The sequence below is a fragment of the Tachypleus tridentatus genome, chromosome 7 (assembly GCF_004210375.1).
Source record: "Tachypleus tridentatus isolate NWPU-2018 chromosome 7, ASM421037v1, whole genome shotgun sequence".
NCBI classification, from domain to species: Eukaryota; Metazoa; Arthropoda; class Merostomata; order Xiphosura; family Limulidae; genus Tachypleus; species Tachypleus tridentatus.
The window spans coordinates 105925944-105998032 of NC_134831.1; the positions used below are offsets into that span (position 1 = coordinate 105925944).

At 33.1% G+C, this 72089-nt stretch overlaps 2 protein-coding genes and 3 long non-coding RNA genes across 16 annotated transcripts in view; 3 read left to right on the forward strand and 2 right to left on the reverse strand.

Moving 5' to 3' along the window:
• Positions 1 to 1288: 1288 nt before the first annotated feature.
• Positions 1289 to 6092, reverse strand: LOC143256322 (uncharacterized). Its single transcript, XR_013031242.1, has 2 exons — positions 5146 to 6092; positions 1289 to 1522 (listed from the first exon to the last, which is right to left on the reverse strand). It is a non-coding gene; the product is annotated as an uncharacterized LOC143256322 (long non-coding RNA).
• A 6342-nt stretch (positions 6093 to 12434) lies between these two features.
• Positions 12435 to 19036, forward strand: LOC143256326 (uncharacterized). Of its 3 annotated transcripts, XR_013031255.1 has the most exons (4): positions 12435 to 13185; positions 15284 to 15424; positions 15562 to 15599; positions 18871 to 19036. It is a non-coding gene; the product is annotated as an uncharacterized LOC143256326 (long non-coding RNA). The 3 variants fall into 3 exon arrangements; XR_013031254.1 differs by lacking the exon at positions 15562 to 15599; XR_013031256.1 differs by lacking the exons at positions 15562 to 15599; positions 18871 to 19036 and adding an exon at positions 16116 to 17845.
• Positions 15606 to 48732, forward strand: LOC143256325 (nonsense-mediated mRNA decay factor SMG5-like). Of its 10 annotated transcripts, none has more exons than XR_013031247.1 (8): positions 15606 to 15801; positions 20542 to 20680; positions 23525 to 23671; positions 25631 to 25696; positions 25965 to 26121; positions 27561 to 27678; positions 29350 to 29441; positions 41078 to 41281. XR_013031247.1 is itself a non-coding variant. In XM_076513401.1 (6 exons), exons 1-6 carry the CDS (start codon positions 15701 to 15703, stop codon positions 41104 to 41106), a joined length of 639 nt encoding a protein of 212 aa, XP_076369516.1. In that variant the 5' UTR covers positions 15606 to 15700; the 3' UTR covers positions 41107 to 41281. The 10 variants fall into 10 exon arrangements, 2 of the variants coding, with proteins under 2 accessions (XP_076369516.1, XP_076369517.1); XR_013031248.1 differs by having other exon boundaries at positions 29353 to 29441; XR_013031249.1 differs by lacking the exon at positions 29350 to 29441 and adding an exon at positions 40579 to 40650.
• Positions 47386 to 53015, reverse strand: LOC143256324 (uncharacterized). The gene is made up of 4 exons (XM_076513399.1): positions 52882 to 53015; positions 51389 to 51506; positions 50532 to 50964; positions 47386 to 48742 (listed from the first exon to the last, which is right to left on the reverse strand). Exons 1-4 carry the CDS (start codon positions 52970 to 52972, stop codon positions 48377 to 48379), a joined length of 1008 nt encoding a protein of 335 aa, XP_076369514.1. The 5' UTR covers positions 52973 to 53015; the 3' UTR covers positions 47386 to 48376.
• Positions 53016 to 68748: 15733 nt separating this feature from the next.
• The window catches only part of LOC143258080 (uncharacterized), a 25155-nt gene continuing 21814 nt past the window's right edge, over positions 68749 to 72089 (forward strand). Inside the window, exon 1 of the long non-coding RNA XR_013032132.1 lies at positions 68749 to 68850. This is a non-coding gene — a long non-coding RNA (uncharacterized LOC143258080). The remainder of the gene's footprint in view (positions 68851 to 72089) is intronic.

The window sequence follows — 72089 nt, forward strand, 5'->3', positions numbered from 1 at the left end:
GTCACTTTTCTGTTATTTGGTACATGGTCGTTTATCTCATAGTTTGAGATCAACAAAAGTCTTCCTTCTGCTTCAAAGACTGCATAAACAAAGATATTAAAAAACATCAGTATCATTTAATTTAGGTGTTCTACTTTTCCTTTCATATTTTCAAATTTACACATCTCAGTCTCTTGATCTATGGTGTACTTGACAGTGTTTGTGAAGCATTTCAAGTCAGCAACAATTTGTCAGAGTCCAACAAACATCTCATAAACCTTTTACATAATCTCTCTGCTCTACTAACTATGTTCTGTGCTTTTTGGAAAGTGTAATATTGTTGTGTATGCTGGTGGGTGTGGCAAGAGGTGTCTGATTTTCTATCTGATAGCTCTGTAACTAAACAAGATACAAAGCTATAAATATGTTTCAGTGATGATGGTAATATAGTGAGTAATATATGTTAAATTTTGTACTTATAGTTGTGAATAAATTTGAAAAGGGGACAGTCTATAATAAAACTGTCACATTTGTCACAGTAGGAGAAATTTGGGATTTTAAAGAATATTGCTTTATAAAAATAAGAAACTAAAACTTATACTATTGTAAAATATAGATTTTAGCTACAATTTTATGCTATACTAATTAGTAGAACGTAAAAAATAGTTTAATTAAATCCTGAATGCAAATCTTTAAAATCCTCATGACACGTGCAGGAGAGGATGTATGTGGACACAGCTAAATTGTGTATCATTCTCTACATGAGCAAGAACCTAATGAGGTATTTACTTGAACTTAAAGAGTTAATAAAAAAGTGCAATCATATCAATTGTCATGAAATTATAAACCTGTTAAAATTAGATATTTTGGTTATTTCAATATTTAAAAAAATTGAATTATAAATATATATATGCTTGTTTGTTATTAAGTACAGAGCTAGATAATGGTATATTTTGTGATGTCGAGTTTCAGCTTCATTATTTATTTTTGACTTCAAGATTTTAAGCTTTGGCAATTTGAGAGAGGGAGCTCACAAATCAAGGATCTCAAATTTGATTCCAACTAACATCAAAATTGCTCACTATTTGTATTATACCTATTGTACTTTTTAATACTAAAATTCCTTATCTAGACCCTCTAGTGATTTTCAGGAATTAGAAAAGTGTATATCAAAAATATTTCAACAACAACAAAAAACTTAAGTTTAAGAATATTCGTTTCTGTAACATCTATAGTAAAAACAAAGTAATAAATATTCAATATATAGCTATGTAATACACTGTCAACAAATGATGTTTCATGCAATGAGTTGATGAAAACACAAATATTTATTTATAAAAACAATACATAACCTGCATAATTTCTTCTTAAAGAATTTACAAGAATACTACTTTACATGAATAAGACAGAGCAATTTCAGTAAAAACTTGAAAGAACTAATTCTTTTTTTTGATACAATAATTCATGATGAACAACAAAGACAACATTTTTTATTGCCATGTTCTTGACATTCACAGCTTTCAGTACGCATTTGTCGTGAGGCCTAGAACAAGAAGAATAAAAATAATGTCACTGTCATGTGTTAAAGATTAAGGTTCAAAGTTCACCCTGAAATAATTATGGGTAAGAAAAGAAGGAAAGTAAATAGTTATTATGAGAAAACATTATCCAACAGTAATGTATTATCTAATGCAGGGGTTCACAACCTTTTAGCACTCATAACATGAAAATGTAATTGATGAAATAAAATTAATGTTATCCCAAGCTACTTCTAACAATGCTACGCGACTCCCCTGATCTAATGGTTGAGATAACCTTGTTAAAGAATGCCTGAGATCTTAACATTCAACACGTGTCGAGAGTTAACATACTGGAAGATAAAAATGAAACCAAAATATATTTAATAAACGAGTGATATCTATAATGAAATTGATAACACATGCATATAGTTAAATGGGATATCTATCACATACCTAGACTTTACACATGTAAAAATACAGATACAATAAGTTACTCAAAGAAATGCAGCTATGTTTAATCAAGTGATATAACCGAACAATGGAATGTAAGTATTCACATGGATACAAATTACACTAACCACGCATTACATAACTCTAGATCTGTTTCACATTAGTCACACTAACTACACAGTACATAACTCTAGAACTGTTTCACATTAATCACACTAACTACACATTGCATATCTCTAGAACTGTTTCACATTAGTCACACTAACCACACAGTACATAACACTAGAACTGTTTCACATTAGTCACACTAACCACACATTACATAACTCTAGAACTGTTTCACATTAGTCACACTAACTACACATTACATAACTCTAGAACTGTTTCACATTAGTCACACTAACTACACATTACATAACTCTAGAACTGTTTCACATTAGTCACACTAACTACACATTACATAACTCTAGAACTGTTTCACATTAGTCACACTAACCACACATTACATAACTCTAGAACTGTTTCACATTAGTCACACTAACTACACTCTATTACATTAGTCACACTAACTCACATTAGAACTGTTTCACATTAGTCACCTAACTACACATTACATAACTCTAGAACTGTTTCACATTAGTCACACTAACCACAGAATTCATAACTCTAGAACTGTTTCACATTAGTCACACTAACTACACATTACATAACTCTAGAACTGTTTCAATTAGTCACACTAACCACACAGTACATAACTCTAGAACTGTTTCACATTAGTCACACTAACTACATTACATACACTCTAGAACTGTTTCACATTAGTCACACTAACCACACATTACATTACTCTAGAACTGTTTCACATTAGTCACACTAACTACACATTACATAACTCTAGAACTGTTTCACATTAGTCACACTAACTACACATTACATAACTCTAGAACTGTTTCACATTAGTCACACTAACTACACATTACATAACTCTAGAACTGTTTCACATTAGTCACACTAACTACACATTACATAACTCTAGAACTGTTTCACATTAGTCACACTAACTACACATTACATAACTCTAGAACTGTTTCACATTAGTCACACTAACTACACATTACATAACTCTAGAACTGTTTCACATTAGTCACACTAACTACACATTACACATAACACTAACTACACATTACATAACTCTAGAACTGTTTCACATTAGTCACACTAACTACACATTACATAACTCTAGAACTGTTTCACATTAGTCACACTAACTACACATTACATAACTCTAGAACTGTTTCACATTAGTCACACTAACTACACATTACATAACTCTAGAACTGTTTCACATTAGTCACACTAACTACACATTACATAACTCTAGAACTGTTTCACATTAGTCACACTAACTACACATTACATAACTCTAGAACTGTTTCACATTAGTCACACTAACTACACATTACATAACTCTAGAACTGTTTCACATTAGTCACACTAACTACACATTACATAACTCTAGAACTGTTTCACATTAGTCACACTAACTACACATTACATAACTCTAGAACTGTTTCACATTAGTCACACTAACTACACATTACATAACTCTAGAACTGTTTCACATTAGTCACACTAACCACACATTACATAACTCTAGAACTGTTTCACATTAGTCACACTAACCACATTACATAACTCTAGAACTGTTTCACATTAGTCACACTAACTACACATTACATAACTCTAGAACTGTTTCACATTAGTCACACTAACTACTGTTTCACATTACATAACTCTAACTCTAGAACTGTTTCACATTAGAACTGTTTCACATTAGTCACACTAACTACACATTACATAACTCTAGAACTGTTTCACATTAGTCACACTAACTACACATTACATAACTCTAGAACTGTTTCACATTAGTCACACTAACTACACATTACATAACTCTAGAACTGTTTCACATTAGTCACACTAACTACACATTACATAACTCTAGAACTGTTTCACATTAGTCACACTAACTCTAGAACTTACATTACATAACTCTAGAACTGTTTCACATTAGTCACACTAACTACACATTACATAACTCTAGAACTGTTTCACATTAGTCACACTAACTACACATTACATAACTCTAGAACTGTTTCACATTAGTCACACTAACCACACATTACATAACTCTAGAACTGTTTCACATTAGTCACACTAACTACACATTACATAACTCTAGAACTGTTTCACATTAGTCACACTAACCACACATTACATAACTCTAGAACTGTTTTACATTAGTCACACTAACCACATAATTCATAACTCTAGAACTGTTTCAATTAGTCACACTAGCTACACATTACATAACTCTAGAACTGTTTCACATTAGTAACACTAACCACACAGTACATAAGACTGGAACTGTTTCACATTAATGACACTAACTACACAGTACATAAGTCTGGAACTGTTTCACATTAATCACACCAACTATACAGTTCATAACTTTCGAACTGTTTGACATTAGTCACACTAATTATATATTACGTAACTCTAGAACTGTTTCACATTAATGACACCAACTGTACAGTACATAAGTCTGGAATTGTTTTATATTAATGACACCAGCTATACAGTACATAAGTCTGGAACGGTATCACATTAATCACACCAACTATACAGTACATAAGTCTGAAACTGTTTCACATTAATGACACCAACTATACATTACATAAGTCTGAACTGTTTCACATTAATCACACCAACTATACAGTGCATAACTTTCGAACAGTTTAACATGAGACAAAATAATATTTTAAGTGCTTCCATTGATCAATTTTCGTACTAAATTGTGGGTTTGAAACTCCATGAGTCGCATTCGTTACCCTAAAAAAAATCGCAGTCTTCACTTGGGGTTAGCAGATATGTAATAAGAGTAGCTGTCAAATCCTATTATACAGTCTGAGAAGAGTAGTCCAATCGTTGACGGTGGGTGATGTTGACTTCATTCAAGTCTGTTATTTTTAAAATTAAGGACGGTAACGCAGATAATAATACCTCCTGTACCTTTGCGCAGAACCAAATAAACCAATCAAAATCGGTTATACATTAGTCACACTGACTCTACGACAACAAGAGAATGGTTTGTCTCACCGACATTATGATAAACACAAAGTGGATTTACCCTTACCCAGAGGTTTTAATAACACTTAAGGTCTCCTCTGTAATTTGAGTTAACCCTAAGAACCCGCATTTTGTCCTTCGACCTACTTCTGTTGGAAGAGCGGCATGTCTTTGTACTTACATTGCTAGAAACCGGGTTTCGGTACCTGTTTTAATTACAAATAGCCCATTATGTTGCTTTGTGCTTAACTACAAATAATTAATCAATAATATTACCGAAATATTCTATTAAAAAAATTTTAAATTTATACATTTTGACTCTATGACCCCAGTCACGCAACGCTGGTTCTGTGAAAATGCGAAAATAAAAACGGAATTATTATTTTATGTCCTCAGTTTCCAACAACAGAAAAACTGTTAAAGTTTCCATGTTTAAAAATCACGTGGAACACTCGTATTTCACTTCCGTAAACAACTTATGAAATCAACGTCACAAAATTAGGCTTAATAATCGAGAAAGTTCATATTAAGCAGAGGCCAGGTGGGTTAAGGCGTTCGACTCGAAATCTGAAGGTCGCGGGTTCGAATCTCGGTCGCGCGAAACGTCCTCCCCTTTTCAACCGTGGAGGTGTTATAGTGTGACCACTATTCGTTGGTAAAAGAGTAGCCCATAAGTTGGCGGTGGGTGGTGATGACTCGCTGCCTTCCCTCTGGTCTTACAATGCTAAATTAGGGATGACTAACACAGATAGCCCTCATGTAGCTTTGCGCGAAATTAAAAACAAATAAACTGTATAGATGAACGAAGGCCGATGTCTTACTTTCCCTGTTGATACACGTGGTTTCATGTAATAAACCACGTGGATTCACATGGTTCATCTACTAGATAACTGTTGTACTTCTTCATTCATCTTTAAAATTTAAATTTTGTTTCGAAGTTCTTTGCAGACATAATTAGCTTTAGAATCAGGGTAATCAAATAGAAATTTCGCTGTGTTTGTATCTATGTATGTGGCTTTCGTTTACTAAGTGTCCCGACATGAGTAGGTCAGCTGAGAGAGGTAATATCCTTTAAAGTGTAGGGTAGAGACTGATTGAAATGATCCGGTTATGCACACACACTAAGTTTGTGGTTCAAACTTACTGAAATGATCCGGTAATGTACTCTAAGTTTGTGGTGAGTGTGTGGCTCAAACTTACTGAAATGATCCGGTAATGTACTCTAAGCTTGTGGTGAGTGTGTGGTTCAAACTTACTGTAATTATCCTTTAATGTACTCTATGTTTGTAGTTCAAATTTACTGAAATTATCTGATGATGTGTCACTATTGTGTGCTGATTTTCACGCCCTTAACTTTGAATTAGAAGAAAGGCAATATCTAAAAGCACCCACCGCACGCTCTTTGGCTACTCCAACAGTGGGGCCTGTCTGTCACGCTCGTAACGAACTCAAAACTTCAAAGTGTGTAATGATTTTTTGTGGGGTGGGGGATTGAACTACAGAACTTCGAAAGGATAATCAGTCATGTTAAACAATTGGGCCGCACTCGACCTAGAAAATGACTGACATAACCTTGCAATGTACTCTGAGCGTGGAGTATAGAGAGATGAACTGATGGTGGGCTCTACGCGTGAGGAACATAGCATTAGAAATCGTTGAACTTTTTGTTTAAAATTAGATCCAAACCTCTAATACTTTGCGTTTCTTTCTTTTATATAACAGTAAAAACAATTTATAATTATGTTTGTTCAACCACAGCTATCAAAACTCGGTTTCTCACTGCAAGTCCACAGACTGTGGAAGAGAGGACTTTTAAATTCGAATTCCAAATTATGATTTCTGGATCAGCTACTAACCACGAACTTCTGATAAAAGAATATTTACTGACATCAAACAAACACCCAAGAGTAAACAACAATCGTAAATCTTTAAAATTCTATATTGATTCTTTTTTGTAAAATACATAAAAATATTTTTTTTCTGTGAAGCTTACATCAACACATGGTACAGCTTGCCAGATTTCAATATATCATAACAATTGATATTCTCGGTGTACAGTAATGGCAATATTTATTGAATCACACAAGTGATTGAGTTATGGGCGCCCGCAGGGGGGTAGGGGCACTCGCCCCCACCAAAAATGAGAATCACAATCATTTCTTTATACATTCAGAACTTACATCTATGTTTTTCTCATAGCATAGCCACATCGGGCTATCTGCTGAACCCACCGAGGGGAACTGAACCCCTGATTTTAGCGTTGTAAGTCCGTAGACTTACCGCTGTACTAGCGGAGGACCTGAATTTACTTATGGGTAGTTTATTCATTTCCCAATTTCTTACTACTTTGCCCCATCTTAAAAAACTTTGGCCCTACCTGGAAATATTTTTGAGGACTCCTCTGGATACAGAAGTCACAACTAATCAGAAGTGATGAATTTAGTAGTGGTCCAGAACATTATGACACAAACGTCACGCCATTCTTAATAACAATAGCTTGTTTCCTTGTTTTAGATTTTCCAGTGGGTTTTCCGTTGAGACAGTGGTAAGTTTACGGACTTACAACGCTAAACTCGAGGGTTCGATTCCCCTCTGTGGACACAGCAGATAGTCCAATGTGGCTTTGCTCTAGAAAAACACATCTTCCAGTGGAACAGCGGTACGTCTGCGGACTTACAATGCTAGAAACTAGGTTTCGATGCCCGTCGAGGGCACAGCACAAATAGCCCATTGTGTTTAAATAAAACAAACAAAACCTTATTTCAGAAAAAATAATTAAAGTTTTATTCCAGTCTCCAGGCAACAATCTAAGCACGTTGCTGTTGAACTGACGTTTAAAATAAAAATGTAAGAATGGTGAATAGAATGTTACGTTTTGGATCGGCATATTCCAGTCGTTAGGGCACCAGGATCGCAACCTATGGGTCACGGGGTAGAATCCCCTCACCGAACATGTTCGTTCTTTCAACCGAGAAGAAGTCATAGTGTGACGGTGAATCCAACTATCCGTTATTAAAATGATAACCCGAAAGTTGGCGGTGGATGGTTTTTGACTAGCTTCCTTCCCTCTAGTGTGTGACTTTAAAATTAGGAAGAGCTAGCACAAACATCCCTGGAAGAAGTTTGAATAAATAAACAAGTAACGAACTCTAGCATTGATGTGGAGAACTGGATATTGACGGATCCCCTACACATTCAAGCAAAACGTACATACCCAGCGAGCCATTTTATCTGGATCGTGTTCTTGGAACACCATATTTTAGTAAAACTCAACCAAATATTCAAATACGCATTTTTAGCCTGTATTGCATCGTATCCCACTGCAACAAAACTCTGTCGTATTTCTTGAGTTAGGCCCGGCGTGGTCAGGTGGGTCAGGGCGTTCGAATCGTCATCTGAAGGTCGTCGGTTCGAATCCCCGTCGCACCAAACATTCTCGCCCTTTCAGCCGTGGGGGGCGTTATAATTTAACGGCCAATCCTACTATTCGTTGGTAAAAGAGTTGGCGGTGGGTGGTGATGACTAGCTGCCTTTCCTCTAGTCTTACAATGCTAACTCAGGGACGTCTTGTGCAGATTGCCCTCGTGTAGCATTGGGCCAATTTCAAAAACAAAACAAACAATTTCTTGAGTTTTACAACTGTTTTTATTTTTATTCTACCAGTTGTAATAAACAAGTTTTTTATTAAATCTCGTAATCAGGTATTTGGTGAAAACGTTTTCAAATCGCACCAGACAAAAGACAGTTGTGATCAAGGCGTTGTTTATATCAGCAACTGCAAAGTGTAACCATTTTCATTTTTCCCTTTAAAGTCATCCACCAATTAAAATTAGAGTTTAATAGCACACACACTACAAATATTAAATGTCTGTGTGTGTATGTGTGATTAGAAATGTTGCAAAAATTACTAGGAACAAATCTTGAGGACATAATAGTGGTTTTATTTCGTGCGTTTTAAAGCTATATTGGTAAAGTTTGTTCTGGTACTAATAACTCCAACCTGGATTCAATTAGTAACTAGTGCTTTAAAACGCCTGAAACAGTTTCATCCGTACATTGTAGGGAACATGATTGTTGTATCATTACTAATCAGAAGATCACGTGACGAGTTAACACGTAACAGGTTTTTTATAACGTATTGACACCATATCTTTTTCATTTTAAAGGCTTGTGAAGGTCACCTTGGCTTTTAAAAGGTTAAAGAGTTCAAAGTGAATCATCTCGTGCCTCTTTAGGCTTTCCTTTGAGGTAATTGCAAATGGGGTCTCATTATAAGTGTGAAATAATAGTATACTAACACTTCCATGTCTAATGTGGAAACGAAGACATTGATAACTGGATTATATATGTTCAGCTCTCCATTGGCTCAGAGGGGAAATTTGAAGGATTATAACACTAAAAACCGGTTTCTGATATCCGTGATGAGGTCTCTGTCTTGGTCAAGATAAAACCCTTTCCTCTGTACCATTATGTGAGATCTGATAACGATAGGTTTGTGGATGCGTTTAGCGTGTCTGATGTTATTGTTTATCCGATAAACTCGGTTAGTCACGTGCCTGCAAAACTTCTGAGAAGATAGAAGGTTTCAGACGTTTCTCGAAAATTAATCTGTTTTCCAGTTCATGTTAAAGAAAGCCCTTCTAACCAAACACTGAAGAAATCTCGCCAATATTTCAACCTGTGCGTATAGCGAAGCACAAAAGATATAAACTAATAAAGTTGCGGTTGGTCCCAAAATATGAAATATGGAAAAATATCCTTCCTTCTGATTACAATGTTTGAAAGGGCGCACTTTTTTTTAGACGTAGTGTAACAATAGTTTTAGTAGGACAGTGTTTTGTTTTCAATTTCGCGCAAAGCTACACGAGGGCTATCTGTGCTAGCCGTCCCTAATTTAGCAGAGAGAAGGCAGCTAGTCATCACCACCAATCGCCAACTCTTGGGCTACTCTTTTACCAACGAATAGTGGGATTCACTGTCACATTATAACACTCCCGTGGCTGATTGGTGCGACGAGGATTCGCACTCGCGACCCTCAGATTACAAGTCGAACACCTTAACCCACATGGCCTTGCCGGGCCTAATGTATTTTATCTTATAGCAAAGCCACATCGGGCTATCTGTTGAGTTTACTGAGTGGAATCGAGCCCCTGATCTTAGCGTTGTAAATCCGTAGACTTACCGCTATACCAGTGGGAAACAGGACAGAGCGAAGAAGGTGAGTGGAATATGTCTTCATATAAAACAACTTTAGTGTGATACCAGATGTCGATATATATAAATCCTTCGCGATGTCAGATGTTCTGATTTGAAGATAAGCTATAGCCCAACACAACCTGCTTAAACGTTTTTTTTTTTTGCGTTGTTTTTGGGGGGAGGGTTTAAGAAAAAAACTAAACCACGTGCTCACATGCTGCAAACGGATCGGTTAAGATGAAAGTTCTTTGTACTTTACAAAACGTTCCCGGATGTCCTTCTAACTGTCAAGGTCAGAGTTATGAAGCGTGCACTTTAGATGCATAAAATGACTCAGGGATAAGACTTTCGTAACACCAGAATGCAGTTCTTTTCGAAATTTATCTTCGACGATTGAGGAAGGCGGAGCTGTCTTCAGGTGGGACAACTTTCTGGACAAAAAAAAAACTTATCTGCTGGCGAGTTTAATCCGGAATCTTGAATTCTCGTGCGTTGTTTATTCTAGGTCACACAAAAACTCCCGCCTTCAAATTAAAAATAAACTCCGATATCTATTTTGCGGTGTCGTTTAGACATTTCAAGTCCAGAAATTTATTTACTAACGCTTAAAAAAACGTTAATTAGGGACGTGCGTTAACGAAAAAGTGAATTTATAAGCACGTTATTGCTTACGTGGAACAACTCACCACTGTGGATCTGATATCTATGGTTGGCGTCCCGTTGTGGCAGAAAATAAAAAAAACGTCTTCCGCAACTTGGTATCGCGGGTACTATGACGTAATGTGTTTTCTTTTCCAGCGCTTTCGAATTGTTCAGAATCCATAATATATTTTATTTTCCCTAATTTAGCATTGTAAGACTAGAGGGAAGGCAGCTGGTCATCACTACCCACCGCCAACTCTTGCGCTACTCTTTTATCAACGAATAGTGGGATTGACCGTCACATTATAACGTCCCTAAGGGTGAAAGTACGAGTATGTTTGGTGTGACCGGGATTTTATAAAACGCTCGAGTTTTAGATCTCGTGTGAAAACTGCTACGACTTTTGTATGTAATCCTGTGTGTTAGCTTTTAACCATAAAGGTACCTGGAATCAATTCTTGTAGTACTAAGGAATTATTTTCAGTTTAAATGTATAAGACAAGATGTTGTGAGGACTTAGAAAGTCAAAGAATAAGACGGAATACGGAACAGAAAAACTGTGGACTTTCTTGATTGAAGTAGTTTTGTTTCTGAGAAATTTAAATGCGTATTTCATTAAGGTGTTGTCATTATTTTGTTATAGTTATCGCGTATATTCCTGTTTGTTTTGTTTTGTGTTTGAAACAGAAATAGCTCTAATTATTTTTTACTACATATTTTTATTCACTAACTTGACCAAAGCTCTTTTTCATTTTTTTCTCGTTAATGACTGCTTCTCTTTTTACTTACATGTATATATTGATAAATTTCTCGGAAACTTAAAGAAGAAAATACAAAACCATAAATAAAGTCGATGATAGTGCCATCTCACGGTATAAAGAAAAAGAAATAATAGCTTTGTTTTCTAATTTTCTGAGAGTCCCTCCTGCGGGACACCAGTAACCATACTGACTTACAAAAGTCAAAATAGAGAGTTGTTGTTGTTTTGAATTAAGCACAAAGCTACACAATGGGCTATCTGTGCTCTGCCCACCAAGGGTATCGAGAAACCCGGTTTTTAGGGTTGTAAGTCCGCAGACCAACCGCTAAGCCACTGGGGGGGGGCAAATAGGGAGTTAAATCTTTTACGGAGAATACGGTAGATGGAGTGATGTAGCTGGCTTTACTATAAAACAAACAAAAACTCAAAGAAAATTTTAACATGGCTTTTTTGCTTAAAAACAAGTAAAGTTTTCCAAGCGATTTTTGTTTTGTTAATCAAAATTTCAGGTAATAAAAATTAAATATTAATTTCCGCAAATGTCATTTTGGTACGTAGAAATACCAAGAAAAATAAACTTCGATTTCTTGTTAATTTTAGTTATAACGAACAAATATAACTCAACAAATATTTCATTTTTCTTGATCTCTGTCAACTGCAGAAAATGGTGGGAAAAGGAACGTGAACGTAGCGAACGAAAGAGAAACAGCGCCACCAAGTGAGACAAGTGATTTTATCCGTGCGATAAAGGTAAGTACACATAACTTTGGATTGAGCGTTGGCTAGTAGTTAACGTGCTCCAGTAATGAATCCGAAAATTCTCGATTTGCGACCAATTGCCCCCAAAATGCGCTCCGCACATTGGATCGATAGATCACATACAAAAGTAACAATTAAATTTCACTACTAGGTCAGAGAATAGTAGCTTAAGTGTTGGCGGTGGGTACTTTTGAGTAGCTTCCTTCGCTCTAAGATTTTTCAGTTTAAAATTAGGGATGGATATACATAGCCAGGCCTTTATTAGGCTCTAAGTTAAAGTTCTGTAACAAATATGTTAACCACGTGGCTATTCCATTGTAAAGCTATAGCTGGTTTTCCACTGTAAGCTCACGAAATGTATTTAGTGTAACGGGTGTATTGGGAATTTCATCTTACAATCTTTGTAGAATATTGTTGTTGGCTCCAGTAACCTTGTAGTTTAATGGAGACAATTTGTGTACTATAAACAGGAAACATGTAATAAGGAGTAATGCTGTGTGTACGTATCTTATAGTATAACCATATCGGGCTATCTTCTGTGGCCATCGAGGGGGAATCGAATCTCTGATTTATCTTTCAGACTTTTCTAAAGATTATTTATTTGTGTTTTAACAGGCTTACTAAACACATCTTAAATAAAACAAAGTGCAGTTAATAGTTAACATATATCAGTGTCACTGCTATTTTAACAAGATATTTGTGTCTTAAGTGGGACTCCTGATGCAAAAGAATCAGGTTTCGAAACCAGTGGTGAGTATGACATATTTTGTAGCTCTGCGTTAAACAAAACAAACAAACACAGTGGTCAAAAGATTTATTAGTGTTAAGTGTTATAGGGCAGGAAAGCCCATGTATCAGATATGGACACAACAAAACTAATAATAACTAATTCAGTCTGTTTTGTCTCTAAATTAGAACATAAACAGCTCGCGGTAGGTTCATGTGACAAACAAGATTTCGTAGCTAAAAGATTTAAGCCTGGCTGGAAAAACAGGTTACAAGGCTACTCTCCTTCTGAGACAACTTTGTAAGACAGTTTTTATGATGTATCCTCTAATAATCTGTGCTCATGAGCAAAGGCACTGTAAGTGTTCATTTTGTTTCAAGTTACCAGTTATAGTGTTTCTAAAGAAACAAGCAACTACCAAAGTAATAACTTCAACAAAATAAATAAAACAAGCAGGAAACCAATAAACTGATTTACTTCCCTTAAGTACCATACAAAATCTCAGAGCCATGATGTAGTTAGATTATTTGAAGGCATGTAACCAGTGGGATTTCTAATATAATAACTGAAAGTTTAGAAATTTACAATTGATACAGAAAAGAAAGAGAACTCTACAGTAAATAGATTGCAACAAAGAAAGTAATTCCAGGTTTCAGATAATATGTTTTGGATTTTGTTAGCTTTAGAAATTTAAAAGTTGTAAAGCAGAAATTATAGTAGCTAAATGTTACAATTTTTGATAAGACTAACCTTAAAACTTCACTGTTCTCAAACTATTTGAGTTTAAAATTAAGCAACAGACATGTACAAAGACCAGATATTTTCAGCTGTGTTTTCTGAATAGATAGGAAGTTGAAATTTTTCTTCTCTGAAATAAAATTTTCAATTGGAGGATCTATATAAATGTATGAATGACAGTCTGAATGTTTTTCTGTTACTTTATTGAAAATAATTGTCAATAAGATATTTGAAGAAACAAAATTATGAAACTAAACTTTGCAGTACAATTTCTTTGATTAAAAATATATGTAAAAACAGCTTGTTTTGGTTTTTCTCAACCCAAACAAGCCACTTTTACACATATAAATTTTTCTCTACAAGTGGGTTTTCTTGACATCACTGACTATAATTTCTTTGATTGTTAGTAATTATTGGAGGAGGAAGATCAGAAATGATTTCTAAAAGTGTTAATAAAATGTATATAAAAAAATTAAAAATTTGAGCATTTCTTTTGTAGTTTATATTGTATCTGTTTAGAGGGAGAAGCCGGGTAATGTTTGAAAACTTGAGGTAGGCATGTAGCTCTCTTTATAATCATGAGGTCCTGTGTAAGTAAGTAGTAACACAAAAAGTAATTTAGAATGTATAAGAGTGATATTCAAATGCAAGTAATAAAGTAATACCACCCTAACCAACAATTTTATGGAATTACAAGAGAATGATTGTCACATGCGTTTAAAAAAATTAATGTTATGTAGTAGTTAGTCTTTGAAATTCTTAAAACTGTTTAACACCTTAAAACTTCCCCTTGTGGAGACTGCCAAATAAAACTGATGGTCGAAAGATTTTGAGATGCTTGTTAAAATGTTCTGGGATATTTGTAATCAGTATGATATTATGGTCAGGGTCGTGTAATTCTGTGATAAAATACTTAAGTCCTGTCTGTTGACTTGAAGTTCCCTTGCATATTTGGTCTGGCATGGCCAGGTGGTTAAGGCACTCAACTCATAACACGAGAGTCGCGGGTTTGAATCCCGTCACACCAAACATGCTCACCCTTTCAGTCATGTGGTTGTTATAATGTAACAGTCAATCCCACTATTTGTTGGTAAAATAGTAGCATAAGAGTTAGCAGTGGGTGGTGATGACTAGCTGCCTTCTATCTAGTCTTGCACTGCTAAATTAGGACTGCTACTTCAGATAGCCCTCATGTAACTTTGCACAAAATTCAAAACAAACACACAATTTATGCATATTTACTCTTATTTAAAAGAACTTTGTAACTTTGAACAGTGACATACTGGAAAAAAAACCTGTTTTGTTTATTGCTAGTAAATTTTGTTATTTTCATGCCATTGAAAAATAATTTTGTTTCTCTCTTCTTCTTTGTTTATTTTTCAGAGGTTTGTAAAGAAAATCAAGGAACAATCTTTGTCACGTTGCCGAGTATCTAGGAGAAGAAAACAAAGTAGTACTAGTCAGGAAGATTCAGAATTAAGTGAAGGTGTAGTACTAGTCAGGAAGATTCAGAATTAAGTGAAGGTGTAGTACTAGTCAGGAAGATTCAGAATTCAGAATTCTCTTGGAGAAAAACTAGTGTAGATGATAACATTTGGAAAGTCTTCCACCTCTCGTCTTCAATTATTAATGTAGTCAGGAATATTCAGAATTAAGTGAAGGTGTAGTACTAGTCAGGAAGATTCAGAATTAAGTGAAGGTGTTAACATTATTTTAATTTAACTACTACATGAAATAAAAGTAGATAACTACCAGTTCTGTAGTGCCTCACTGGTACAGCAGTAACTCTACAGATTTACAATGTTAAAATTAGTGATTCAATTCCCCTCGGTGGACTCAGCAGATAGCCCAATGTGGCTTTGCTGTGAGAAAAACACATGCGCCATATCAATTAGTAAAAGGTAAAAAGATTCTTACCCAATATAGTTATCATAGAAAACTTTAATTCAACATTTTCTAACTCAAAAATACTTTAGAATTGGTTATTTTATCATTTTGTAACATTTTTTTAGTAAAAATTGGAAAGAAAATTTAAAAAATGTAAACACTTGTTTGCATACAGCTTTGAGGGGAATCTCTTGTAAATGGTGCAACTTTAAATTATTTTCAAATTTTCATTCCATCCCAAAACATTGGTTTATAGATAAATAAACTATCATACTTTAACTACATAATTAAACATTTTCTGTTTCTTTCCTTATTTTTATTATTACAGTTTTTCAATTCCACCCTTTTATAATGTCACAGCATGTAGTCTGAACTACAATGAAGAAAAGCATAAAGAATATAGCTACAAATAAGGTTTGAATGCCATTAGATGGAGCATATTATAAACTGTTTTCATCAGTGTGAAGCAAGTAAAATATTTAAGCAGAGGTCCTCAGAGATGAACAGAGGAATCTTGTGAAAAGTTTAGTAAACATAAAACTAAACTAGAGATCTGATACTTTTATTTTTAGTTTCTTTAGGTGTGTTTCTCATTGTTAAAAGGTGTTTTTTGTATTAAATTATATCTGTTTGAAAGCTATGAAAAGTTTCTCTTACGACCAGACATTAGTTAAATTTAGAGGGTAGTGAAGGTAACACCAATATATTATTTTGATTCAAATCCTTATTTATTTTGTTAGGCTTATTGTATGTAAATAACACAAGTAAAATAACTTGATGAAACTTACATGAATAGATGGCAACTGCCTGTTGGAGAAAAACAAGTGTAGATGATAACATTTGGAAGGTCTTCCACCTCTCGTCTTCAAGTGGAAGACTTCAAAATGTCATCCTCTACACTTGTGATTTTACAGCAGTTATCGTCCATTCAACTAAGTCTCATCACGAATACTCTGTTTAAACAAACAATCAAAGAATAGTAAAACAATGTGTTATTTTGTGAAGATAGATTGGTCAAGTCTAAGAATATGGTTAGCAAACATATTTTTAACTACTCTGACCACTGTGGTGGTGATACCTTTGTTAAAGTTCATGATGGTAGGTTATGAATAAATCTTTGTAACAGAAAGAGCCAGAAAATTTGAAAAGTATTAATTACTGAAGAAGGTATACAACAAATCTCAATAAAAAATGTATTTATTTTCATTATGATTGAATATTCATATCTTTTATCGGGCTTGCAAAACTGTGTCAATAAAGCACCAACTATCTGTACAAATGTAGCTGTTCTGTTTTCACAGTTTTCAGAAAATATTTACAGGGTCATCACTGTGACCAGTTGTACTTGGGCACAGTTTATAATTTGTCTAATTAGCTCTTCTGAGTCATTAGGTTTAAATGTTTGTACTTTAACACAGATGTGACACCATTTAAGAACTTTCATGAAATTGTATTTTGTAAACATGAAAATGTAATTATATAAAGCTGTAGGTTTGAATTTGGGTATTTGTCTGTAGTTTGCACTAAATACTATGTAAGTGATTTGGAAGTCAAGATAATGAAATTTCATATCCAGAAGTACTTAAAATATTATAATTGTAAATTATTCATAGTGAAATGGTAAAACACCCTTTATGTTAAAAATGTAAAACTGTAACAGTTATGCTGTACAACATAGTGATTAAATGCTAACAAAGCTTTGTGGAAACTTAACGATAACCACGATGTCACATTACATTTCCCAGATAAATATTCTTCAAGATTTTAATACATTTCACCATTTCAACTTGTGACTGGTTAGATATCTCACAATAATGTTAATATGATATTTTTATTTTAAAAAAATTTCAGGATTGGTAATTTTCAATTTTGTTTGTATAAAATGCATCTTTACTATAAAAAATATTGTCTGGTCATTAGTAACTTTAGTGACACAGATTTTATCGTATCATTATTATTTATCTCAGATGCATTGCATGGTATTTTTAAATATTGTAAGTATATATTTTAAAGTGTCTAACAGATTGTATTATTTCTGTATAAAATTGTTCAATATTATTACATTCTTTATGACAGAGACTTTTTTACTTTGAAAATAATTTATGTTTTGCAATAGATTATGTCAAACAACCTCATGTTGGATTAAAGTTATTAATGGTATTTATCAAGTTTTGGACTTCATCATAACGATGACCAGAACAGTTTAAAACAGTTCCAATTTATCTTCTTCATTTTTATGACTTCTAATCGATCAGATATTATTATTTCTTTGTTTTTCTTGTCACATTTTTGAGGTTTATTTCAGTAATAACTTTATATTTTTCATTTATCTTTTGTTATGGATATTTAAATATAAAACTTTGTAATTTCTCAAATGTGTGTCAAAATTCTTTATCATGTAAATTAGGGTTTCCCAGAATGGTTGATATTGATCCCCTTGGTTTGGTGAGACTGTAAAGGGGTGAATGAGGACTCAAGTGTTGATAGGAGGACAGAAATAACTCCTGTGCTAAAGTTGGACTATGCATCTAACTGCTCTATGACTCTCCAAGTTTGTATGTCGTTAAAACTGCAATTAGTCATGTAAATGGTTGGACTTCTGAAGAGACAGAGAAATAGGTATAATGTTAGAAACTTCAGGGACTTGAGACTCAAACTCTGAACCCTACAGTCCGATATTCATCAGGCAACTTTTAGAGAAAACCTCATTCTTTTCACATTTTATGTTTTCTAATGATTGCATCGTAAAGTTGATTATATTTTGAAGTTTCACTTCTAATTTATGTTCTAAGAATTTGAGAATCAGTGATCGCTTTATAAATTTGTAAAGGGGTCAGCATCTCAAAAGGCTTTAGGAAATCCTGATATTATTTTGGTACATTTAGGTGTATGGTATACGACGTACTTGTGCTGTTTATGACCTCCAAGTTCTCATCATTCATGTTCTATGTAAAGTATAAAATCAGTGGCCTTTTTAATCATTTCAAACCAGTTCATGTGTTTGGTCGAATAAACGTACGACAAAAAATTTGTCATTATCAATTGGTAACTAATTTCTGTGTGTTATGAAAACAATGATTCAGGTCATTCTGAGTCAGACTTAGAAGAACAGCAGTGACACAGCTAGTTGCACCAGTGGTAGTATAACTGAGCATGGAGTCGAAGAAGAAGAGTTGAGTGACTACGGTGAGCACAGTGGACTTAGTGTTGAGAGTGTCACGAGCACTGCTGTTGACTGCAATGGAGGACCAGAAGAAAATTTGACTAGTAATAAGGCAGTTCTGCAAAACGGACTTGATTGTATTAGCAAAAGGTAATAATTGTTAGCATTGGCAAAAATATACAGTTTCTGAATGAAGGTACACAAATTCTTGAATGGCTATAAGTAGGCAAACTATGGCAGCAAGCGTGATAGTTAAGTTTTCCTAAGACCAAGTTCCGTAGCTCTTAGCCATATTCAGTTGTATAAATGATAATTTATAGAACTGGAAAATTAACTTGATTAATCAATATAATCAATTACCTATGAGTATTTATAAATTATGCCATATAAAATAATTCATTAATTGGAGTTACTGTAAAATCAGTTGGTGTTGCAAAAGTAATCAACTGATGAAATTAGTCTTTCTTATTTATTACTGTTTTCAGTTATTCCAACTGTCCAAGTCTCATGTTATTATTAAATTCCACTAATTGTAGTTTAGTTGTATTTTTTTATAGTTTACTGAAAACTGTAGCTGTTACTGTAAACAGCTACTGAGTTTTGATGTAGGCTTCATATGGTGGTAATTCATTATTTTGATTTTGTGATAATTAAATAGTTTTTTTTCAAATTGAACACTGATAATTACATCTTTCATCTGAGGTATGCAAGTCTAAAGAGAGAGGAAATTTATTTAAAATTAAAATATTTAATTATCAGAACTCAGTAGTCTTGAAAACAGATATTTTAAATTACAAGAACATTTCTCTGTGTCTGTAGCACCATATCAGTATCACTAGAAGATAAAGATAATACAGAGAATGAACACTTATCAAATGGAGATGTACAGAGTAAATCTGAGGGAAGTAACTCTGTTTCTGGAATAGTGACTCTTCAGTAAGTTTTATTTCTGATTATACTATGTAACATAAATTTTGTTCCTGGACAGTATGTGTTATTTCTTCATTGCTTATGTTGTAAAAGTACAGAAAATGACTATTATTCCCTTTGAACTTTGCTTTTGTGACCTGGATAATGAAATTAACCTATTTTCTATGTAAAATGGGCCCATTTGCACATTTTCATTTACATAAGGTCTGAATGAAACAACATATGAATCAAGATTTATGTGTATTTATACTAAATTTATATCAGAATGAACAAAAATGTTTAGAAGTGAGTAGATTTTCAAGATTTGTGACTGTAATATAAATAACTTTCACGTATCAGCCCCCAAATATAGTCTCCCATTGTGTTTTTGTTATATGCTCCCAGGTCACAAAAGCAAAGTTTGAAGAGAAAATTAGGTCTTTTCCATTTACTTTAGGCACAAGCAATTGGGAAATAACACTTTTTGCCCAGGAACAAGAAAAAGTAAAAATTTTGTTACGTAGTGTTATTTTATGCTCAGATTGATAAAAATAAGTGTCTGGTATTTCAGTTTTAAACTCTTTAGTTTTGTATAATATTTTAATATGATGAATGTTTTTGTCAGTCTTTGGATATAGCCAACACCAAAATATCTTTTTGAGTAATATCATTCTAAATATAGGTCTCTAGTGGAACAGGAATTGACACCCTCAGTAGTTGAAGTCATTAAAATCATCAACCAAGAAGGACTTTTGCCGGGTATCAAAGTTGTTGCTGATTGGCTAATCATCAATAGTGACATTATTGTAACTTATGGAGAGGTGATTAAAGCTGTTACTTTGTTTGTTTAAATTCTGGTATATTTATGTTAAATTGTAATTTTTTCTGGAGTGTTATTATCTTATGACAAGTTATTTTAAACTGTGGCCTTCATATATGATATCACTATTTTTGCTTCAAATAACCAATTTGTTCTAGCATTTGATTTATATAGATATGTATGACTAATTGCTATTTGCTTATTTGATATCGTATGGTAATTTTTATATGGAATCAAACTTTTGATATGCACTGCTGGCCAAAACCTTAAGGTCAGTGAACATGAAAAAATATGCATTTTGCATTGTTAGACTCAACCACTTATTTGAGTAGAGCTTCAAAAGATGAAAATAAGAAAAGGGAAAATAAAAATAAAAACCTTTTTAGCATTTAATAGGGAAAATGTGAACACTATGAAATTCGCCTAAATACTAGCTGGTCAAAAGTTTAAGACCATACAGAAACGAAGCGTTAATCGGTAAACACATAATGAAATTTAGTCATTTGTGTTCAAGCATTAGCGTTGTCAACATCTCCCACTGACATCTCCTGTGTTACAATGGATAAAAACATGGCAAAGGCTAAAAAGCTGACAGAGTTTGAACTTGGTGGAATTGTCGAGCTGTAAAAACAAGATCTCTCTTAATGTTGCAAATTTATTAAAAGACCCTGAAAGATATGGAACGAGAATTTCAAGTGGTTGGGCCAAGAAAATTTCACCGGTGTTGAGCAGTGTTGATGCAGAATGTAGATCAAGAACAATAAGACGGCATCTGTGAGAGAAAGGCTTTGAAAACCGTAAACGTCTTCAAAGGCCATGCCTCCTTCCACACCATGAAACAGCTCAGTTAAACTTTGCTGAGAAGCACCAAACATGGGACCTAGAAAAGTGGAAGAAGGTTTTGTTCTCTGATGAGAAAAAATTTAACCTGGATGGTCCAGATGGTTTCCAACGTTACTAGCACGATAAGGATATCCTGGGGTACTTTAAAATTTAACCTGGATGGTCCAGATGGCTTCCAACGTTACTAGCACGATAAGGATATCCTGTGGTACTTTAAAATTTAACCTGGATGGTCCAGATGGCTTCCAACGTTACTAGCACGATAAGGATATCCTGGGGTACTTTCTCCTTCCAGTATTATACAGGGGCATCAAACAGCAGCTGGTTACATTGGCATGTTGGAGAGAGCATCCTTATTGACTGAAGGCCCTTACTTTTGTGAAAATGACTGGATCTTTCACAAGAACAATACTGCAATCCACAATGCCCACAGCACAAAAGACTGTTTCATGGCGAATAACGTGATTCTTTTGGACCATCCAGCGTGTTTGCCCAAACTGAACCCCATTCAAAATGTTTGGGGGTGGATAGCAAGGTCTTTGATGTGAAAGAATTAGCAAAAGTATAATATTACTACATATATATAGACAGATAGTCCAACACCTGGTAGTTGTTGTGAACTTACTGGACTGCTTTAAGTTGCTGTAAGTTTAATGCTTGGTATTTTCCGATGCTAGTCCTCCAAGTGTTCAAGGTTTTGTCTGGAATGGACCAGAATGGAAACAAACACAGCCTTTGCCAGAGGACTTTACCCTACGTGGGCTAGCCTCACTTGAGAATTTTCACCTTTAGTTGGAATTTGATACATCCTATGGACTTAGTTCGAAAGAAGAAGTTAGTAATTGTTGATTTAAGTCATATTAAATTACGTGATTTATTTGCTTACATATAATAATAAAAAACTCTGAATATGCAAAAGAAGTAATCTAGTAAAAGAAGAAAACTATCACATTTTGACATAATAACCTTCTACAATATAAATATTTATCTCTGCTTAGTTTTTTGTAGTTATTTGGAATTTTTAAAAGAAGTTCTATATGTGGAATTCTGACTAACCAGTTGTTATTTCATCTAGAAACAGTTGAATATGTAGCTTTTTTTGTATTACATGGTTGATCTTTATATTATAAATAATTATTATGTTACTGTGTAGTAAATTAAAACTTTATTGGATGATAAAACTTAAGTTTTTGTACAAATAATTTAGTGCACTTACCCCTGTCACAACTCACATTTCATCCTTCCATAACTTAGAAATAACAACGTACTTTTGTTCAGGCAAATGTTTCAACATTTTTCTGCAGATGTTCTTCAGGTAAGTAGCTTAAGTGGGATGTGTGGAAGGCTGTAAGCTTACAACTAACCCTGTAAAAGTGATATATTACAACAGTCTCTCTGTAATAACTTATAGTTGTTTGGCTCTGTTTCTTTGTTGTTGTATGATTGCATAAAGGCTTCTACAAGTCATTATATGCCAGTGGTTTATGTCTATTTAATTTGTGTAACGAGAGTGATGTAAGGTTGTGGGATATAACACTGGAACATTCATTGTAACTGAACAATGTCATATATATGTTGTTACTGCCTTCATTCTGTGTAAACACAGTTACTTTTGTTACTTCAGTATCCAAACTTTTGTCATGAGAACACTGAAACTGGCCAGTTTAGATAAAATGCTTGTGTTTATTTTTTATTTTTTTGCTCTCCAGCTTTCATTAGTTCTCTTAACTTTTTTACAATCATTTTGTGTGTTGTAATAATTAATGTTTATTTACCTGTTAGATATCAGTGGATATGTATTCTGGAATATCATATTATACTACTAATATGTAGACTTTTTGAGGGAAAAAAAAAGTTTATAAATTATTGTACATAATATTAATGAGATTGTTCAAAAGTGTTAAGTTGAATTTTGTGTTAATCTAGATTTGATTTTTTCACACAAGTGTATGAGCTAAAATGCATACATAAACATTTGTTTTTTTGCTTGTGGTGTCACTAGGTTTTTCTCCGCATACAGTGTCTTCACAATTTTGGCCAGTTATTAGCTAGGCTCCCAAAGACAGGAGTCAATTTTAACTCTGAAAAAGAATGCTTTACTGCAAGTAGCACAAAAAAAAGTTTCAGTGGAGCTGTAAGTACTGAGGCTGTAAGTTTATAACAATCTAAATGTTATTGTGTTATTGTTGTAAGCCCTGTAAGTACTGAGGCTGTAAGTTTATAACAATCTAAATGTTATTGTGTTATTGACTAGTTACTGGTGTCCATCTCTAAATGTTATTGTGTTATTGATTAGTTACTGGTGTCCATCTCTAAATGTTATTGTGTTATTGACTAGTTACTGGTGTCCATCTCTAAATGTTATTGTGTTATTGACTAGTTAGTGGTGTTTATCTCTAAATGTTATTGTGTTATTGACTAGTTACTGGTGTCCATCTCTAAATGTTATTGTGTTATTGACTAGTTACTGGTGTCCATCTCTAAATGTTATTGTGTTATTGACTAGTTACTGGTGTCCATCTGAAAGTACTGAGGCTGTAAGTTTATAACAATCTAAATGTTATTATGTTATTGACTAGTTACTGGTGTCCATCTCTAAATGTTATTGTGTTATTGATTAGTTACTGGTGTCCATCTCTAAATGTTATTGTGTTATTGACTAGTTACTGGTGTCCATCTCTAAATGTTATTGTGTTATTGACTAGTTACTGGTGTCCATCTCTAAATGTTATTGTGTTATTGACTAGTTACTGGTGTCCATCTCTAAATGTTATTGTGTTATTGACTAGTTACTGGTGTCCATCTCTAAATGTTATTGTGTTATTGATTAGTTACTGGTGTCCATCTCTAAATGTTATTGTGTTATTGATTAGTTACTGGTGTCCATCTCTAAATGTTATTGTGTTATTGACTAGTTACTGGTGTCCATCTCTAAATGTTATTGTGTTATTGACTAGTTACTGGTGTCCATCTCTAAATGTTATTGTGTTATTGACTAGTTACTGGTGTCCATCTCTAAATGTTATTGTGTTATTGACTAGTTACTGGTGTCCATCTCTAAATGTTATTGTGTTATTGACTAGTTACTGGTGTCCATCTCTAAATGTTATTGTGTTATTGACTAGTTACTGGTGTCCATCTCTAAATGTTATTGTGTTATTGACTAGTTACTGGTGTCCATCTCTAAATGTTATTGTGTTATTGACTAGTTACTGGTGTCCATCTCTAAATGTTATTGTGTTATTGACTAGTTACTGGTGTCCATCTCTAAATGTTATTGTGTTATTGACTAGTTACTGGTGTCCATCTCTAAATGTTATTGTGTTATTGATTAGTTACTGGTGTCCATCTCTAAATGTTATTGTGTTATTGATTAGTTACTGGTGTCCATCTCTAAATGTTATTGTGTTATTGATTAGTTACTGGTGTCCATCTCTAAATGTTATTGTGTTATTGATTAGTTACTGGTGTCCATCTCTTTTTCATAACTGTTTCTTTGTACACTTCTCTTTTGTTCTTTTTTTTTCTGTTTCTGTTATAAGCATTAATGATAAACCAAAAATTTGAATTTGATGCCGAGTGAAGAAATGTGTAAATATTATGATAAGACAGTTAAAGACTAAGTGAATATTTGTTTGAAGCTTCCTGATGAAACCATAAACAACAGAAGAGTTTTGGAGAAATCAGCACATAGTTTAAGAGATATTAATATAAGCTGTTGACCTGCTGTCTTCACAATCGTCAAGCTGTAGCAGAAAGAAAACTAACACTGGAAGTTTCTGTCTGACTTGTATGCACCATTATTCCGAAAACTGAATTGTGAATTTTTATTAACTTTAGAGAAGTATTGAATTAATTTCATACTTCTGTTTATGTCATTACACAAGAAGAAACCTTACACTAATTACTGAATGATATATATGTATATATATAAATATGTGTGTATAGTTTCTAGACAAAGATGAGACTTGTTTAGTTTAGTGCCTGGGTTTTAACAAGCAGAATAAATTACTTTGTTTTTATTTAACCTGTTAAATTTTATTCAGGTATTTGTTGTTTTCAAGAGTATTTTTTAGTGCTAATCTTTTGAATTAATTATATTTCTCAGGGAGTTGAGCAACCTGTAGGTCAAAGAAAACAGATGATGCGGAACATGGCTCATCTGTGGTTGAAGGTAGGAATGTTGTGAAAAATATATTGTCATGACTCTATAGTATTATTACAAATATATGTTAACTGTCTTGTGTTGTATAAAGCATTTCAGTTTATGATGTCAATTTTTTATATATTTTTTGTTCTTGTTTGCAAATTCTACTTGACTAATATTTTAATGTTAGTGAATTTTCCTTTAGTATACAAATTTTTTAAATGATGAAACATATCAGTAATATTTTTTTGATTTATATGTCTAATATTTCACTGATATGGGTATGTGGATCTAGGCTGAAGTGAATGATTTGGAATCTAAAGTAAAAGGAGGAGGATTTCCCCAACTTTCCCCTTATCTGATTCCTGACATTAGCTCCTTCTGTCAACATTTGGCATTGTTAAAGCAGCTGAGATTATCCAAGAGATGTGTTATTGTTGTGCCATCTGTTGGTAAGTACATTCAGTAGCACAGTTTACTTCTACTATTAGTTTTTTGCTTCGTAATTAATAAATAAAACTGAAGGTTATAGATACTCTTGTTGAGTCAAGTTACTCAGCACAATATGAAAGTCAAACATAGAAAATTGTGTTATTCCCTTCTTACTCAGAGAGGTTGTTTCACTATAATTACTTCTAGAACCTTCTAAATGTGTGTTGAAAGTTTTTAATACAAATTTGTATTTCATCTGCTATTTTCTCAATTTTTAACACTATATGGGTGCTGTCTGTTTGACTGGCCTTGTAACCAATACAACAAAACATGATATCTTAATTATCCTTTCCTTCTTTTTAGGATGACTGCAGATTTCAGCAGAAATTACAATTATTTATCCTAAATGGCAACAAGCTTGTAACAGTGTGCTTCTGTTTTTAATTTTGTTGTTTTGTTTCTCTTTTATTCATGCTTCATTATAATCTATAGTAACAAAGTGCAGAGATTTTATTTTAAAAACAATTAGGATACGTCACCCATCATCTAACAACATATATTCTTTGTGCATTCCTCAAGGCAACAAAATTCTCATTTACCTTTTTTTTTAATCTAACCTATTAAATTTTTAATTTGTACATTTTAGGACTTTTTGGTTAAAGTTTACACATCTATAAAAAAAATAACATGTTAAAGAAAAAAAATTCAATACTTCAGGATTGAAACCTTTTTGATCTTCGAACCTAAGTTGGTTGTCCCAAAAATAATTGTATAATTTTCAAATACTCATTCTGGAAATAAAGTTTAAAGAATAAAACAGAATTACTCATACTTATCTTTCTTTCTAACTTATGAAAAGGTTTAAAACATTTCATTACCTAGTGGAATACTGATATCCTTTTACTAAAATGAAACAAAGACATTACAGTCACGTAGGTCATAGAATGGCTTTTTTATTGGTTATAAATATGTAACGTTAACAAGAAAGCATGAGTAAATAAATAATTTAGAAAGAGGTCAGACATTCTTATTTTAATTTCTGGCCTGTTAGTACCTGTAATCAGAGTATCTAATTATGGAATATTGTAACATTTAAAGGGAAGAAAGAAAGCCTAAAACAAATAATTCAGAGCTAAAAGGTATTGTGTGACATGTAGAAATAAAGATTAAAAATTGACATAAATATATCCTTTTTAAACTAATTGAAACTTGAATTGCAAATTATGTATTGATGCCAAGCATTTTCACGTGCATTGACAATAAAGTTGTTTAATTGCATTTTAACTGTAACTCAGTAAAAGTTATGATGTGCACTGAACACCACTATATGACTTGCAATGTTAGAAACCTAGATAACCTTGATTGTGCGTAACCTTTATTGTTATAGTTTGTCTTTTTAGTGATTTTACTCAATTATAAAGAAATAATGTTACAAACCTTTATTTCGCCTATATACCAGTTCATGACTCTTACGTTCCAACTGAGACCCTAACGTTGGTCCAAACGAAACATTGAAACTAATGAAAATTACCAAGGAAGGTGTTGTTTGTTTTTTTTTGCCCACTGGACCTTCAAAAGTGAGTTTAATAACTATTTTCTATTTCACTAAGGAAATATAACAATAGAAAGAAATAACGAAATTAGAAGAATTGTTATTATAAAAACTGGAACTGAATTTTGTATACTTTATTATTACACTAGGTGTCGTTGCTTTATATTATGTTTATGAGTGTGTGTGTGTTTTCGTGTAGCAAATTCACATCGGGCTATCTGCTGAGTTTTAAATTTATGTATAAGGGTAACATTCAATGTCAATTATTATAATTATCTGTTCCAAAATACTGACTCGAAATTAGTATATCACACATAAATAATGTTCTAGATATTTTGAACAATAACGGTGATACCACAGTGTTATGATATAATGTGCCATTTTGTTTGAAATCTGTTTTTTTACTTCCTACTTATTACAACTAATTTAAAGTCCATAAGGCACATATCAAGTATTATTTTATCAGATATACACGACTATTGATCATTTAGCTTAAATCGTTATTGTTTAAAAACAGTAATAAAAAAACGTAATAAAATGTAAAGAAGAGTTACAAGATTGTTGGAGATATTTGTTTGTAAAACACATAAAATTTAGCGCCATCTGTTATATTTATTAGTACTTACTGTTAGAATCTTAGGCTTCATGTGCTGTTTTAAACTGCTTGCCCGATCTCTTATTATACTTTAATGTGATCTTTCAAAAATATTTTTAAGCCTTTTTATACAGGCAACAATTTGGTTTATAAGAGGGTTTGAATTCATTGTGTATACACACCAACGACACGCATTTTCCTTCGGTTTCCTAAAATTCGGGTTTTGATTTTATTTTGGTGATTGATATTGACATATTAAACAAATCAAAGAAGTTGTTAAATATGATTGAATTTTGTGATGTGTTCTGATACATCATTGGTTGACGTAACATTAAAAATTTTATAAACGTAATGTTTATGGCTAACAGAGATGACATAGTATCTGGAAGATATATTGTTTGCTGTGATGTTCCTCCTACTGTTTATTTCCAAACAAACAAACGCACAAAGCTACTCAAGGGCTATCTGTGCTAGCCGTCCCTAATTTAGCAGTGTAAGACTAGAGGGAAGGCAGCTAGTCATCACCACCCACCGCCAACTCTTGGGCTACTCTTTTACCAACGAATAGTGGGATTGACCGTAACATTATACACCCCCACGGCTGGGAGGGCGAGCATGTTTGGCGCGATGGAGATGCGAAGCTGCGACCCTCGGATTACGAGTCGCACGCCTTACAGCTTTGTGCGAAATTAAAAACAAAACAAAACAATTAATCGATAGTCAACAACAGTGCAAACTATCAACCCGTGACTGTGCTGTGATGTGGGTCATTTCAACACATTTGAGGGAAAGTAGTCACTCACTACTTGTGTTTTACTCACTTCTTCATAATAAGTTATAAAACTATACATAAATAAAATTACAGGTTTTGAAAACTAACTTGACTTTTGATCTGCTTCGTGGTTATTTAAAACATTTTTTTTTTCGAAATATATCAAATTTCAGTTTATTTATTTGCTTGTTAGTATTTTTCTGAAATCACAAACAGCTCTAATTTATTTCAGGAACCTTCATTAAAGCTCATTTCTTACCAAAATAGTGTACTTAATGTACATTGCTAGATATCAATACATAATCGACGTTCAAAAGTTATTTTTCCAGCAGCTAAGAAGAAAGTCTGGGGGCTTATAACTTTAAAAATTGGATTTTGACACCCGTGTAGGCAGAACGCAGATAGGCTGTTGTGTTGTTTTGTAAGTACCAACAAACAAAACAATGAAGAGTTATTTTATTTCTCATAATCTATAATTAATGCTTATTTATAATTTACAAATATGTAAATATAGCGTTATATAAAATGTAACAAGTGTGTGGTGCAGAGGTTTTCCATTGTCCATGGTTTACTGATCCATTCTGGAAGTTGAGGATGTACGAAAGGAAATCTACAGCTTTCGGTTAGCATAAACCAAATAACTTTTGTGTAAATGGTGAGTTAAAATGTTTTACTTTATGGTTGCCAAACGTTCTTGAAGATATGTGTGTAATCAAAAGGACAGATGAACCGAAATAGAATCATATCGGAACCAACAAAACAAAAACAAAGTTAGGTGTTAGAATAGAACGTTTCAGAAGTTAGTTTTCCCAATACCACATTATTCTATGTTGCATGATCATACTCTCACTCTTAATACCACAGTGAAGCATGTAATACTAACAATAAAGCTGAGTTGTAAACTGCATTATCAACAAAAGTTTTATTGTTGCATTAGAAACACATTAAATCTTCTGTAACTAGACTGCAGTCTGAAGCATTAGACATAATACATAACATTTTGGAACAGTATGGAATCTATTGGTCCACCTTGGCTCTTACATCGTCTTATTTAAACTATAAATATTAATGAATAAATTTTTAAAAATCTTAAGGCCAGTACTTATCATTCATATACTTATCAAGCTTTCTGTTAAACTCCATTAAATTTTCTGCTCCACAACATCCAAAGACAACCCACTCCAAAGGCTAACTATCTTGTAAGAAATATAAAGTTATCTTAGCTGAAGGTGACTTCTACTCTGCCAGTGTTTATACTTGGGTCCCTTAGTCTTACTATTCTCACTGTTAAGTATGAATAAAGATGATGCATCAACATTATCAATTCCTTTTAAAATCTTAAACACCTCTATCATATCACATGCCTCCTCCAATTCTTTTTTTTAAGAGAAAGCAGAATGAGAGATTTCAGCCACTCATATGACAACTCCTCCATACCAGACATCTTTCTAATAACCCAACTTTGAACCCCTTCAAAAATTCAAAGCCCTTCCAAAGGTAAGGATACCAAGACTGAACACAGTTCTCCAAATATGACATAACCAATGAATCATACAATGAAATTTTACTGCTTTAGACTCATGTTGAAAATCTCTGTAGATATAACCTAAAATTTTATTTGCCCTACCACCAGCAATAACACAATGCTTGGATAGCTTGTTAGACTGATCAGCTATTACATCAAGATCCCTTTTTCTCTATTGTTTAGATTATTTCCATCCAAATTATTATTCATATAATGATAACCAAGTAGCATTATTTTGCATTTGTTACAATTAAATCCCATCTGCCATTTATTTGCCCAATTCACTGAGTGATATAAATCTTTCTGTAAATCAGCAGCATTATCTTCACAGGTAGTAACACCCTATGTCTTAATATAATTTAATTATTTATTGACCATTCTTTTATCTGTGTCATGGATGCATGTCGAAAAGAGCAAAGGTCCTAAGACTTGAACCCTGAGGTGCCTCATTTGTGACATAAATCTAATTTGGTTGAACTACATTTGTGACATAAATCTAGTTTGGTTGAACTACATTTGTGACATAAATCTAGTTTGGTTGAAGTACATTTGTGACATAAATCTAGTTTGGTTGAAGTACATTTGTGACATTAATCTAGTTTGGTTGAACTACATTTGTGACATAAATCTAGTTTGGTTGAAGTACATTTGTGACATAAATCTGGTTTGGTTGAACTACATTTGTGACATTAATCTAGTTTGGTTGAACTACATTTGTGACATAAATCTAGTTTGGTTGAACTACATTTGTGACATAAATCTAGTTTGGTTGAACTACATTTGTGACATAAATCTAGTTTGGTTGAACTACATTTGTGACATAAATCTAGTTTGGTTGAACTACATTTGTGACATAAATCTAGTTTGGTTGAACTACATTTGTGACATAAATCTAGTTTGGTTGACTACATTTGTGACATAAATCTAGTTTGGTTGAACTACATTTGTGACATAATCTAGTTTGGTTGAACTACATTTGTGACATAAATCTAGTTTGGTTGAACTACATTTGTGACATTAATCTAGTTTGGTTGAACTACATTTGTGACATTAATCTAGCTTGGTTGAACTACATTTGTGACATTAATCTAGCTTGGTTGAACTACATTTGTGACATTAATCTAGCTTGGTTGAAGTACATTTGTGACATTAATCTAGCTTGGTTGAATTAATCTACATTTGTGACATTAATCTAGCTTGGTTGAACTACATTTGTGACATTAATCTAGCTTGGTTGAACTACATTTGTGACATTAATCTAGCTTGGTTGAACTACATTTGTGACATTAATCTAGCTTGGTTGAACTACATTTGTGACATTAATCTAGCTTGGTTGAACTACATTTGTGACATTAATCTAGCTTGGTTGAACTACATTTGTGACATTAATCTAGCTTGGTTGAACTACATTTGTGACATTAATCTAGCTTGGTTGAACTACATTTGTGACATTAATCTAGCTTGGTTGAACTACATTTGTGACATTAATCTAGCTTGGTTGAACTACATTTGTGACATTAATCTAGCTTGGTTGAACTACATTTGTGACATTAATCTAGCTTGGTTGAACTACATTTGTGACATTAATCTAGTTTGGTTGAACTACATTTGTGACAATCCTTTCTTCCTGATCTACTCTTACTCTCATCAACACAAATAGTAACCTTTTGAAAGAATGCCAGAAGATTTTGTAAGGCAAGGTTTTCCATCAGTGAAACCACGTTAGCTATCTCATAAAATTTTAAACTTGGTTAAATAACTTTTTGAAGTTTTTTTTTTATCAGACTCTAAAATGTGATCCACAACTGATGTAAGACTAATGGGTCTATAAGTCCTGGAACATTTTTCATCACCCCTGTTGATAAGAGAAGTTACATTAGTTAATTTTCAATTTATTATCTTTCTCATTAATTTTTTTTCCAATATTCTTCATGAACCAACATTGTTTTTACTTGCTGCTACCCTGTTCTTTATGTAAGGAAAATATTTACCTTGAATATTGAAATTTTTTCTTTAAAGATTTTCCATATTTGCTTTGTGTCTCAGCATAACACTGCTGCCCAATTCACAATAAATAATTCTTGTTGCTTTCCTTCAAAATTTGATTTTTAAAATTTGGAATCAAAATATTGTAATTTCAATATGCAGGAAAAATATCAAACTTAATACAGCAGTGATCACTTGTACCCATGTGTTCTCCAATTTTCTTCCTATATTTTTGAAGCTACAACAAACCTCAAATAGCAGTTTGTAGTAAGACTTAGGGAAGTAAAATGTTAGAAAATTATCAATGCATATATATAAATACAGGGAGCAGTGTGTGTGTTTGCATATACATAAATACAGGGAGCAGTGTGTGTGTTTGCATATACATAAATACAGGGAGCAGTGTGTGTCTGTTTACCTATATATATACACACAACTTCCTAGTGTTACAGATATAAGTAAGCTTTGTTGTGCACATTTACTCATTATATTGTCAAACAGCATTTGATTTTGTGTTTTCATCTAACAATTTATTATTTAGGAAGAGATAAATGAAAAAGGGCATTGCCTGAAACGTTGTAACAACAAACGTACATATATTAAAGTGTGTGCATACTGTAGTTAACTTTGTGGTGGTTCTATCTTCAACATTTCCTTTTCTTCCATGAACAACCACCACACATAATTTTCTACAGTTTTAACCCAACTATAATATTAATACAATAAGGAAACATAAATAATAAGTTATACATTGTTAGACACATGTTATGACGGACTCGAGAAATAGAACATTACAAGCAGTTTTGTAATTTAACAAATATTCTAACATCAAATAATTGAACATATTAACTCTGGTAAATCTGTGAAAGTGAAACATTGATTAAAATAAAAATATATACTTTGTTATTTATCTGAATTCTAAAGGTCAGTTTTTATAAACTTTTATCAAAACTATTGTCTTCCCCACCACAGCAATTGACTACCTCATATTGTCAAAATGTTACGTAGTTTTTGCTAAGTGTAAAGCTTTAGAAACTAGAACAGTTAATTCTAATCATCATTAAATGCTGAAACAAATTAAATGTAGTGCAAAGTGATATTTGATGAAAATGTTTTCATTTTTCAAAAGGGTTCCTCTTGAATTTTTTATTAAGAACAGTATGTACTTGTTAGTAGTCATTCGGGTTGTTGCTGCACTTTGTTATAACATGTATAAGCCAGATTATTTTTATTCATTCTCAATGGATGGGAAACACACTACCACTCAAGGTTATTTTACTTTTTACATGTTGCATGGCAGTAATGTTAACTGTAATGTATTTCAGACTAACCAAATCATGCTACTCCAAACATCAGCTCCTTATATTTGTGCAGACATCTGTAATATCACTAAACATTATGTGGAATAAGTGATTGATGAAGCAGATCGTTTGTGTTAATTTTTACAGTAACTAGATATTTACATTAATTCAATTCAGTTGTTTGTTCTATGTATTTTGCCAAGTGTATCTATATTATTAGTATCTGTATGAGGCATGATTTATTCACCATTTTACGAAAATTACAGATCTGATTACTTAACATCTTTCAATGTGCTTTCTGTTGTCAGATGTTCTGACTATAAAAGATGCAACCAAGGTTTCCCTGAAAGAGAGAGATATTTGTGTAGCTTATCTTATACAATGCAGTATTTTTTCGTATTGATAGTTCTTGTGTTATGTCAGTTACTCTTTTAGGAATAATTAGCGATATTTTAACTTAAACCATAAAATGTAGTATTTCTATTGAGAATACCTTAGTCAATTAAATAACACAATCGAAAGAAACCAAAACACTTTCATTTGAACTCACTTACATTTTCTGTATAATTATTTGTTGATGATTGGAGCACTAACCAAATGTCAGGATTATTTGTGTAGATGTTTTTAATTTTTATAGTTATTAAATGGATTTATGTTGTACCAACAACAAAGAATAATATGAGAGATGTTATTTATAATAAAAACATGAGAAATTGATCCTTTGTTTCAGTGAGAGATTTAACTTTGTTCATAAATTTAATAGTGCAATGTTGAATATTCTATACAGCAATCATTATAAGTAATCTTTGTTGGCAAACACAAGTTTGTGTGGTGTACTAGTTGTTGTTTTACAACACTTCATCAAGGAGAAAGAAAATGATATAAGGAAATTATGAAAAAGTTAAGTATTGTTTCAATGGGGGTCTCTATGAAAAATATACCATGATAAAACAAATTGGTCAAGAGTTAGTTTAAAAGTAACGTGTACCTCAAGACCTTTTTCCAAAAGAATGATAACATGATTTAAAGGTAAATTTGTACTCAGTAGTAACATAGTAGAGATAAAAAGTTCATTTTTGAAACATAATGCTAATTACTTAACAGGTATTATTTTACTTTATCACTTTATTCATTAGTTACTTGATGTTTGTATGTTGGAATTTTGTTTAATGTTTGTTGTATATTCATTAGTTGTTTTTATTTAAATTTCAGTTGAGTGAGTATGTGATATTAAGCTAATTAGTTTGTAAATTTTGCATCACAATTTTTTTTCTCCTTCAAATACCTTTATATAAAGGTAAACTAAGTTATGGGTCGTTATTCTGCTGAATTTCCAAACAATTGTTAATTAACTTTCATATACTAAAATGAGAAACAAGATGGTTTGACAATTTCTGCATATTACTTCCAGCTTTGTCAATATTTTGCTTCTTCCTTGTGTAAAAGAGAAAATAAAAAATTTAAACATGTTACTAGGCATGAGGAATATACTCACCCAAACTGAAAACTTATTTATCTTATTAGCATGACTTAGTTATTGTAAATATGTACATATTTTATTCATTGCAATGACTTACTTCCATATGTTACATTATATCCTTTCGCAAGATTAACTATTCTCATTTAGTACTGCCCCGTATGTGCAAAACACTTTTTATGCATATCACAAGCCTTGTACCACTCATCCATGGGAAATACTTGATTCTAATATGTTTTTCATACAAATTACCACATGGAAATCTTCCACCAATGAGAATGACACACATTTTGTTACACATATGATTAATATTCACTTCTACTGAACTATCATTTTTCTTTTTCAGTGGGGTTTTATTAAGTTATTTGAAATTTTTCTTTATCATGGTTCCTAATTATAACTTAAATAGTTATTTCCGAAGCAGTCTTTTGCATTAATCATTTTTGATTATGCAGCATATGTCATTAAATTCTCTATCCAATCTTTATTGTTTTCATGTGTTTTATTCTCTCGTGCATATGTATTTGTCTATCAAACAATTTGTTCTGTATATTATATTCCACAAATTTCAAGGTTAATGTTACAACTTTGAGTATCACATCTCTTACAAAACACTTTAGTTGGTGACACATTGGGTCAGTTCTGGTTGGGATTATCTGTGATTATTTGCCAAGATATTAGTTACAATATAGGTCAAGCATATACTCCTGAACTTCCCTCACTTTCCTAAGAACATGTTAAATCTGTTTAGTTGAACTAAGATTTTGACAGCCTATTACTAAATTCAGATTGTGCCATGTTTCATATGCTCCATCTATAGAATCAGCTTGGCCTAAAAAACTTGTTTAGACATAATTTTTCAGGTTTGTGATGTGTCGCTCATTTACTTGATTTCATTTTTCATCTTTCTTTGTTGCATGATAGTTCTTATTTAGTCTTCCCATCTTTTCTGGATATTTGATACCTTGTGGAGCATCTTACTTCCCAACTGGGTGAGAGTGCCAGAATCTCTTTTTCTCTCACGTGCTGCCAATTTATTCTTAGCAGCTGTAGTTTATTTTGTCACTTTAGGGGCAAACTATAATTTCCTGCAATGTTTTACCCATACCCAGCTTTCACACATTTGTCTGAATCTCATTTCATTCTGTGGTGTTTATCTACAATAAATCATCTATCCCAGGTTATGCACCAAAATCTTGAAGGTTTATCATTGTTATTTCTTGACTTACTCACACACATGATTTCTTTGTTGTCAGGATTTTGTGAATCTCATATTCGTCTTCTTTTCAGATGTTTTGCCACTCACTTATCTCAGAAAATTACATGTTGCCCCCTCTCTTTAGTGGTAGGTATCAACCATGTTCCTGACACACTCAAATCACGTGAGGAATCCTCTACCATTTCTCCCTTGGTAAATTGTTTACCACAGTTAAACCTCAAAGCACCTATTTCCATTTCCTTTTTATTATTCCTCAGTGCTTACCTGTTCTTTCATCCAGGAGTTCTGTATATCATTTTCTTTTATATGAATTTGAACAATGCCAACAGTATCTTGGACAACCAAGTGAATTATGGTTTTGTGGGAACTTGATTACGATAATTTGTTCCTCTTTAGTAATTTTTTGCTGCAGATGAGTGGATTATTTGAATTCTATCAGAAAGACTTTTAATACAATCTCTTTCTCCACTTCCTTTGTCATAGAACCCATTACCTTCTCTCAGCCACAGGATCCCATCTTTGACATGACATTGAACCTGTGGCTTATCTCAGTTTTTATTCTAGGCTGTTTGATGTCTGTCCCTAAGAAAATTGAAGACTGGCTACCTGTTATGTATTTGTTCCACCTCACTGAATTCCTCATTTTCCCTTATTTCATCATGGAATTGTTTCTCACCCTCAGGTGGGTTTTAACTCAAGGTATATGGATGATCAAGATGGATGTCATGAATGCTTTCTTACATATTCCAATAGCTCTGAAGTCGTCACCACATCTTTGGCTTTGTCCAACAAAGGATAAGTTATCAGTTTTAAAAAACTCCCATTGAGGCTTAGTTTGGGCCCTATGTTTTTTATTTTATTTGAAAATTTTGAGCTTTTTCTCATCATTGCCAAACTCATTGGATGCATTTTCATTATGATATGGATGATTTGTTACTGTTATCTCATTGTGAACAGGAGTCTACCTGTTGTACATTTCAGCTGCTCCAGGAAATAACTCAATTGGGCTGCTTAATCATATTGGAACTTCTGATGTGCTATTGCTTTTGGGGCTGTGTTTTTCTGTGATTATCACAGCCCTCTTTATTCAGGATCATATGTGAGCTCATCAGTGTGCCTTTTATGATTAGTGGACTCTTGCAAAGGATCCTTTTCAGGGTCTTCAGTGATTGGTCAGGATTCACACTGAGACAGGTGTTCCACTTTCTCGTCCTCATCTGGATTTTCATCTCATGTCTGGAGATGGAGGGCATGGGTTGATCAACGGGAGGCTTTATAGTGTTGGTTTACAGCTGAGGAGTGTTATTATATCAAAACTGGAGCATTTAGCTGTATGTCAGGCTTTGGATCATTTCTTCCATCTGGCCAGACATTGTCTGGTCATGATTCATTTCGAAAATTCCACAGTGGGTACTTATCTCAGTTACCAAAGTGGCATTCATTCTGGATCCGTATGTTCTTATATGTTGCATCTTTTTCTTTAGACTGATATGCAAGATATCCATATCATTGTATGTTATATTCCAGGTGTTTCAATATTGTCACAAATCATCTTTCCCATTCAGACGGAGTCTGTCAAATGAAATGATCTTTCAATCATCTTGTCTTCCATGGTTTTGATTTCAGTATGGTTCTTTGCACATTAATGCCTCTACAACATCCTTCAACCACAAACCACTTCCATTTTGGTCTATGGTTACTCACCCTAACAATCAACAGATTCAGTCAGAATTGGGTTTACAAACATCTGTATATTGATTCACCCATTCACCTTCTTCATTGAATTATGTAATTTCATCCATCCCACTCGATGTCAGGTTCTTCTGATTGCAACTTACTGACTGACTCATCTGTGTTTTTTAATTATCAGACTACCTCTCTCCTTCCTTTTTTGGTAACATTGATCATATCAGTCTTCTTTTCCTCTATCTTCATGCTTGTTTTTTGTTTGGTCCTTGGTAAGTAAATCAGATTTGTTGTGATGTGTAGTTTCATTTCTGGAGTGTTCCACTTGCTTTTCATCCATGGAAGTGTGTCAGTATAAATGAGATGTTTTCTACCATTCATCTCTGGAATGGAGGTTTTCACCTGATTTGCCCTCTGTTCCTGATATTGTTGTGTTTTTTACTCGGCATTTTAATCCAGCATCTTCTGTCTCTTTGGTTTCCAGTCATCAGACGGCTTTGTACCACACCTTCCATTTTTTTCTCAGTAACTCCATATTGATAAATTTCTAACAGAATTATTGTCCTCAGTGGCAGGCTACTCTTCTGGACTGAGATTTTTATGTGGTCCTCCTTTGCCTTACTCTGTTTTCATTTAAACCACCGTTCCTTGTTTTACCTTTCCCTTAAGATTTATTTCCTTCTTCTCTTAACCTGAGGACTTTGGTCTGATTTACATGCCAGCATTCTTTCATGTACTCTTTACCATCCAACATATTTCTACTTCATCTGAATCATTCTTTTTTCCCCAAAACTACAGTGGCTAGTGAAGATAACTCATTGATCTACCATCCTTCCATTGGTCATCTTTATCATCTGTCTGATCCATAAAGATGTTTTGATGTTTTACCTTTTCTCTCGTATTTCATCTTTGTCATCCCATGGAAGAACTTTCCAACTGCACGTGTTGACTACGTCTAAAACGTGTCTCTCGCTGTTTGCATAGTATCACCATTTCATCCTCTTTGGGCTATTTTCTTTGATGTGAAGCCACTCTTCAAATTTCCATGTGACTTTGGCGAGGTAAGTTATTTGTTATTATTTTTTAATTTTTCAGGGGCCTTATTTACCTTTTGGTGGTAATTACTCATTGTTATTAATGTTATTGCACCTTCTGAACTTGGAGTGTTGACAGTATGCTCCTCACTTTATCCCTGCATGAATATCAGTTCCCAGTAACATGAATTTTGCATATAGTTGGCTTACTGAGTGTGGTCTGTTGTGCCTTAGTCACTCTACTCCTAGAAGAAGTTTCATTGTTTTTTCTCACACATCACTTGGACACTGTTTTCCATCCACATGTATCATGATTTTCTTCAATGGATAAAGAGATCAGTTGTGATACAGTCTCTCACATCAGTTCTTTGCATCGTATTTTCTTGTTTCCAGATGTTTTCTTTTTGTGCCTTCAAAGGATGCTTTTCTTATTCCATTGCTCTGGTCCTTTCGATTATGGAATGGGGATTCTCGTATTTATATGAACATAGGTATAATATTATAGCTTTCTGATACTGAAATTGAATTTTCAATAAGTCCTTACATCCTTTCACACATCCCACTTTTCTTTCTTGTTTAAAGCAGAATCTTCCAATTTCTGGCAAAACTAGCAGTGTTAGTTTTGTACAATTAAATAGAGGAAATAACATGGGTAATCCTGAATATGTGGCAGTTTCATTGGTTGAGGGTTGTCCTGATAAATTGTAGGAGACACATATTAGAATAAGTCATTTCTAATGGAGGGGAAGCAGAAGCCTTGTGGCATGCTTGTAAAAATGTTTTACATATAGAGGGCAGCAATGCATGTGAATAGCTATTTGTATAAGAGAAGGTAAGTAGTGCATGGAAGTGCATTTTCAGTGGAGAAAGTAATGACATTTATAACATTATTACACTATATGTGATGAAGAGGGGAAATGTATGTGCTGCATAACTAGTCTACAGAATGATATTCCTGATGTATTGAAAGTGTGATTTAAATCATAAAATACAGAAATGTTCAATATAAGGAACACCATATCATTTTCTGACCTGCCAAGGAATTAAAAAAAATGTAGAATGATAAGTGGAAAGTTTGATTCATCTCGCACAAATACAGCTGTTTAATTTTACATCAACAATAGTAACGTGACGATTTTAGAATCTTTTCAGCTAATCATTCATGAGTGAATTAATCCATTGAAGTAAATGTATGCTTTTAAGTATAAGAATATCAATGACACTATTGATTATTCTGCTCTATAAATCTTGTAAATTTGTGTATCATCAAATATGCTTTACAATTTCACAAGGTAATGATGTCTTTATACACTGTTATTTTATTTTACAGAAGTTACTACATGCTTTCTTTCAATCAAAATGTGCAGTTATTCAGTTTCAAAGTTTTAACTTTATGAACTATGTAAGTATTTTTGCTGGGACTTAAATTGTTGTTTTTTAACACAAACTTTTGTTGGTGTAAAATGAAACAGCTGTATTTGTGTGAGATGAATCAAGTTACTAGTACATCTCGATTGTAACACCAGAACCACTTCCAAAAAGTTATTAATGTTATTTTAAAAAGTGGTGCTTACATGTGTCAATTTCACCAACTGTTTATTTTTTATTGATACTTTATGGTAGTCTTCATATAATGAGAGACATTTAGTTATGTATGATATTGTTTCTTGTATAATGAGATATGCATACAGTTTTATTATTGTACAAATATTTTAAACAGGTGATTTTCCATTGTTCATTTGTTTTTAAAGCATAATAATTTTATCACTAGAATCTGGTAATAAACAAGTACATTACAGATTCTGATGATATTTCTTTAAATGTTTTAGTGGTTCAGCTGGTGTATATAAAGCCATAGAAAGAGGAACTGGGTTGGAAGTTGCTGTTAAAATGATTTATCTGACTGAGCAACCCGATAAAGAAGGTTTAATTACTGAACAATTAATATTGTGTGATTAATTAATTCTCATGTAATTTTAATTTTACATTCTGTAGAGTGTACATTAAGGTAATACCTATTAAACTTAGTAGATTGATTTTGAGTAACACTTGGTTTAAGAATAATTTTACATATCACTTTCACAGGTTTGTTTTATTAAAATTTTGGTTATAAATAATATATGAAAATTTTTATGTGAGAGACTGTGGGTTACAGCCACAATTACTTTCAATACACTGATTTTCATTTCATTCTATATATAGTATCACCCTAAGTTTTCAAACTATAAACAAAACACTTTCAAATTGAACTAAATATGCTGCATATTTTTAAAAAAGGATTCCAGAATACAAGGTACAATGTGAGATTAAAAAATGTATCCTTGGTTTTGGAGGTGATGGATGAAGTAGGAACCATAATGCAGTGGGGAAACAGTTTTTCAACCTCCAATTTGCTAGTCTTATATAAGAAGATTAGAAATCGGGAGAGTGAGATGTGGGTGTTCGAGCCCACAACGTCCCACAATATCTTAAATTTATTTGAAGAAAGTGTCCAGTCTCAACTGTTTCACTTTTTTTTTAATAGGCTTTCTCCTTCAATTAAAAGAGAACACCAATTCTACAGCTTCTTTATTTTTGCATACAATTTTATAGCGTTAATATAACTTAACATGTGTGATGAAATAGGAATTTATATTTCCTCATTATCTTTTTCATTTTGTTCATCTTCTGAATTTCTTTCACTGTTACAATCTTGTGATTCTATTATAGATTTTAAATCAATTTCATTAGTTTCTGTTAAAACATTCTTGGAAAGTTTCACAAAACTTTCCACATTTACAGAATCATCTGCACCAGTCTTCTCAATTAAAGTTTGGATTTCACTAAAATCAGCATAACAAATAACTTCTCCACAATCTCTGCCATTATCAATAATAAATCCACAGTTTCCAAAGCACTTTATTATGCATTCATCTTTTACGTATTTGATTGAATGATTTAAAAATGCAATTACATCTAACACGTCAGTTTTCCTGGTCATTTCAGATGCTCCCTTATAGTCATCCGTACTTGTAACAATATGCTGAAAGATCAATATTCTGTATTTCAATTTTATAAACTGTATAATTCCATTATCCAGTGGCTGTAGAACTGATTTTGTACATGGAGATAGAAAAACAAAAGAAACATTTGAAAGTTGAACTTTTGGGTGACAAATTGCATTATCTTGGAAAAGTAGAATATTCCTGTTTTCTTGTTCCATTCTTTTGTTTAATTTGTTCAAAAATTCCTTGAATATAGCACTTGTCATCCATGCATCATTATTCCCCTTCCATTTCACAGAAAATTGATTTTTTCTTAAATTTTTGAAACAGCACAGATTTTCACTTTCACCTATTACTCATGGTTTCTCTAGTTTTCCATCAGGAAAAGTAACCAAAAGAACAGTCAATCATTTATTCGAATAGCGAACATCAGAATAATGATGGCAGAAAAAATGAACAGAATATATTTAACCAATGCTTACTGTAACAAAATGTCTGAGAATTTATTAATATTTAAATAAATTAGTAATTAAATGAGAATTTATTAATATTTAAATAAATTGTTAATCAAATAAGAAATTAATATTTAATCAAAAATATTTTTTTTTACATTACTCAGGTTCTAATCCTACTTGTTGATAGATGAGGCAGGTGAAAGATAGTTTTACATCCATGTTATGCAAATTCCATCATGTAGAGGGCCTTTTATGAGAGAAATCTTAAGATAATGCTGCAAAATTTTGTTATTTCCTGCTTGTGCATTTTTCCACCTTATGCAGTTTCTGGCTTAAACAGGTGTTACTGCATTTATTTCAAAACATTGTTTTTCTCATGTTAAATGACAAAGTTAGAATAACTTCAAAATTCATGCAATAATGAATAATAAATATAATTGGTTTAAAAATGAATACCTGAAAATAAGTTTCTCAATGAAAAGAATGAAACTATTTACAATCAGACAGCAGTAGAGAAATATTCAGTTTGATGTTTTAAGATTAAGATGAGGTTCTATATTGAAAATAAGATTCCTTTTTAAGTTTTGATGTTAGCCAGCACCGATAATCCCGACTCGCATGTGCATGCAGTCTAGTGGGAAATGATAAAAGATACCTAACTACTTTCTCTGATAAGGTTGGAAACTGTGCATTAATACACAAGTAAAATAATGTGACTTTTGTTCGACACAGACTTTTACTTCAAGACACCCTGTGAAGAAGCTGTTGTTAATTTGAATGTGTCAAGTTATTTGGTAATGTGTGCAAAGTGATGAGAAAGTAGTTCCTCATCCACTCACAACTACCAAACATTTGGAAAAATACTTAAGATCTTTCTTGAAGTCCTTCAAGTGTCTCTTCATTGTGTTCAAAATATTTTCAACAAGTGCTTCAGATGAGTTCATAGCCACATGAATGAAAAATGAAAAAGATTTCAGTTTACTGCACCCAAAATGTGTACCCCATAGCTCCAGTTTTGCAATCATTGCATTAACTTTGTCTTGCATGTAGAATACTGACATAAGCTTGCCTTGGAATGATATATTTAGGTTGTTGAAATAAGCTTATATCTATTGTTTAGCTTGCATTGTTTCCCATCATCACTTCTTTGGCAACAGGTTTGTTTGTTTGTTTTGGATTTCGCACAAAGCTACTCAAAGGCTATCTGTGCTAGCCGTCCGTAATTTAGCAGTGTAAGACTAGAAGAAAGGTAGCTAATCATTACCACCCGCCACCAACTCTTGAGCTACTCTTTTACCAAAAAAATAGTGGGATTGATTGAAGGTTTAAAACGTTCCCATAGCAGAAAGAGCGAACATATTTGGCGAACTTCACGTTATCCGTAGAGCGACATGATGAACCTGAAATTCTGGTTAGCTTTATAACCTGACCTATATAATATTCGATAACAAAATACTGAACCTAAAACAAAAACTCTTCCGCTTTGTAATTTCTATAAATGAGTTCATAAGTTCTATTCTATGAAATATACTGGACCTAACAAAATGTAAAAAATCAAACAAATAATAACAATAATAGTTATATTATCTGTGGATATAATCAACGTTACGAACCTCATAAGTTTATAATCTTCCTTTAGAAACAACATATTTGTGTATATTTGTAAAGTTATGAGATTTTGTTGGCTTTTGATCTCAGAAATAGCGCCAGTTTTTCACCGGTAAGTTTCAGGCTTATAGCGCTGAAATTCGGGTTTCGATACCTGTGATTGGCATAATACAGATAGCCTATTGTGTAATTTTGACCTTAACAACAATCAAATCACACCTCAAAGAAATTTGGGTTAGTTTCAGTTTATACATGTGGCAAACCATTTCTTGGGGTCTGTAACGTCAGTGTCCCATTTCATTTTTATTAATTGGTTTCCTCGCTTACGTTTCGTTATGATCAATGAAAATGTCTGATGTTACGTGTTACAATTTCAAATAGGCCTAAACCTGAATTAATTTATAATTTATATTTAGAAGTTAAATAAATGTCGATACGTATCCAATTTTGGTATTTGCTAACAAGATTGATACACACGATTTTCTTTCTTAAAACACATATATTTTAATATTCAGACAATAATACAATTTACAATAACGGTTATTACAAATAATGACTTATATACAAACTTACAAAGAATAGTAAATCTTCTATCTCATTTGGAACTGGATGAGGTTCACGATGAGGGAATTAATTTTGAGTTATTTCAAAACACCTAATTTAAATATGAATCAACTATATCAAATTATCGTAAATCACAGAAATTTAATCAGTATTGAGCAAAACGTAGAGGGCCAATTTAAAATAAGACAAAATCATTTTTAATGTTCTGTCTATAATAAAGTTATTAGGCAATCACACACACAATGAATTATAGTATTTTTGTTCCAGTTGTGTTTACTTCATCTATTATTCCTTCTATCGTTTAGTGTAGCTACAAATAGTTAGTTACAATAAAACAATAATTCATCTTCTAGGTGATCACGTCTGTTTTGAGTAAATATGTTGGAATTATGAAACTGATACCAGCTTCCCCAGCAACGACGTAAATATTATTAATATTGCGGAAGATTATGTAAAGTTATGATCCCCTCAGATGTATTCTCGTGATCTAACGGAATAAATAAATATCTTGCCATCAGCTTCATGAACGCAGACACGGGACAGTGAGTGAAAAATAATTGTGTGTGATTTCTTATGGCAAAGCCACATCGAGCTATCTGCTGTGTCCACCGAGGGAAATCGAACCCCTGATTTTAGCGTTGTAAATCCGTATACTTACTGCTGTACCAGCGAAGGACAGAATAATTATTGATGTTTGACACCCAGTATGGTTATTAGTAGAGAAAGATGACTTTGAAATGTTGTATTTTTATATTGGTTTATTTTGGGATTAAGTTGTTGTATAAGTAAGGTTTCTTTAATTTTGCGTTTGTTTGTTTTATTGTTTATTTAGTATTTGAGTGTTTTCTGTGGTTATGTTGTGTTTATTTGAATTGCAGTGTTCGAAAACGTGTGAAGCTGACATTTTATGTTCTTTGAAATTTAAACACCCGCGCCCGCCGCCTACTGACGGGGGAACCCATTTTTTCGGCCTGTTTCGCGCGTGCGTGGACCAACAGCAGCTTGCTCCAACGGGTCGGACGTCTAGACGCAGCCGTTGCGAAAAGTGCCCGAACGGTTGGCGGCGGGTCCTTCGATTCGACGTCCCTAGAGGATATCGTCGGCATTTCGATCACCTGCTCCCGCCGAGTACACGCATTGGCCTGTGGGACACCTCGAACAGAGTCTGAGAGCATGTACCAGCGAGCGGGAAATTTAAACACCCGCGCCCGCCGCCTACCGACGGGGAACCCATTTTTCGGCCTGTTTCGCGCGTGCGTGGACCAACAGCAGCTTGCTCCAACGGGTCGGACGTCTAGACGCAGCCGTTGCGAAAAGTGCCCGAACGGTTGGCGGCGGGTCCTTCGATTCGACGTCCCTAAAGGATATCGTCGGCATTTCGATCACCTGCTCCCGCCGAGTACACGCATTGGCCTCGGGACACCTCGAACAGAGTCTGAGAGCATGTACCAGCGAGCGGAAAATTTAAACACCCGCGCCCGCCGCCTACCGACGGGGGAACCCATTTTTTCGGCCTGTTTCGCGCGTGCGTGGACCAACAGCAGCTTGCTCCAACGGGTCGGACGTCTAGACGCAGCCGTTGCGAAAAGTGCCCGAACGGTTGGCGGCGGGTCCTTCGATTCGACGTCCTAGTTATTTTATTATGTAGGGTGAAGAAGGGGAAAATCTTTTCATATAATTAAATTTTTTTACATGTTTACAGATTATTTTATAATAGACATTTTGGGGTATATATCAAGGGTCAAGTGTTCCTGTTCTAATGAAGATCAGTCTAGCCGTTTTTCTGTTACTTGTTCTTTTCACAGACACGATCAAAAGTACGTAGAAAGGTTCATTTGGTTCAAGTTTGTATTGCTCGAATTGGGATAAAGGATTTGCATAATTAAATAATCATCATTGTTCTATCTATTGTATTGTACATTACTCTAACATTTCTACAGAAGGTCAATCTATAGATTTCAACAGGTTTTTCAAATCGGTAGGCTGTTATAACAGGTAAAAATTATAGATAAAACTCAAATTCTATCATCTCAGGTGTTATCAACACAGTTATTACTTTAAAATCTTGAGAAAAAAACAATAAAAACAACGTTTTTCCAGAGAATTATTGGTGTGGAGAAATTACGTATGAAGGCTGTAAAATATACATTCATAGAACCAAATCATTTGAATTTTCTCCAGTTTAGGGATGTTACAGATATTTCACAAAAATATGGTTTTGACACTAATAAAGGAAGATATGAAATTTATTACTAAGTGGTCCATGATTTTGACGGTAAGTAAACAATTTTTAAATGGTATAAAGCTTGTTTGTTTGACGTTAAACACAAAACTACACTAAGCTAAGTATCATTGTCAGTGGAGATAAAATACTTCAAGTTAGGGAATGTCATTAACAACCTCAGTTTCATTCCTGAAGCTTTAACTGTGTTCTCAAAAACCTTTGTCCTACTAAAATTATAGAAGGAATATTTCCCATATTTGTTACACAGAAGAACCATAGATAATTACCAGGAACACGTATCAAACATCAGCCTTTATTCATAAAACACCATGACAACAGTACTTAGAAAGAAATTTTTGGAATGACATCGATAGTCACGGGAGGACCATCGAATCTTTAAAAAAAAAAAAAGATGTTTTCAAGTTAACTTAATGTACGTATATGAGTCGTGATAAATTCAGCAGTTTTTACCATGAAAAGAAAGACAGTATTTATTCTAATATATCAAACAAAATAGATGTGTGAGCTATCTCATTTCCATAAACATTTAACTTTCGTTAAAAGTATAGGCAGAGGAACTGCATAGTAATGCTATTAATAAAATTGATGACAAAACTGCCAAGATATTCATTGAAATTAATAAAGATGACATTCTTGATTATAAACACAATTTGAATATTATGCCATAATTTTCTATGGTTTACCTTATATTTACAAAGAAGGAGTTTCATTACGACCTATTGTTTTCGACAATTGAGTTTCCAGCCATACTTTACTGGGCTGTAGTTTTAAAATGTTCACTATCATTGAATCTACATAAATAAATGTCAGTGTGTGTCTGTTTCTTATACGTCTCCACGTTTCTTGTTCAATTAACACAAAATTTAACACAGTGATATAGTTCTATTTGTTGTTTGTCTGCAAACCATTAACTGGATAATCAGATTAACTCTTGCAATTCCATCTTTCACAAATGCTAATAGTTATCTTTAGTGTTTTAGGACAGTGTTTTCTGTGTATTATTATTCTCTGTTCTTAGTTGTATCATTTAATTACATAAAAACATTATTGATTGTATCAATACCTTTAGTACATCAAAAAGTGAGCTTAAGTTTTATGACAGTTGACAGCAAAAAAGAGAAGACCCAGGTGAATATTATATTCTTTGTTTTTTATGAGTATGTTTTATTTATTATTTATATCACTGAGTAAAATGTAAAAAATAGTAACTTATGAGATAAGGTAAAGTAATTCTTTTTAATATGGTATGCTTGTATGCAGCTCATGGGTTATTTAATTTTTGGGTTTTGGTTCCAGTTTCGGATCTCTTGTGAAAACAATCTTGTGAGGGCTGTTAACGTGTTTAATTTGATTATTCTTTTTAGGTTTCTGTACAATAAGTTTATGTTCGCTTTGGCAACGTTTCAACTGACACGTGGGTGTTAATTTTGAAGCTCTACCAATAACAAATTTGTTTCGGTTTTCAGTATTTTCAATAGCAATAAAAACGTTTCTCTGATGATGTTCTGGTTTACTGCCAAGTCTTACAGTAATAATTTTATCAACATTGTGAAAACGTCTAGTAGAGGGAGGCCTGATGTTGTTTGACACCTCCCTCTGGATACGTTCATCGTCTTTCACTTCTTTTGGTGTTTCTGCCTGAAGATGTAAATCATAATTAGTGAGGCAACAACACTCATCAATCGAAAAAAATGTTTTAATAACAATAATCAGTTAATAAACATTTTAAAAATATATAATTTATTCTTTATGTAACAATCATTTTACTATTATATGAGTAAAACCAAATAAGTGTTTATATAAAAATTGTAAATTATGAAATTGGTTTAAGATGTCTGATAAACGTTTTCTCGAAACTACGAAATATATCTCAAGCATTGTCCCAAATAGTGAGGAAGGTAATATAGAGCAGACAATAGCTTTAAATAATGTTTTACATTTATGTTTTGTACGTTCACAAATACTAACTTGCTAAAACAAGATAAAACTACTGTTATAAACAAATGTTAGTTATTTTCCTCATTTCATTGTTATATAAATTAAACATGAAAAGTTATGTAATCTGAACTACAAATGACTATAAAGAGGAAGAGTTTTCAAACTGTCTTATCATAGTTGTAACACTGTAGTAAATCACACAGTTTATAGTCAAACTGTCTTATCACAGTTGTAATACTGTAGTAAATCACACAGTTTATAGTCAAACTGTCTTATCAAATCACACAGTTTATAGTCAAACTGTCTTATCACAGTTGTAACACTGTAGTAAATCACACAGTTTATAGTTCTTTAAAATATTCAATAATCTTAGTAAAGTCCAAAAGAAGACAACTGGATATTTCACTAAATGTCTGTAAGACCAATGAAAGTTGGCTGACTATAAAAAACAAACACTGTTGTAAAATGTCTCAAAGTGTTATTAACATGATATGGTGGAATCACTTGTAACAAAATGGTACAAATACACTGGTACTAAACTAAGAATAATAAAATCCACATTTTAAGTAAGTTACCGTGATCTAACGATTCGCAGCAATTATGTGATAACTGTTAAAAACAGAATCAGATGTTCGTAGTTACAACAGAACTTCATTTCAGTGTATGTACGGTTAAAAACACAATAAATTTGACAATATTAACAAACAAAAGGTATATTATAGTTATAGTAAGACACAAAATAACTCACTTTAATATCAGTAGTGGAAATGAAAAATCACGAACGGACATTCTGACCTTTATGTTTTTCAGATGTCATTAAGGCTATACATAACAGCAAAGGAAGTACCTTTTACACTATCATATATGTTTACGTTTGGTTCTGGATTTAGCTAAATGGATGATAATTGTCTTCCCACATGTAAATAATATTGAAGAAGAGGTGATTGACCAGTTTAACTAGGGTACAGACTTATCAGACCTCAATAGTATCGAACATGTATAGGTCTCTTTTGGAAGAAGAATTACATGTATTCAAATGACTCTGAATGCGTGTTTTCAGTAGTTGTGGATGTCTTAACAACACTCATTGTAAGCATGCAACATTGATATGATATTGATCACTCAGTTTGACATAGTATGCATTACATTAAAGTGAAATATTTTTAACTCTACCAAATATTAATCACAAACGTAATATGAATGAGAAATTAATTCAATTTTGAACCAGATACAGATATTCACAGAAATTAAATATAAGAATGGTTGTAATTATTTTATAACAGTAATTTTGCATTAACATTAATAATGTACTATTAATTCTATTATATTCTAGTTGCTTCTTGCAATATATATATATATGTAGGTATAAATAAACTTGTAGGAAGTGAAAGTTTAATATTAAGAGCACATCCTTGTTATTAATGGTTATATACTGATGCTGTATAATACTGAGTACTATAAAGTATAAGAACTTTAAACGTATACGAACCGTTGTTGGTGAATCAGATTTTAATGTCTCTTCAGGTTTGTCATCATTCACGATTGTCCTAACGCATTTCTTTAATTTAGTTTTGTCAGAACCTGAAGCAGGCTTGCTCAGGTTTTCTGTTCTTTCTGTTTTCTTTTCTACTGAGTGATTTTCATTTATTGTTTGCAAGATGGTTGGTTCTGTTTGATTTTCCTTTAACACCATATTAGTTTCTCTTTTATCAAACTTATTTGTCGAGACCTTCTCACACTCAGGGATCATTGAAACAGCTTCCAAAATGTCTAATTCCCTGGCGGTGATCTTTTCAATTACAAGCTCTTGGTCTTCTAGCTTTGTGTAGGAAAAAACACCACAAGACCCGAGGACGCGGTTTTTAAGGGCATTCCATTTGCCCCGGGCTTTTTTATTCATCTTGCAGAAGCAACAAAGAACGCTAAACAATAATAAAATAATAATAAATAATAACGCGATTTATTTATTTCAGTTTTCTATATAAACAATAGTAATAAAGATCAACTCTAAATAGTTGTGTTTTTTGTTGGTTTTTTCGTAAACAAACAGATCTACAAAAACACTTGATAAATCACCATACAGAAGTTTGGTGAGAAGTGTTAACTATAATTGAAAAGTTTTTTTTACCTCATTTGTAAGGTTAATTAAACATATTCAGCTTTACTAGGTTCATATTAGTGTTTTCACAAATTAACTACCAAAGGGGCACTGAACACACTTGACATTTTCAAATATCTAACCCTACAATTCAATTAAAAGATAATTTGGTATTGAGGTCAGATGCTCTCTCACCCCTGTTCCACATACTTTAATTATCAAGAACTGGAAGATAACATGTAACTTACCACAAAGCAATAAGACAAATCGAAATTAGTGTTAGCTCTTCCATCCACCAAGGATATCTTACAACTGTAGGTTTGGAAGCCCAGGGGAAAGTGACCTTGAGAACCATTTCAGTTGGATCTTAAGAGAGAGTTGTTTTACACATTGTATCGATTACATAAAACAGAAAGAAAACTTCAAATGTAACTTAATAACAAAGTGTATAATTCTTTAAACTAAAAATAAACTTGATTTAACATATTAAAAATTTCAATTAAATAAATATGATATTTCTTATATATTTTCATAAACATTGATAACAACCTTTACAATTTGACAACTGTATATATACATTTTATCTTTACACATTAAACAGATAATTAGCAAAGAAAAATGACGCCTGTTATATTATTTGAGCTCCTTACTAGTAGACAAATAGTACAGTTGTGTAATAACAATAACTATATAGTTATATAACGGGAAATCAGTTAGGTTTTCCAACATATTTACATTGTGAGACGATATATCACGAAACCTACTGACTTTCCATTCCAAACACACGTGATCAGACGATATAAGAAAAATCTAGACATTTTCTTTACGATAATGTACATATTATACAACTCAGTATAACACAGTGAGTAAAATCAACTTCGATTCACTTAAATTGTAAGAATATATAACACAAATTAAACAAACCGTCTTTCCATTGACTACTTAATAAAGCCAGTTTGTTTAATCGCTATTCATTTACTGAATTAAGTTTTATAATTAGCTTCTTCACTTATTATGGTACACAATTATATTTTGCTATCGAATCGTATCTACTGAATGGTAGTTTCTGCGTTTTTATAACACTATTAAAAACAGTAATTTTTACAAATTTCTCTTTACTCTAATTTTCCCAAATAAAGAACGATACTATTTTGACCAGAAACACTGAACGTCGAACGTCACTACTGACGAAGTTTTTCGTTTACTTGGTAACAATTGTTTCCAATAGTTTTATTCAGAACTTATGAGACGGTGCTAACGTTTTGATAATCCAATGTTATTATTATCTTATATTGAAACATTTGTTTTGTATTTTGACAAATTACTTTATTTTATCACAAAAACGACATTATGTACATAAACTAAACATAGATTTAAGTTATGTTTTGGGACATACACTGTTTTAGTTAAATATCTTTAGTAATAATGTGACACCGTTATGTTTGTTTGTCAATTTCGCGGATACCTGAACGAGGGCTTTCAGTGTTAGCCGTTCCTAATTTTGAAATGATATACTGGAGGTAAGACAGCTATTCAATACTATTTGTCGTAAATGTTTGAGCCCATCTTTAAAAACGAGTAGTAGGATTTCCCAGTAAAAGCAAAGCTTTTTAATGCATTAAAAACCATGAAAGTTATGAAGAAGTATCGTATTATAACAATCTGCATGAACAAAAATAAACATTTTTAAAATGTTAAGGAAACAATAAAAGAAAACTTTAAAACCCTTTTGTTCCATTACTTCTACAAAGATCTTTATTATCAGCTCCTTCTTCATCAGTAATTTTATCTCCAGGACAAGGTATACAGGCGTCAGCAGCAAAAGATGTCATGTAAGTCCCTCCTGGACACGGCAGGCAGTGAGTTTGGAATCCATTGTCATAGTGACCAGGAGGACATGGATCTAAAAGCGTTAAAAGTACAAAGCTAAACATTTATTTACCCAGTGTTAATTTTATTGTTCTAACAACGTCTTTAGTGTCAAAAAACGTATATGTTGAACTAAAATTCCATATTTTTAAAAGTCTTTCATCTATTTGTGTTTAATGTGAACAGTTTAAAGTAATTGAGTATCATATATACTTACAACACCTGTAAACATCTCTTTGGTATCCACGAGTACAGTTGAGATTCTCGGCTGGAATATACACTGGAGAAAACAACAGAGAGTTAATATTTTTATTAGCACGTTTTGTGTCACCGTTGAAATTTTAAGGTTTTTCACAATGAGCACGACGCACTAGTTATAATATTAATTATAACTCACTCTGTAAAATAACAATATAAATGTTACTTTTCGTGAGAAAAATAAAACGTGTCAAAACAGTTTCTTAACAGTAGACTTTTGTTTCTTCATGTACTTCGTAATGGAGTTAACTAATGAAACTAATCACACAAACTTGGAAATTTATGAAATTACACATCTTTCTTTTTTTTTCTATGGTACATTTGATTTCTGTTGGTGTTTCCCTTGCAAAATTCTTATTTGTCACAGTTAAACGTTAAACTGTTGTTATTGTTTATGTTAATATCAGTTATGAAAATACAGGTTATTTTGGGAATATTACGTTCGTAAAATGTATCAGTGTATGATTGTGTCTTGCAAACAACAAAATATCAAATAATATCCTTATAATGCAGAAGTTGGATGAAATGCATTCCGAGAAAATTTTTCATTTAAAGTTAATATAAAAGTAAATACTTAATTTTTTGCGGATTTATCAAGATAAATAATATAGCGATCTAACACCTTTCACTGTAAATTTATAATATTGTTTATTCAAAATACGTTCTCAAAAAACTTCGTAGATATGATTTGTATCTTTAGAGTACAAAAGATTTTGCTTCAACATTCACAAGTTGAGTTCATTATATCAAAATAACTTTGGAGCCTCATCACTTCTCTCTACAGGTTTACCATAATCCATCTAGTCTCTGATCACATAGAAATCTATAATTCTTACATCAGTGAGGTGACTGGTGTGTCTGTGTGTACAATAACATGCATATCTATCTAATTACTCAGCGGTTAGAAGACTGAGATATTTTTTTACGTACCATCGCCTGGGACACTTCAGCGGTTTTTTATCTCTGACATTTGTGTTCGTACGACTTGTTGTAGGTCTTTTTCCGAATTATTCTGGCTAACCAAAATTATTTCTTCGATGCTCTTACGTACAATAAATATCTTTGTTTCGAAAAATTTAAATTCTCATTTGAATATATTTTCATGATATGGGCATATAAAAATTTACATTGGACAGGTCTGTTACATACCTTTCCCAAAAGCAACCAATTTTCGGTTACATTACACCATTTAAGAAATGTTATATCAGATCGAGTCACATTATATGACAGGTTGCATATTCAAAACTGTTTTGGTATGGCTTACTAATCCCTATAAACTATAAAGTATTATTGCTATGAACATCAGTGGCAGCCTCTGACTAATACTGTATGTTTATTACAGGAGTACCGATAAGATTACGAGTTCGTCTTCATCACTGCCCTGAAATAACTCTTTTCAGGGCATCTTTAGCATCAACTAATGGAATGTGATACATCTTCCAAGAGTATATTATGGCTGTCAATATCAACATCTGCACCTTGGAGTTGGACAATATCACCCATTACTGGAGTCCTGATTAGATGGATCAGTATATGGACGAACAAAGAGTGTAGTATTGATGGTAACATTTAAAGTAATTATATGTGGATATGTTTACCAATACTTATTCATACCACACTCCAACATCGACATTTCCTATCATTAAAATTAAGAAAAACTGATTTCATGTTATCTCTAAAGTAATAATTCCTTGTAAGTACTTTTAACATTATTGTAATAATCTATTTCATGCATTTATATTTCTGAGGAACCCACTTGAAGCTAATAAATTTTGCAGACGTTCTACAATGGGTAATTTAAAACTTTTTTATTACAGAATTCATATGTAGTTCGATGTTTCTAGGTTATAAAGCGACTAGGAAGGAGATTTGAGATAACGGTGATATAGAGAAACCTCAGTCAACAACACGATACCCACCCTGTCAATAACCCCAAATACAATAAACAAAATACTTAAATTCTTGTAAAAAAATAAAGCAAATACAATACTAATGTCATTTATAAAATACTTTATGGCAACTTCCACGTATTTTACGTCAGAGAAACAAGCCCGAAACTCAAAACAACATTCATGTAACACAAAAAAAATAGAATTTCACGTTTTTTAAATTTAACACTGCAACTCAAATAAATATACTACAGGTAACATTTAAATTCCAAACAGAGAATACAACATCATTAGACGATAAACCAAATAATTCCTTGTAATACAAGAGCAAACACACATTAAACCAATATAAAGAAACACTTTTATATCTATATTAATAAAATTTAATAAATCTTGTTCGATGTATTATAGTTTGAAGATGATACTTTTAATTTTCAAGATTTTATAATTTACAAAATATTCTGAGAATACTAAGAGTAATGCAGATAGTATTAATAGGAAATTACACGAAGGTTGTTAAAACTATAATATGAAAATAAGACAGTTCAATTTTCATTACAATTAAATGATATAAAAGATAACGTATCGTTTTATGAACGAAATCGATAAAAACACAATTTAATTAACGTAGATGGGAGTATTTTAAAATTCCTATCTGGTGCAGTAACAACAGTTTGATCAACAGAGACAATTCTATAAAGAAATTATTTACTTTGTAGGTGAAAAAGGGCCCGGCATGGCCAAGCGCGTAAGGCGCGCGAATCGTAATCCGAGGGTCCGAGTTCGCGCGCGCGTCGCGCCAAACATGCTCACACTTTCAGCCTGGGGGTGTTATAATGTAACGGTCAATCCCACTTTTCGTTGGTAAAAGAGTAACCCAAGAGTTGGCGGTGGGTGGTGATGACTAGCTGCCTTCCCTCTAGTCTTACACTGCTAAATTACGGACGGCTAGCACAGATAGCCCTCGAGTAGCTTTGTGCGAAATTCCCAAACAAACAAATTGAAATAATATGAATTATTTGAATCAACCAACTGAAAACCACGATTAGAAAAGTCTTCAGATCATTGGTATCACTAATATATCAATACATAGAGAAAAACAAAATAAAATATACAAAACAAGAGCTGAGATGTTAGTTTTCAAAGACAAAATTCAGAATAATTGACAGTAGTTAGCTTTTACAGTGGAAAACAGTGGATCGGAGTTAGCTATGTTAGTACAAGCGCTGTATGTGACCGCAAATAGAAAGTTAAGTTCTTGCTTTCTACTCTAAGTAAGCTATCAAATCTATTAAGCAAAAGATTACCTCACACTTATAGTTTGTGGCCCCTACACATAGTTATCAGATTTTCATTTATTACACGTGGACTGACATTACTACAGCTACAATTAGAGGTACCTTGAAAATGTTTGAATAAATTGAAAAGAAATGCACTTATTATAGCTGTAATAATATCAGTCCACGTGTAATACATGAAAATCTGACAACTATATATAGGGACCACAAACTGTAAGTATGAGGTAATCTTCTTTCACTTTTTGTCTAATATATTTGATAGCTTACTTGGAGTAGAAAGCAAGAACTTAACTTTCTAATTAACTGTAGAGAATGAAAAGCTTTTCGAATGATCAAGCACACATAGTTTTTCTTATAACAAAACCACATCGGGCTATTTACTGTGTCCACCGAGGGCAATCGAACTCCTGATCTTAGCGTTGTAAATCCATAGACTTACCGCTGTCCCATCGGGAGACTATTTCATTAAAACAATAACTCCATGAACATAGTTATTTAATGTTAAGTGTTAACTGATTTTATCTGTTGTCAGTCAAAAACTGGTTGTTTATCAGTTCGATTATAAGACTATAATCGTAACGTTTTTTAATTAATGATTAAATGGTACAATAGATTATATTACACGTTTTTAAGCTGCGAGTTTTTGTTTCTATTTTTCTCTGTAAATATGCACTCTACTTAAACTAAAGACATACTTATACGACTTGGATTTAAATTTATTCATAAAGAATGTGAAAAACAACGTATTTGCGAGTCATTTGAAAATACTGAACCACAAGAATAATAGAATCAATTTAAAAGAAAACACCAGTTTTAATAAATGAAGTTTTAATTAAAATTCCTTTTAACCAAATATTTGTTATATTTTCCGCGCAAAACTACACGAGGGCTATCTGCGCTAGCCGTCCCTAATTTAGCAGTGTAAGACTAGAGGGAAGGCAGCTAGTCATCACCACCCACCGCAAACTCTTGGGCTACTCTTTTACCAACGAAAAGTGGGATTGACCGTCACATTATAACACCCCCAGGCTGAAAGTGTGAGCATGTTTGGCGCGACGGAGATGCGAACCCGCGACGCTGAAATTACGAGTCGCACGCCTTAACACACTTGGCCATGCCGGATCCTGACAGAATCTGAATCAAGATTTACATGTATTTATACTAAATTTATACAAAAATATTTAGAAATACTTTTTTCGAGATTTGCGACTGTAATATAAATCCCTTTCACGTATCAGCCCTCAAATATATTCTACTATCATGTTTTCGTTATACACGCTCCCAAGTCACAAAAGCAAAGTTTGAAGACAATAGACCTTTTCCATTTACTTTAGGCATAAGCAATTAGGAAATAACATTTTTTGCCCAGGAACAAGAAAAGATAAAATTTTTCTTACATAATGTAATCTTACGTATACGCAGGCAATTATTTTTTAAATCAATACACATGGTGAGTGAAATATCAAACGAAAAGGTTATGGCTGAAAGACATTTAAAAGCAAGATGGACGATTTCGATTTTGATGTTATTCCTGTTAAGTTAGTGTAGTTTAATAAATGAAAATATGGTCTAAAAAACCATGAATTTACCTCTGACATCATGTTTGTAATCACCTTCACGATTTTTGCATGTGTAAATTCCCGCGTCTTCAAACTGGATGTTGGTTAGCACTAATTTGCCACCGTATTTTATTTGCGTTCTCTCACTATTAATAACTTTTTCTTTGAAATTTGAGTACCAAATAACTGGTTCTTCTCTCGCTTGGTTTGAACATATTAATGTAAGAGTAGAACCACGTTCAATTTCGTAGACGAATGTGAAACCTGAAACAAGCAGGAAACTACTGAAAATGTAAAATAATTGAGTGTAATTAGCCATTGAAATCTCTCTGCACTGTACTCTTTGTAAGTCACTTTCTGTATTGTTTCTAAGCGAAATATCAGTGTTACTACGCGCATAAAGTATTCTTTGAATGACGTCATGAACTGAAGTAACATTGCGAGATAGAAAAACGTTTTACTAACAATAATGATTGCAAAGTTTATTGCTTTCTGTTGTGTGAAAGACGCTTGAACTGAGAAATTATATTCATGTTTATGTTATGTATAGTTTAGATTTAATAAACAATAACAACACTTGCCTAAGATTTCAACTTGAAATTTAGGTTAAAGCAAATAAAATGTATACGAAGTTTTGCTTTGCAATTTCTTCTGACAATACAAGTCTTAGTCGGTATTTATGATATCAACCATAATAAGACTGCTAACAGATGTCTCATGATACATATAAATTATAATTGAGTAGTTATAAATCCACAAACACAGTAACAATATTTAAATTAAAAAATCAGTTAAAGAATATTCACATATATAACTTGTGTGACAAATACTGCATTCCATGGTGTTATATAGGGAATAATGACTACAATTAGCTGTATCAAATATTTTGTTCTTCAAAACAAGATTTCAATAGTTTGTTTTTTGAATTTCGCACAAAGCTACTCGAAGGCTATTTGTGCTAGTCGTCCCTAATTTAGCAGTGTAAGACTAGATGGAAGGCAGCTAGTCATCACCACCCACCGCCAACTCTTGGGCTACTCTTTTACCAACGAATAGTGGGATTGACCATCACTTTATAACGCCCCCACGGCTGGGAGACGAACATGTTTGGTGCGACCGGGATTCAAACCCGCGACCCTGGGATTATGAGTCGAACGCCTTAACACACTTGGGCCAAGATTTCATTAGATCTTTCGTCCTAAAAACGGTAATATGTTCATTACGCTATCACAGTTTTGTTGTGCTGTTGCAATAAAGTTAATACCCTGACTCAAATAGGCCTAAGACTAATAATAAATATTATGTAAATTGCAAATGCTACTTTCCCTCAGGCCCAGCATGGCCAGGTGGTTAAGGCACTCGACTCATCATCCGAAAGTCGCGGGTTCAAATCCCCCTTATAATGTGACGGTCAATCTTACTATTCGTTACTGAAAGAGTAACCCGAAAGTTGGCGGTAGGTGGTGATGAATAACTGCCTTCCCTTTCGTTTTTCATTGCTAAATTAGGGACGGCTCGTGTAGCTTTACGCGAGATTCAAAAACAATTTTTGTTTGTTTTGGAATTTCGCACAAAGCTACTCGAGGACTATCTGTGCTAGCCGTCCCTAATTTAGCAGCTAGTCATCACCACCCACCGCCAACTCTTGAGCTACTCTTTTACCAACGAATAGTGGGATTGACCGTCACATTATACACCCCACGGCTGGGAGGGCGAGCATGTTTGGCGCGAACCCGCGACCCTCGGATTACGAGTCGCACGCCTTACGCGCTAGGCCATGCCAGGCCCTTCAAAAGAAAACAAACCTATCTCTTAATTTAACGTTAAGATACATTTGCTTCTAGATTTTTAAGTTGTTCATTTCTCAGTTAAACAACCAAAAACTGAGAAGAATAGCATACAAAACTAACGTATAATTCAATTACAAGATAGTACATGGATGAAATCCTTTGTTAAATGTAATTTTTGTTACTGTGACACTTCGGTTTTTGAAACGTGGATTTATATTTCTATAAATCTTCAATTTCATAAATATCTTGTTACGTATTTCTCTTCGTCTTTGAAGTGTGTTCTTGGATATTAAAGGAGGTCCACAGTGCAGCTTAACAGTATTGGGTTCACTATAATGGGGCTTTATTTATATACGTATAAGTCTATGGGCCCTTTTTATTGTGGCTGACATTTTAATAAATATTTCTGAAAAGATGTCTACAAATTTGTGTCATTCGCTTATTCTAGATCTTTCTACAAGCCTAAACAATGCGCATGCACATTATATACTGCACAGTATAAATCTGAGCATTACTTGCTCTCAGCGGCAGTTCAGTTTTTTCATGTTAAGGATGGGTATATACTTTTTACAGAGATCCTTTTATTATGCGTGAGAAAAGAATGTGTAATGATACCAAGCCAAAGAAACGTAACTCGCACGAGACAAAGGAATAAATGAATCATCTGTAAGACTGTTCAATGAAAGAACCAGTAAAAACAGTATTGAATGGCTACCAACTGTTTTGCCTCTAAAACAATCGTAAAGAAAAGGAGCTCTCTAATGGTGAATATGGAACGTCTGCTATCAATATGATTAGAAGATTGCAATCAGAAGCGAATTCCTTTAAGTCAAATGGAAATTCAAACGAAAGCTACGAGCCTTTTAAACGCCTTAAAAGAGAACGATGGAGAATGGGGAATGAATGAAATATTTTCGGCAAGCCGTGATTGGTTCTTTCGTTTTAAACAAACACTCTGGTTTTCATAATGTTCGTATTGCAGGCCAAAGTACAAGTGCAGACAAAGATGTTGCTGAAAAATTTCCTAATGAATTTATAGAAATTATTAAAAAGTTCGGTACAAAGATAACCAAATATGAACCGGGTTTATTTTGGGAAAAATATGCCTTCTAGGACTTTCCTATCAGAAAATAAAAAAAAAACTCGGCCACGTTACAAGCGTTAAAAGATCGTTTGACACTTGTTAGGTAGAAATGGATCTGGCGATTTTAAATTGAAACCTGTGCTTTTGTATCGTGCGGAAACCCCCCAAACACATATCAGCTGTGCAAAGAAGACTCTCCCAGTTGTTTGGCGATCAAATAAAAAAAAGAATGGGTCACAAAACCTTTGTTTGAAGACTGGTTAAAAAAGTTATTTTTGTCCTGCAGTTGAACATTACTGCAAAGAAAAACAATTTTGGACTTTAAAGCCATCCAACGGGACTTTGTGACTTTTATGGAAATGTCAAAATTCATCTTCTTCCACCCAATACAACATCTCTACTGCAATTAATGAATCACGGTGTCATTGTGACGTTTAAAAGTTATTATTTGAAGCGAACTTTTTCTCAAGCAATAACGGTTACAACTACAGAAGCTGCACTATATTCGACTAAATTCTGGAAAAATTACATCATCAGAAGTGCTATCGAAAATATCAACGAGGCGAGAGTAACATGAGATCAATATGGAAGCAGTTCTGCCTGATTGTGCTAACTTTCAAAATTTTACACTGGCTGGTTGAGGTTGAAAAAAAATGTATAGAGCAAATATGTTGTAGAGAAAAGTTAATTGCCACTTGACAGCAGTAGAAAGAACTTCGGTCTACCAGATTTAATGAATGGGCTGCACAGGGCACATATATGGCAAACTTATTTTCTTCTAAAATCTTTTGCTGCATATCCTTATAACGCCCAGACATGTTAGCAGCATTGTCATAAGACTGACCCCTAAATTTTGTAAAATTAAGTTTGCAAACTTCACGTAAGTACTGCAATACATGGTTTACCATTTCATCAGTCATATGGCTTTTTAGTTCCAGAAAGGTTAAAAAGCATTCAATAGACTGCCCATTTTTTAAGTATCGAGTACAACTCTTAACTGATATATATGTGATAGATCTAGCGTCGAGTCAACTGACAAGCTAAAATAACCAGAAGAATTTACTTCATCAACAACGAATGTGTGGACCTTCTGAACCATTGGTTGAATGAGTTCTTCACAGGCGGTTTTGGACAAGTATGAAGGATTTCCTTTTCCAGAATTTCCGTATTTATAAATGTGCCCTGCTGAAAATGGATCAAACTGACTTGTGAGCTCAAGTAGCCCTAAAAATTTTCATTCTGCAGTGAACCAAATTTCATCTGTTCAGTGAAAAGCCAGGCTACGTTCAGCTAACGTACAAGTAACAGCTATTGCGTGCTCCAAGATATGTTCACAGTATTCGCACTCTTCTTTTAATTTGTTTTTCCAACTCTTGTTGCAAGCCTAAACATTGTCTGTAAGTTAAGTATGTTAACATAGAGTCTCGGTGAGTAGTGCTTCTTTCATGATGATGAATTACAATAGTATTTCGCCAGTCACTGAATCCTTCTCTTTCAACAAAACACGAGGAAAATTTAGGGACAAAGAGTCGATAGTGAATACAATAACCACTCTCTCTTGTATTTCTCACCATTGGCTTTTACCCCAAAGAAAAGGTTTTGCAAACAGTATCTCACTGGTTTGCTACTATTGAAAATGCAGCAGGATTTAACAAATGACCCATTGTGGTGTTAACAGTCAGTGAGTCCACAAGCAATCCAATAAGCGACATCAGCAGCAGAGAAATCGAGCCACAACCTTGGATCTTTTGCTTTAGTTTCTTTGTCTTTTGTAGATTGAAGCATTTTACCATACTCCAGCAGATTTTCATTTTCAGAAATTATTTCAACTTCAAACTGTCTTATAGAGCAACTTGCATCAACATTAACACTAGAGATATCTGGAGAATTTACAGGCAAAGTAAGATCAGTTGTGAAAGTTGTTCCAGTTGAGCAAGCCTGTGACACCTCAACATCATAATGATGTTCTGACCTTCAAGTGGACAAAGTGGTACTTGCAGGTGTGAAGCTTGTTTCAACTTTAATCGTGTCATAGTCAGATACAGTATAAGTGACTTCTCATGGCAGAGATGGGTTTTGATTTGGAAAATCTTCTTGTGTAAGTTCAGTGAAAAAATTAATCTGCTATCTAGTCTTAGCCACTAAGTCCAAAGCCTTTTGTTGGTTCTTTTTTGCCAGTTTTTTCTTTTGTGCACCACTTAAATGAACGTGTTTCATCTTGCAGTCTGAAAAATACAGAAAAAAAACACACAAAATAATACGGATCATATATAGTTATAATGATAAGAAAAACACTAAAATTTATAAAGAAAAACATTCGTAAGATAGTCAAACATACTAAACTCTAGGTCTACATTTAGACAAAGACTGTCAGAAAGTTAACCTAGGGTCCAGATCCATCAGCACATAAACATGAATTCATAAATACTTTTATTGACTTGCTGTATTCTGATATGTTGAAAACCATTCATGACTGGCCTCAATCCATTTTAGAAAAATTAATTTTCAGTCATTGCAAAAGTTTCATTGAGGTTGTTGTTATGGTAGCTGATTGCAAGAAGCAATGTCAAAGGCTAGAGTTCCTTAATCCTAATATCTGAAGAATGAGTTGTAACCTCAACTTTTCTTTTGAGCTCAAATTTGACCTGGGACTATTAGATGAGCCAACAAACTATACATCAACAAAAGAGGCATATGTCTGAAACTTTACTTACATGCCTGGATGCGAAGGCAAATTCAAAACGACAGCCTTACACTGGGAATAGTCCACTTCATTATTCCAGGCTACAGTAGCGTTTCCAGTGTACTTACACTAAACTAGTTACAGTATTTAGGCCTAACGTTATTGTCACTCAGTTCTCAGATAACATTAACAATATGGGTAGAGACTTACGGGCCACCCTGTACATTGCAACTGAGGCCACTGACGTTAAGCCTAGTACTTAGTACTAACCTTGTTCACATAAACTTGTTCAGTTTATGCACGTTTTTCAATCCTAAATTGATTTTCTTGATTTTTCAGTTCTTTACATTATCTTCGTATGACCACGGTGACACAGTACTGTACTACTACTAGTAGTATGGTATAAACAATGCAATGTTAAGAACCTTGTTATCGAACATGTCGAACGAAGTCTTACGTAATTTAACCTAAAAGATCAAATTATCGCCTTTAGACTGCTCCGATCTTTCAATTGTTTTCCCAGCTTTTCAGAAATGTAATACAACACATAGTGATCTGAATTTATAGTCACAAAATAGTTGAATTACACCTGAAAGTTTGTCTTCGTTGTATTTGTGTTTCTGTCTCGGATTGTTCGTTCGTCTCATAAAAAAAATATCACCAGAAGGCACCCTTGTACTTATCTCCTTAGTAAATCTCAGCTTCAGATTTGATTATATTATCACATAATTACAAGGGTATACATACATGCCCAAATGCTCTTACAGGTTACATGTAATATATGAACGGTAGCATTGCTACAGTAGCATTCCTTTCTAAAATTTTTCTTGGTATGATAAATTACAAAACATGTACTCACAAACAAAGTTTTTTAACAGCAAGCTATTTGAAGCCAAAAAACTTCCGGCTCAGAAAACTTCAGTGAAAAACACACTTATAAAGCAATTCTAAGGCAAATAAAACCAAAACAAACAAGACAATATAAGGCACGAAAACAAAACCGAAAAAAACATTAAACTAGCCACGTCTCTGAACACATCTGTTACCATTTCGTTTGACTTATATTTCTGTGGTATTATTCTCTTTTGTTTCTGTAGATGTGACTGAATAAAGCAGTAAAAGATAAAACAAAACAGTTCCACTGCCTATAATTTCTTATAAATAGCCACAGCAGAAGAAATGATTGAGAAAAATATTTCATCTGCAAGGTTAGATAGACATCATAACATGTGATCATCTTTTACCTGAAGTTTTATCAACATTTTGTACCGCTCTTTACAGTAATCTTTCGCAAATCAATTACTTCTTACTTCAGATACATAGTTTGGTAGATTCTCGAAACTTTAGTCACTAACCGAGCCAAAGAAAACTTTTTTAACAATGCAGAGTAAAATCAAGCACGGTAGATAAGAGCAATTACAAAAAAAAAAATCAACAAAAGTTGAGTGTGGTAGTGAAAGAGATAAGGGCATTATAACTAAGGGGAAATCTCTGTGGTTATCCCTTCCATTGTTGCCCTAATCATGTGCGTATTTTGCGTAATAGTTAATCCAGGGCTGCTTTAGTTGATTGTTAAGCCTTTATAGCATGTGATTTTACGTATGAATGATGATAATACTAATCTTTAGAGGAAGTTAAACTTGCAAGTTTGTTGCGGGGATTCAGTTCATTTTTGCAGAGAATTTCCTTTATACTTTGTTTTAAACTTTTGATTTGAAGTTCTTCTGTGATATATTTGAATTTTTGGTCTGGTTGTTGTTTTGTATTAAGGACAAAGCTACACAATGGGCTATCTATGCTCTGCTCATCACGAAACCCAGTTTTTAGTGTTATAATTCCGCAGACATACCGCTGAGCCACTGGGGGGCTTTTTGGTCTGGAAGTATACTTTTATTTTTAGGAAGGTTGGTGTCAATTTTTCTAATCTGCAAGTTTTGTAAACGTTAAATTTCGCATCATATTTTTTTTGTAATTAAATAAATTTCTTATTTTCTATTTCGCCATAACAGAATCAGATTCTTTCGATAAAGCTTACGTTGGTTAGTGGTAACTTTAGGCTTAGCTGTTTCTTTTTTGTTTTTTAAGATACGTCAAACGGAAGTTATGCTGTAATTTTTATTTTAAAAGATTAGATATAAATATATACTCAGTACTCTCTTTGGCGAAATAAATTATTTTCGCTACCTTTTACAATACTCACAATAATATATCAATAATTAGGCCTATATTAAATGTAAGGCCTCCACGACGATTAACTTCCCTTTTTACTTTTCTTTGGCCTATTTCCGTTTCGTAACATCTCGTCTGCTAATTTTTGTCTGTTTCTATACTTTTACCATTCCAATCACACTATTTATTTATCTTTAGCGTAGATAGTCTAATTGCTTTGCGCCATGAAACAGCAAACCAAACTATTTATCGTTATTACACCTAATCGTCTGTTTTCTGTATTCTACACATCAAAAAATTTCACGCGACACTCGATAATCTCTGCATCAATGAGTTACAAACAATGTGTACGACCCCTATCGAGTTTCGTAATTAAATTTATCATAATGTTTACTTTAAATTAATTTATTGTGACTCTCATGTTACAAATAAAGCTAAACAATCATTAAGTATTTATTCTTAAAATAAATTGTATAATTTATTTGATAAACATATAATCTTACGTAATTATATACATATATGACTTATCCCACGTTACGTGCCCCGGCATTGTCAGGTGGTTAGGGCACTCGACTCGTAATCTGACAGTCACGGGTGCGAATCCACGTTAAACTAAACGTGTTCGCTCTTTCATTCATAGGGCGTCATTATGGTCAATCCCACTATTCGTTTGAAAGAGTACCCCAGGAGTTGCTTTTCCTCTTGTCTTACTCTGCTAAATTAGGGACAGCAAGCGTAGATCGTTTTCGTATAGCTTTGAGCAAAATGCAAAACAAAGAAACAAATCTACTTAACGTAATTACAACTTCATAAATAGAGTATCATATTATCCAGTGTTTGTTATGTTATTAGAGGCAATATTACCCACTTTCATTCACATCATTCTTGGATTTGTATGCAACTACTTGAGCATCTGCATGATATAAGGTTCTACTCACATTTCATTGGGAAAGTATTTGACATATTATTTGTTACTGGGGCCCTTATCTTCACTTCTAGTGTTTTTAACTGAGATGCCCCATGTTATTATTACTTCATCAACTAACACAACACTAACATCCTCTGACTCTGAGGTTTCTGTTTATTTATTTGTTCCTCAGTTTTTGTTTTTTGTTTTTGAATTTCGCACAAAGCTATTCGAGGGCTATCTGTGCTAGCCGTCCCTAATTTAGCAGTGTAAGACTAGAGGGAAGGCAGCTAGTCATCACCACCCACAGCCAACTCTTGGGCTACTCTTTTACCAACGAATAGTGGGATTGAGCGTAACTTATAACGCCCCCACGGCTGAAAGGGCGAGCATGTTTGGCGCGACGTGGATGCGAACCCGCGACCCTCAGATTACGAGTCGCACGCCTTAACACGCCGGACCGTTCTTCGTCAAAAGGCATTCAATCTCACTTGAGTTATCGGTTTTTTATTTTGTAACAGATTTACTATTGCACATTTAGTGTTGTACCTTCGCTTCTTCCAGTGTAATTTTATATTTTCTTATGACGTTTACTGTGGGCTGTTTAATTCACAAGTTCTGCCTGTTCTCGAAATTAATAGAAGATTCTCGATCGAAAGAATCAACAAAGTAAAAGGTGTGTATGTAATGCTAGCGATTGACAATATTCGGTGTATAATCTAGTTTCTCATGATTTATATAAAAGCAGCGCACCAAGAGAGAAGAAGAATATTGTTATTGGACATCTACAGTCAATGTGCTACAGGCCTAGGAAACTATAATTGTGATTAATATTAATCGAAAAAACTATAGAATTTAACCACCAACATTTAAAGATTTCGAACATCACATATTATTCAACTGCGCAACACTTTAGCTTCAGACACAACAAGCTTGGACTCATCAGTTAACCAATCCATCTACAGGTCTAAAGAAGTATGGTAAAATAAAATACATAACGAACAAAAGAGAATCCAAAAGCCTTGCGTTAAGAATTACAAGTGGCAATTTTTTCATGGAAGAAACCATAGTAACAAAAAGACTCACGCTACTGGCAGAGAGAGAGAGAATACAGTTTTACATCTTTAAGAACACGGTTTCATATGGTGTTTCTAATCCAGTTTGTACCTAATGTTTTTCAAAAGAATAATGCAAGAATATCTTATCTTAATCAATTAAAAATTAATAAGTGGATAAAATTGTTAATGTCAATGAAATCATAACAAACATAAACACGTGTAGTTCAATGTTTTACTTCTTGTGATTGGTATATTTTCAGTCATGCAGATTGAAATATTTGTGAAAACAAACAATTTTATTACATATTTTATTAATTTTTTTCCATTAGAAAGGTGACAGATTTAAGCTTCAAAATGCTTGATGTAAGCGTAATATGGAGGTATTGCACTGCGTGGCTGAACCTTGTAATTTGTACTGCAAATTTCATATTTCGTGTGAAGTGGTTTCATTATAAGCAAAGTTGTCGATGTGTATACAATACACTAGTTCTGGAAGTAGGGGCCACCAGTCCCTAAATTTCTGATTATTAGTGTTTCGCTCACTTTTCCATAATAATTTATAAAACTGTACATAAATAAAATTACAGCTTTTGAAAACTAACTTCCCTTTAATCTATTTCGTGGTTATTTAAAACAGTTTTGTCGAAAGATATCAAATTTTAATTTATTTATTTGCTTGTTAGTATTTCTCTGAAATCACAAACATGGCTCTAATTTATTTCAGGAACCTTCATTAAGGCTCATTTCTTACCAAAAGAGTGTATTTACTGCACATTGCTAGATATCAATACACAATCGATGTTCAAATGTTATATTCCCAGTGGCTAAGCGGAAAGTCTGGGGCTTATAACTTTCAAAATCGGATTTTGATACTCGTGGTAGGCAGAACGCAGATAGCCTGTTGTGTTGTTTTGTACTTACCAACCAACCAAACAATGAAGAGTTATTTTATTTTCATAATCTATAATTAATTATTATTTATAATTAAACAAATATGTAAATATAACGTTATACAAAATCTAACCACTATGTAGCGCAGAGGTCTTTGTAGACCATAGTTCATTGATTAATACCGAAAAATAAGGATTTTTAATAAGAAATTTACAGCTTTCGGTTATCACAATTTAGATAACTTTAGTGTAAATGGTGAGTTTAAATGTTTTTATTTTCTGGTTGCCAAAATTTCTTGGTCGTTTAGAATGTTCTTTTGCAAAAGACAAAATGTAATATGCCGAGTGATCTCGCCAACTCAACAATGTAATTCAGGACCAGGTTATTCATACTCTTAGAAAGAGAATTTATATTTTGCTATACCTTGTTGGTCCTAGTCTAGTATGTAGAAATAAACACAACGTCGACCATTAACATAAACATCAGTATAAAGATATGTCTGTAATCAAATGGAGAGATGAACCGAAATAGAATCAAACCGGGACCATCGAAACAAAACAAAGTTAGGTATTAGAATACAACTTTTAAAAGTTAGTTTTCCCAATACCATATTCTTCTATGTTGTATGGTCTTACTCTTACTCTCAGTACCATAGTGAACCATGTAATACTAACAATAAAGCTGAGTTAGAAGCTACATTATCGACAAAAGTTTTATTGTTGCATTAGAAACATATTAAATCTTTGGAATTAGACTGCAGTCTGAAGCACTAGACATAATACATAACGTTTTGGAACAGTATGGGATCTATTGGTCCATCCTGGCACTTACATCCTCTAATTTAAACTATAAATGTTAATGAATAAATTTTTAGAAGTCTTAAAGCCAACAGTTATTCATATACTTATCAAGCTTTCTGTTAAACATGTTTAAATTTTCTGCTCCATAACATCCAAAGAAAACCCACTTCAAAGGTCAACTATCTTGTAAGAAAAATAAAGTTATCTTAGCTGAAGGTGACTTCTACTCTGCCAGTGTCCATTAAGTAACTCGAAACCAGGACTGGAAAGGCCAACTTCAGTTTACTGATGGTGGTTTTGTACTTACCTGTTAGTCTTCCTGGTGAGTTATGATTATTACAGTCATGCTACAGAAAGTCCTTACAACTTTGAATTACTGTAGTTATGATGTTGTAGACTAGATGTAAACATTGGTCTTATGCTATTTATGGTTTTTTTTTTAATCTTTGTTTTGTTTTACCTTAATTTCCTTTTATGAATTGTACTAAATTTACTTTTACCTTTTTACCGGATGTTTGGCACAGTTAACCTAGCTGCTTTGTTAAAACATTAAATCAACCAACCAACCTGCCAGTGTTTATACTAGAGTCCTCTAGCTACTATTCTCACTAGACATAATAGTATTAACTATTCTCACTGTTAATTATGAACAATTATGATGCATCAACATTATCAATTCCCTTTACAATCTTTAACACCTCATTATATCACACCTCCATTCTTCTTTTCCAAGAGAAAGCAGTACATGAGATTTCAGCCACTCCTCATATGACAACTCCTCCATCCTAAGCACCATTCTAGTAACCCAACTTTGAACCCTTCAAACAATTCAAAGCCCTTCCTAAGGTAAGGATACCAAGACTGAACACAATACTCCAAATATGACACAACAAATGAATCATACAATGAAATTATAACTTTAGACTCGTATTGAAAAATCTCTAAATATGACCTGAAATTTATTTGTCCCACCACCCGTAACATAATGCTTAGATAGCTTCTGAGACTGATCAGCTATTACATCAAGATCCCTTTCTTTCATGACACTGTTTAGATTATTCCCATCCAAATTATTATTCAAATTATCATAACCCACCAGCACTATTTTGATTTATTATATTAAATCCCATCTGCCATTTATTTGTCCAATTCACTGTATGATATAAATCCTTCTGCAAATCAGTAGCATCCTCTTCACAGGTAGTAACACTCTATGTCTTAATGTAATCTGCACATTTAAGTAATTTATTGACCATTCTTTCATCTGTGACATGGATGCAAATCAAAAGAGCAAAGGTTCTAAGACTTGAACCCTGAGGTACCTCATTTGTGACATTAATCTGGTTTGGTTGAACTGCATTTGTGACAATCCTTTCTTCCAGATCTATTCTTGTTCTCATTAACACAAGTGGTAACCTTGAAATAATGTCAACAGATTTCTAAGGCAAGGTTTTCCATCAGTTAGTTATCCAATAAAATTCTTAGCTTGGTTAAATAAGTTTTGAGTTTTTTTAAATCAGACTCGAAAATGTGTTCCACAACTGATGTAAGACTAATGGGTCTATAAGTATTGGGACAATTTTCATCACCCCATTTCCAATTTATTATGCTCTCATTAATTTTATTTCTAATACTCTTTGTGAGCCAACATTGTTTTTACTTGCTGCCTTATTCTTTCTGTAAGGAAAATATTTCCCTTGAATATTGAAAGTTTTTTTTTGAAGATTTTCCACATTTGCTCAGTGTCTCAGCATAACTCAGCTGTCCAGTTAACAGATAATTCTTGTTGTTTCCTTTAAAATTTGAAATCAAAATATTGTAATTTCTCATTTCAATATGCAGGAAAAACATCAAACCCAATACAACAGCTGAAACCTTAATCTCATTGTAACTGTTTGAGTTTTGTCAATATCCTTTGTTGTTTGTAACAAATTCCCATTAAATGTCATTTCCTTTATATCCACTTATAGAAACTTCACTGGACATAATCTCATTGCTGTTATTTTGATATCTTTAACTAAAACAGGATGTAACTTACATTTTACATATAAATCATCTCTTTTGTACTCTAATTTTTAAAAAACCTTTAACACTATATTTGAAGGAAATTTTTGTCACACATCATCTTTGTTTAACCGTATTTCAGTTATTCCCATTACATCAAAATCTTTCATTCCTACTAATGCTCTAAAGTTATCTATTTTATATCTTTTACTTCTGTTATTATGATAGTAAATAATAAGTCTACCCTTATAATTACTTCTACACTAATTTCCTCAACTAAACTTTTCCCTATTTATTTTCATTAGTTTATCGTGGACCTCACCACTATCTAGTCATGTTGTGTATGTCACTAGTCACAATAAATATGAACTTAACAAATTTTAGTATTTAGGTGAGACTTTCCAGTTTTTGAGACAGAGTAACCAAAGAGGAAATAAACATGTGGCTTCTATCAACACTTTAACTCCACTGCATACTTGTGTAGATTTTACATTCAACTCATAGTGAGAAAAACTACATACATCAAAGTTTTAGGATTCTTCTACAGTTGATGTCTGTGATTTGTTAGTGATAAATTTGAAAATAACATGCAGCAAGCAGTCCACTTATTTTAAAATTAGATATTTAAAACAAGTTAAATGTACCTACAAGAATTCTTTTAAACTATGATGACTACAGTTGTATCTTAAA

What these genes read in the sequence shown, in the direction of transcription:
- LOC143256324 (XM_076513399.1), bottom strand. Translation starts at nt 52,972, where the DNA reads ATGACATCTTTTGCTGCTGACGCCTGTATACCTTGTCCTGGAGATAAA. An exon ending in ATTTGTCTTATTGCTTTGTG is followed by an intron (nt 50,965 to 51,388) that starts GTAAGTTACATG and finishes ATTATTGTTTAG; the next exon opens with CGTTCTTTGTTGCTTCTGCA. An exon ending in AATCTGATTCACCAACAACG is followed by an intron (nt 48,743 to 50,531) that starts GTTCGTATACGT and finishes TTACATCTTCAG; the next exon opens with GCAGAAACACCAAAAGAAGT.
- LOC143256325 (XM_076513401.1), top strand. Translation starts at nt 15,701, where the DNA reads ATGTTAAAATTAGTGATTCAATTCCCCTCGGTGGACTCAGCAGATAGC. An exon ending in GCCATATCAATTAGTAAAAG is followed by an intron (nt 15,802 to 20,541) that starts GTAAAAAGATTC and finishes TTCTAAATATAG; the next exon opens with GTCTCTAGTGGAACAGGAAT. An exon ending in TTATTGTAACTTATGGAGAG is followed by an intron (nt 20,681 to 23,524) that starts GTGATTAAAGCT and finishes TGGTGTCACTAG; the next exon opens with GTTTTTCTCCGCATACAGTG.